The sequence below is a fragment of the Hordeum vulgare genome, chromosome 2H (genome assembly GCF_904849725.1).
Source record: "Hordeum vulgare subsp. vulgare chromosome 2H, MorexV3_pseudomolecules_assembly, whole genome shotgun sequence".
Lineage (NCBI taxonomy): Eukaryota > Viridiplantae > Streptophyta > Magnoliopsida > Poales > Poaceae > Hordeum > Hordeum vulgare.
The window spans coordinates 8504806-8575251 of record NC_058519.1 but is presented as its reverse complement, the minus strand read 5'-3'; the positions used below and the strand labels follow the sequence as shown (position 1 = coordinate 8575251).

General features: G+C 43.1%; 2 protein-coding genes across 2 annotated transcripts; both read right to left on the bottom strand.

Annotated features, from left to right (window-relative positions):
* Positions 1–26317: 26317 nt before the first annotated feature.
* On the bottom strand, positions 26318–35075 carry LOC123424355 (disease resistance protein RGA4-like). Its single transcript, XM_045107960.1, has 3 exons — positions 34118–35075; positions 27006–29173; positions 26318–26650 (listed from the first exon to the last, which is right to left on the bottom strand). The coding sequence occupies exons 1-2, from the start codon at positions 34909–34911 to the stop codon at positions 27043–27045; spliced, it is 2925 nt and encodes a 974-aa protein (XP_044963895.1). The 5' UTR covers positions 34912–35075; the 3' UTR covers positions 26318–26650; positions 27006–27042.
* Positions 35076–51944: 16869 nt separating this feature from the next.
* Positions 51945–60702, bottom strand: LOC123424353 (disease resistance protein RGA4-like). Its single transcript, XM_045107959.1, has 3 exons — positions 59745–60702; positions 52633–54800; positions 51945–52277 (listed from the first exon to the last, which is right to left on the bottom strand). Exons 1-2 carry the CDS (start codon positions 60536–60538, stop codon positions 52652–52654), a joined length of 2943 nt encoding a protein of 980 aa, XP_044963894.1. The 5' UTR covers positions 60539–60702; the 3' UTR covers positions 51945–52277; positions 52633–52651.
* Positions 60703–70446: the final 9744 nt, after the last annotated feature.

The following is a 70446-nucleotide window of genomic DNA, read 5'->3' as shown; positions in this document are numbered from 1 at the left end:
TGACTCTCAGTAGTAAAACGGATTCGTATAGTAGAGTAGCCATTTGGAATAGTTCCAAATGGCGCGTGGTAGCAACATCTATAGGATGACATAGATATTTGTAAAGCACACACGGATCTAAAAGGTTCAGACCTTTTGACTAAAACCTCTCTCACAAGCAAGACATGATCGAACCCCAGAACTGTATGGGTGTTAGCTTCATTGCAATCACATAGTAATGTGAACTAGATTATCGACTCTAGTGCAAGCGAGAGACTGTTGGATGTGAACTAAATTGGTTATTATTATATTTCCGTGTTCCTGATAATCGTTTATTATCCATGCTAGAATTGAATTGATTGGAAACTCAAATACATGTGTGGATACATAGACAACACACTGTCCCTAGTGAGCCTCTAGTTGACTAGCTTGTTGATCAAAGATGGTCAAGGTTTACTGACCATAGAGAGGTGTTGCCACTTAATAACGGGATCACATCGTTAGGAGAATGATGTGATGGACAAGACCCAAACTATGAACGTAGCATTTGATCGTGTGAGTTTATTCCTACTGTTTTCTGCATGTCAATGTATCTGTTCCTATGACCATGAGATCATGCAACTCTCGGATACCGGAGGAATACCTTGTGTGTATCAAACGTCGCAACGTAACTGGGTGACTATAAAGGTGCTCTATAGGTACATCTGAAGGTGTGTGTTGGGTTGGCGTGAATCGAGACTGGGATTTGTCACTCCATATGACAGAGAGGTATCTCAGGGCCCACTCGGTAATACAGCATCACAATAAGCCTTTCAAGCAATGTGACTAAGGAGTTAGTCACGGGATCTTGTATTACGGAATGAGTAAAGAGACTTGCCGTTAACGAGATTGAACCAGGTATAGAGATATCGTCGATAGAATCTCGGGCAAGTAACGTACCGAAGGAGAAAGGGAACAACATATGGGATTAACTGAATCCTTGACATAGAGGTTCAATCGATAAAGATCTTCGTAGAATATGTAGGAGCCAATATGGGCATCCAGGTCCCTCTAGTGTTTATTGACCAGAGAGTGTCTCGGGTCATGTATGCATAGTTCTCAAAACCGCGGGGTCTGCACACTTAAGGTTCAGTGACGTTTCAATATTATTGAGTTATGTGTGTTTGTTAACCGAAAGTTGTTCGGAGTCCCAGATGATATCTCGAACGTCACGAGGAGCTCCAGAATGGTCCGGAGGTAAAGATTGATATATAGAAAAGTTGCATTTGACTTCTGAAAAGTTTTCGGGCATTACCGGTAAAGTACTAGGAGTGACGAATGGGTTCCATGGTTTTAGCGTGAGGGGCTACCCACCCGGGAAAGAACCTAATATGCCTAACCAACCCTTAGTCGGCTGGTGCGGTCAGCCCAAGAGGGCCTATTTCGGCCAAGGAGCAAAAGAAGGGGAAAAAGGGAAAAAGGGAAGGAGGAGAAAAGATGGAATCCTACTAGAAGTAGGGTTGGTGGTGGACTCCTCCACCTCCTCTCCACTTCGGCCGGACCCTTAGGGATTGTTCGGTTAATCCCCACCACAAGGGGATTGGAGAGGATTGAAGGACTATGTAGCGAAGCTTCGAGGTAGGAGATGTTAAAAATACAAGTTGGGCTACCAAAATCATACAAGAAAGCATCAAACTCCACTTGCAGATTTTTTTGTTGAACAGCCGATTGCAGACTTATTACTGTGTAATACTTCATTTTTCTTAGTTTGTCCTCAATTAAATTTCTCTATAGAAAAATGTGGTAACATAAACAACATTCAATAAATAACACACCAGAGTATATTTTATGATGAATCAAATGACACTAATTTGGTGTTATAAATTTTAATATATTTTATAAATTTGATTAAACATAAAGAAATTTGACTTATAACAAAGCTAAAACTTCAAATAATCTGGAGAGAAGGAAGTGAGTAGTGCTTATGATATACCACAACGTCAAGTGGGACGTCTTGAAAGGGACCAGCAAATTGAAAGAACAATGTTGGACGCACGGGTTTTTTAGGGGGATTTGCGGGGGAGCTCCTAGACAGCGCTGCAGGCGCCCGTTAACAATGTGACGTTGTATCATGGGACGGCCCACTAGCACGCGAGCTACCTTTTTTTGTTTGGTTTTTCTTCTATGGACCTAGTAGCAAAAACCGTCCAATTTTTCTATTTTTTACAAAAATAAAAATAAGAAATAAAAAAAGATTTACAGATTTAAATAAAAAGGTTCATCCATTCGAAATAAATCATATATTTAAAAAGTGTTCATCAATTTTTTTTAAAGTTCATCAATTTTAATAAAAGTTCATTGAAATTGAAAAAAATGATCCAATTTACAAAAAGTTCATTAAATTTGTAATCATTTGGTTAAACTTTTAGAAAGTTCATATAAATTCAAAACAAATTCATTTATTTTTAAAATAGTTCATTGAACTGAAAGAAAAGTTCATAAATCTTTAAAAAGTTCATCAACTTTGAAAGAAAATCATCCATTTTCAGAAAGATGTTCATCAATTTTCAAAAAAGTTCATCAGTATTCAAAAAATTTCATAGAATTTTAGTATTTTACAAAAGGTTCATTGTTTTCAAAGAAAAGTTCATCCATTTTAAAAAAATGTTCGTCAAAACTTAAAAACAATCATCAGTATTCAAAAAAGCTCACAATTTTATTTTTTTAAAATCATGCACCCTGCTGCTAGATGGGCAGGCCCATGTAAGAAAGCTGCACGCACCAGTTAACAAAATGCACGTTAACTAGCGCCTGGGGCGCTAAATAGAAATGTCAATTTGCGGGGTGTTGGAGATGATTGGATGTGGTTTAATTAAGTAGGGCGGGCCAACTATGTAATTATGGGTGGGGGGGGGGGGTGGGGGTGTGGAGGGGAGGGTCGGCACTACATGAAGGCATGCTTCCCACCCCATAGAGTCCGTTGGAATATGTTCGTGTGCTAGTATTATTGAGATTGTAATTGCAACTATGTCTACGAAGGCTTCGATCTAACTGTATATTAACTTAAATAAGTAGCAACAATATATCTATACTAGTAACTAAACCTCACTAATACATATATCCCTCGCTGAAAAAAATCATTGAATTCGTGACCTAATGAAGTTTTCAAATACTCCCTTCATAAACTAATATAACACATTTTAGGTCACCGGTGGGAGTATATATTTTTGGTTACATATTACACTCGTCTCTTTAGTCAGACTAAATATCTGAAAATGTGTGTCCACCTTATAAACCCGGATTCATGAAGGGGGTAGTGTGATCTCGCCTTATCCTCCCAACTTGAAGGAGGTCCTTAGTTACAAACTTTTTTGTTCTTCTTGTGCATGAGCACACCAAATTTCCTAGTAGCAACCAATTTATTTAATCACATATAGATATATAGGCCATGTGATAGTTAATTAACATGATAATAGGAGGTGAGACGTCTCTATCGAATAGTGAATTGTTGTGTGACAGCTATGTGACATTTTCGTCCTTACCCTCTAATGCATATGCAGTTGAAGGTGACCTCTCCGGCTCCTAACAATGTAATGACAAACATGAATCCATCGGCGCAACTAGTGATGATCATGAACTATGGTGTCTTCGTCTTGGCCTTGGGCTAATAACCGTTTATACCGACATAATTTTTTTGATAAGATCATATTCATAGATACATAATGGAAGTTATAGTCTCCAACAAGACGAGGAGTGTATCAAAGGTCAGACAGAACATAAGAGTTATATCACCAAATTTGAAACCTGGACACATGGATACAAGGTGCTATGGATTCATACAGCGTGACCCTTATTGGAAAATAAGCCATGTTCACTGGTCTTCACTAACGAGCATGCGTACTTTCCGTACAAAAATTCACCGCCGGCATGCCCGAGATCGCTGCCATTCTATTGGGTAATAACAATACTAATGGACCCAGCAGGCCACGCGTCACCTTGTCGCCGACGATGTGCTGCGTGCTAGCGCATACCCTCTTCGGCCGGCGCTCGACATTGCTGAGCCACAGCAGCAGCGGCGACGACGGGGAGAGGTTGAGGTTGACGAGGCGGAGGCCTCCCAGCAGGTCCATGATCTCGCCGGCGTCGCGGAGGCACGTATGTCCACTCCTCCTGCGGCTCGAACTTGCCGCCCAACCCCGCCAGCGTCACGACGTCGTTGCTAAGCACTGCCACCTTCTGGCTGGCGTCGATGGCAGAAGCCGCGATGGAGCGGACGAGGCTGCCCACCTGAGCGCTGGAGACCACCAACACGGTGGGGATCTCGCGGAGCTTGAGGAGCATCGGTGGCCCATGCCCGCGACACAACTCGCTGATGGTGCTGACGGCGTGGCGGAGGCTGCCGATGATCGTCTGCGGAATCCATGGTGCACGAGGCATTCTTGGGTTGTTGCTCCTGCGGTCGGCGAGCTTGAGAAGCCAAAAGTATGATAGGGTTGATAGGGCTACGAACCATGAGGTTATCCAGTAACCCTCCATGGATCTGTTCGTTCGCAGCTCAGCTTACTGGTGGTAGGTAACGTAGCAAGCTAGCATATGTATATATATATGGCCGAGCCATAGACGCCCCCATCGACCCTGGTCCGTAGAGAAAGAAAGAAAAAGATAGCAGCCTCCCGTCACGCTCCGACCCAACCAAATCTTAGCAGCAGCCGTAAAGGAAAATTTCACCATCCAAAACGAGCAATTGGTAGGACTAACCAATATCAAAGCATAGAGAATACGCAATACACATCTCACCACCGCATTTTCGATGGCCTAAACTTTTTCCTCCTGGGCACTGTATTTATGCACTGTGGTCATCTGATTTTGGGCCCTCAAATTTGAGAGCCTTGATCACAAGTAGAGCTGGTGGTACAATAAACTGTGTTCTTTTGTTTTGTAAAATGCTTGTCATTCATACACTTTTTCTTCTAATTCAAAATCACATGCAGTCTCGTGCCTGCTCAGGAAAAGAAGAAACATACTGCAAGTATATTACAAAAGCCAATACATTTGGGCTTGGATATCACATAGCCACTACGTACTACTCTTGCCAAAAATTACAATAAAAAAACCACGACTGGGGCAGGTGTATAACAAATTAATAGCACTGGTTCCACGCGTTGGGGAGGTGGACGTCGCTCCACGGGACCGGCGTCCTCGTCTCCCAGTAGCGCCGGCATACCTCAGCGCTGAGGTACTGCCGGTCGCCCTGGCCAGCAGGCCTAGGGGCGATGGTGAAGGGAGCCGCGGCGGAGGAACTGCGCGGTGGCGATGCGGCCTCCTCCTTCACGGAGCCACGTCGGCGTCCCGACGAGGAGCCAGCCTCGCGGTCGTGGTTGCCCTTGCAACAGGAGTTCCACAGGCCCATGGCTGCTGCGAGGTAGGCGACCAGCGAGTTCGAGGAGGCTGCTAGGGTTCGCGGTTGTCGGGTTTCGAGGAGGCCGCGGGGTGGCGATGGAAACTATGGACGATGACCGGTCCACGGCTTTTCCATTTAAGAAGGACCGCGACCGTTCCCTGGGTGGATGACAGACGGACCCGGCCGCTCGTGCGTATTGATGTGGGCAGGTGGGAGGTAGGTGGCTGCCTGCCACGCATCCACGACGCGGACGAACGCGTGTCCGTTTGATGTCCGTCGCGACCCAAATCATGCACAAATTTACGCTCGAAATGGATCGTGCCGGACACAAAACGGACAGGATGGGTCCGGGCCGTCTCGCGTTGGGCCGACCTGTTTGTTCTTTTTACCCCAAACGGACGGGGCAGGATAGAATGGGGTCGTGCGGTAGAGTTGGCCTTAGCAGCCGGAAAGAAAAATTTGACCATCCAAAACGAGCAATTGGTCAGATTAACCAATATCAAAACATAGAGAATACGCAATACACATCTCATCACCACATTTTCGAGGGCCCAAACTTTTGGGCACCGTATTAATGCACTATGGTCATCTGATTTTGGGCCCTCGAATTAGAGAGGCTTGATCACAAGTAGAGCTGGTGGTACAATAAACTGTGCTGTTTTGTTTTGTAAAATGCTTGTCATTTACATTTATACACTTTTTCTTCTAATTCAAAATCACATCCAGTCTCGTGCTTGTTCAGGAAAAGAAGAAACATAATGCAAGTAAATTACAAAATCCAATACATTTGAGCTTGGATATCACATAGCCACTACGTACTCTTGCCAAAAATCACAATAAAAACACCACGACTGGGGCAGGTGTATATGACAATAAACGTGTTCTAACAACAAAGTTAGCTGGTGGGACTCATTTGTCGGGCTGATATGGAACGTGTGCGTGGACAAAATGCCCAGCTGGAAATTGGGCCCACCTAACAGTGATTCATTGCCTATCCTTTTTCCATATTTTTCTTCCACCACTCTCCTGTTTTACTGTCAATTATACTTCATTTCCCCTGGTAGGTAACAGCAGCGCTGCATGCTCGCAGTCCTCAAAGTATCCCGCGCGATTTAGAGGTTGGCTGGGTAACAGTGGAAACGCCTTAAAACGTGTTATTCATGGGAGCCAACCCGACCTAGACGACGTTCGGCTCCTGGCTGCCGTCTCTTGATCAGTTCGCTGTCGCTTTGGAATCTTGCACTGATGCTGGCCGGGTTTCTGCAGGTGTCGGTCGACCCATATATAACGTTCAGGTAGCACATGACGCACGAGAGTGTCTCTTGTGGTCCATGAGCGTGCGGGAGATTTTCACGAGTTATTACACATGCAATACTGCTCGCTAATTGACATCCATATATATATAAAAAAAATATATATATATGTATATATATATATGTATATATATATATATATATATATATATATATATATATACATATCGTGTGACACGTGAGTTATTAAGGAGAGAGAACCGGCGAATCCAATTGCCCTTTCTCTTATAGTACTCCACCTTCTAGACGATCGGGACTAATGCCTAAAACCTTTAGTCTTGATTTGCTTACGAACCGGGTCCAGAGGAGCTTCACGTGGTCGTTAGGAAGCGCCTAGACAAAAGGACCTTTAGTCCCGATTGGTAACACCGACCGGAACCAAAAGGTGGTCACACCTCAACAGCTGCCAGGCTCTGGGGGTTTTCATATTGTGTTTCCCCCTTTTATTTCTATGTTTACCATTTTATTTTATGCTTTTCATTCAACTCGACTCTAGCTACTACATATAGCAATGAAAGAACAATTACACAATAGCACCATGATCAATATATAGAAAGAACCATCAATATCACTTGAAAGTTGTTCAACCTAAGAAACAAATAACATCAATGTATCAGACATTCATCTTAACATACTAACTAATTAACTAACAGTTCTTCAACTGATAGTTCTAAACATGGTCACCCAACCATCATGTGACAGCCCTTGCGGCTGCTCTTCCTTATAGTGATTACGACAAGGGTATCAGGATGCAAGCTTTGACACCAATCCGGATGACTCTAAGTAGCAAACCAAATTCGTATAGTGGATCAACCATTTGGAATATTTCCAAGTGGGGCGTGGTAGCAGCAGCTACAGAATGACATGGAGATTTTTAAAGTACATACAGATCTGAATGTTGCAGTCCGACTGACTAAAACCTCTCTCACAAGAAAAACATGATCAAACCCCAGAACTCATTCCGTGTTAATCACATAGTGATGTGAACTAGATTATTGACTCTAGGTCAAGTGGTAGACTGTTGGAAATATGCCCTATATGCAATAATAAAGTGGTTATTATTGTATTTCCGTGTTCATGATAATAGTTTAATATCCATGCTAGAATTATATTGATTGCAAACTAGAATACAGTGTAGGTACATAGACAACACTGTGTCCCAGTGAGCCTCTAATGGACTAGCTCGTTGATCAAAGGTGGTCAAGGTTTCCTATCCATGGAAAGTCCACCTTTGTATGGAAGGGAAGGAGGGGGACTATATAGGATTCCACCTGCTCCCCCTTGGCTGCGCCCTTGGGCTTGGAGAGGCTGTTCCCCACGCCCCTCCACCTATATATAGAGGGGAGGGGCACCCCAAGAGCACACACGAAGCCCTTGGCGCCCCTCTCTCTTCCTAGATCGTTTTCTCCTCTGTTCGCGGTTTCGGTAGCGCTAGGCGTAGCCCTGCCGTGATAGCACCACCACCATCGCCACCATGCCGTAGTGTTGATGGAGAACTCATCTACTTCTCTGCCCTTGCTCGCTGGATCGAGCAGGCGGAGACGTCATCGGGTTGTACGTGTGCTGAAGGCGGAGGTGCCATCCGTTCGGCATTTGATCGGGAGTTGCGGGACGGATCGTGATAGGATCACAAAGACATTCGACTACATCCACCAGGTTTCTTTACGATTCCGCTAAGCGATCTACAAAGATATATAGATACAATCTCTCCTCTCATAGATGTGCATATCCTAGATTGATGTTGACGAGCGTAGGAATTTTTTTTGTTTCCCATGCAAAGTTCCCCAACAGTAAAACCTTTAGTGAAGTATATATACTGCACTAGTTTTTTACCCTTTTTAGCCTGTCCCCTAAACTTAACGGAGTAATTTTTAATTTGATCAAATTCAAAGCAATTTGAACTGAAAATAACATGCATTAAAACATAAACATAGATAGTTTTGCACAACCAAACGTAAAGCATAAATTTAAACTAAACTAAGCAACTAAACTACTTTCGGTCGAAGGTGAGGTCTAGCCAATCGTTCCTCGTCACGTACGGTGTGCCGTGATTTGGAGCAGTGCAGTCGTTGTGGTCGTCAGGGAAGACATTCCTTCACTCATCGCCATGAATCTCTTCGTCCTCTCCGCCCAACTCACCGCCCTTCACGCTGTCGTCGTTGCCACCTTCGACCTCGTCGTCAAAGGAGAGCACGATAACCTCGCCGTCCTCCATGTAGCCATTCTCACCACCTTCGACCTCGTCAGAGGAGGAGAGCACGATAAGCTCACCGCCCTCCACATCGGCAAAGATCATCCGCTTCACCACCACGAGCTCTGGGTGCTGCCGGCGGAGCTCTTGCATGTAGGCCTCGGCAGTGGCCTCGACCTCGAGGCGCTCCCTCGGCTCGCGACCCTCCTCCCACGCCATAACCGAGCTCACCACCCCTGGCTCCAGTGGGACGAGGTGGACGAGAGCCGTGTCGAAGGGTAAATTGAGTACGGTCGTTGCATAGTGCTAGCGGACCTGCCAGCGATCATATTCCATGGCCGCGAGCTTGACCGTGTGGAAGCTACTGAGCCACTGGTGGGTGTGGATCTCCCGATTCGTAATTTTGGTGACCCACTTCCCCCACCACCATTGCCGGACCCCGAGGTAGGGCCTTGTCCGCGATCGGGTCTGAGGGAGGACGGGGAAGTCCTTGAACCGGTGTAGGTGTGTGACGGCGGGCAATCGGGCGACCGACGATGACGGCTTGATGAAGAGCCGGTGGAGGACGACCCGCATGCGTGGCATTGCGGATCCGTGCTGAGGATTGGCGGCTGGGACCGGCGGCCACCACGACTGATCATCGAAGAGGCGGGGGAGGGCGAGGGGAGTACCGACGATGTTGTGAGGGAGAAGACGAGGCGGGGAAAAGAGTAGGTGAGTTTACTAGCCGCATAGGGATGGACCAAATATACTCCCAATTTTAAGGATGGAGTAAAAATTTCTACTCGACTAAGTCGTATAGGGGATCAGCTAGGTCAAACTTAGTGGAGTGAAATGCCAAATTTACTCCACTAAGTGTATTTACAACTACAACTTGCAAATCCGACCCCTCAAACATTTGCGGATGTGCCCGGGGCGCGTCCGCGGACAATGACCGGTCACGCCTTAAATAATGCATTCTACAATCGGATATCTCAAATTAGAAACCTCAAATCCATATTATTACATGCAACGTAAACCTTATACAAGCGGAGCGTGCCGGCTCCGTCGTGCCCATGTCTGGCGGAAGGTATTTTATTATAGTTTCCATGAGCATTGTTGTAGGAATTACCAAAATTATTAGAGGGGTTACTAGGAAAAGGCCTAGGATTAAAGTTACCTCTATAAGCATTGTTGTTACCAAAGTTATTCCTACCAACAAAATTAACATCGAAATTTTCATTGCAATTCTCAATCAAGGAAGATAAAGGCATATCATTTGGATCTAGAGGAGCACTTTTACTAGCAAACAACTTCATTAACTCATCCATCTTAGCACTCAAAGGGTTAATTTCTTCTATAGCATGCACTTTTTTACTAGTAGATGACCTTTCAGTGTGACATTGATAATAATTGGTCATGATATTATCTAGGAGTTTTGTAGCTTCTCCTAGTGTGATTTATATAAAAGTTCCACCAGAGGCGGAATCCAAGATATTTCTAGAAGCAAAATTCAAACCAACATAGAAAATTTATATAATCATCCAAAGACTTAGGCCATGAGCGGGACAATTTCTAATCATCAATTTCATTCTCTCCCAAGATTGTGCAACATGTTCATGACCTAGTTGCTTAAAATTCATGATATCATTACGGAGAGAGATAATCTTAGCAGGTGGAAAATTTACACTTGTTCCATGAATCAATACTATTTTTGGGTAAAGATGAAAACCAAGTTTTTGCTCGATCTCGTAAAGAGAACGAAAATAGCTTCAATCTAATCATATCATTATCCACATCTTTCTTCTTTTGCATATCGCATAACTCAATAAAGATATTAAGATGGGATGCGGCATCTTCACTAGGAAGGCCGGAAAATTGCTCTTTCATAATAAGATTCAACAAGACAGCATTAATATCATATGAATCCGCACTAGTGGCGGGAGCAATTGGACTACTAATAAAATCATTGTCATTAGTATTAGAGAAGTCACACAATTTAGTGTTTTCAGACATGGTGACTTAGCAAGCAGACAAGCACACAAGCAAACAGAAAGCAAGCGAAAGAAAGGGCGAAAGAAAAAGGCAAAAAAAGAAAGGCAAATATTTTTGTATTTTTTTTAGAAGTGGGGGAGAGGAAAACGAGAGGCACAAGAAAAATAATGTAAATGCAAGAAATGAGTTTGCGATAGGTACTTGGTACATATGCTTCACTTGAATACTCCCCACCAACAGCGCCAGAAATTCTTCCTGCTACTTCTTGAGCTTGCGTTGGTTTTCCCTTGAAGAGGAAAGGGTGATGCAGCAAAGTAGAGATAAGTATTTCCCTCAGTTTGAGAACCAAGGTATCAATCCAGTAGGAGTATCAAGATGAGGCACCAAGGCACCTGCGCAAAAACAAACAAACTTGCACCCAACGTGATAAAGGGGTTGTCAATCCCTTTACGATTACTTGCAAGGTGAGATCTGAAAGTGATAAAAGGTAAAAGGAAATAAAAGTGCAGCAAGGTATTTTTGATATTTTTGTATGTAGATCTGAATATGTAAAGTAGACCCCGGGGCCATAGTGTTCACTAGAGGCTTCTGTCATGATAGCAAATATTACGGTGGGTGAACGAATTACCGTCGAGCAATTGATAGAATCGCGCAAAGTCATGACGATATCTAAGGCAATGATCATACATATAGGCATCACGTCCGAGACAAGTAGACCGATACTGTCTGCATCTACTACTATTACTCCACACATAAACCGCTATCCAGCATGCATCTAGTGTATTAAGTTCATAACAAACAGAGTAACGCCTTAAGCAAGATGACATGATGTAGAGGGATAAATCCATGTAATATAACATAAACCCCGTCTTTTTACCCTTGATGGCAACAACATGATGCGTGCCTCGCTACCCCTTTTGTCACTAGGTGAGGACACCGCACGATATGAACCCAAAACCAAGCACTTCTCTCATTGCAAGAATTATAGATCAAGTTGGTCAAACGAAACCCATAACTCGAAGAGAATTACAAGAATACGAAATCATGCATATAAGAAATCAGAGGAGACTCAAATAATATTCATAAATAATCTGATCATAAATCCACAATTCATCGGATCTCGACAAACACACAGCAAAAGAAAGTTACATCGGATAGATCTCCATGAAGATCATGGAGAACTTTGTATTGAAGATCCAAGAGAGAGAAGAAGTCATCTAGCTACTAGCTATGGACCCGAAGGTCTGTGGTGAACTACTCACGCATCATCAGAGAGGCAATGGTGTTGATGAAGAAGCCCTCCGTGTCCGAATCCCCCTCCGACAGGGCACCAAAACGGTCCCCAGATGGGATCCCGCGGAGACAGAAGCTTGCGGCGGCGGAAAAGTATTTTCGTGGCTCTCTCTGTTGGTTTCGGGATTTTAGACAATTTATAGGCGAAAGTGGTAGGGAAAGGAGGCACGGGGGGCCCACAAGCCTTCTAGGCGCCCCCCTCGGGCGTGCCTAGGGGGCTCGTGACCTCCCACGAGGCCCCCTGCCTTGGTTCTCAAGTCTTCTGGGTATCTTCTGTTATGTAAAAAATCACCCCGCAGGTTTTATTCCGTTTGGACTCCGTTTAATATTCTTATCTGGAAAAGGTCAAAAACACGGAAAAACAGAAACTGGCACTGGGCACTGAGTTAATAGGTTAGTCCCAAAAATAATATAAAAAGGCATATAAATGCTTATAAGTCATCCCAAGTTGATAATATAATAGCATGGAACAATAAAAAATTATAGATACATTGGAGACGTATCATTGTCCTCCTTCTCATGGTCATGGTGTTCACGCTTGCGTTTCGGGGTCAAGTTCTGTTTAGAGGTTCCGTCACGGGCAATAGGCGTAGTTGTATCCTCCGTGGCAGCATTCTTGACAAGCAGTTCCTCCACCTCATAAGTAAATTTATAGAAACGACCCCCCCCCAACACCCATTCAGCCGAGGCTGGGATCTGATCAACATATCTGTAACCAATTTTAGCTCTAATCGACGCAGGTCGATTGAGGGTTGACATATCAACCTCCAGCGTAATCCCAACTAGCCCTCCCACGTAAGCAACAATTTTATCACATCTCTTGTTGATAGGGATCCTACCAATCTTAACCCAAGCCACCTCGAGAAGACCCTCAGAGTCTAAGTCATCTGTCCATGGTGAGAACTTCACACTAACCCCACATTTTTTAAGCTTCACATGTTCCACAAACAAGGCACGCTCTATCTCCCTGGGATTTGGCATTCTCGTCACAAATCTTTGAGGTGCAAAGAATTTTGCAGAGCATCTCCATCCCTGCCCTACATATACACTTAGCTTAGCCTCAATATCTTTGGTAAGTGCAGAACTCTTAGTGATGGTGACTATGATGTTGTGATTTCTATCTCTAGTTTGTCTCTCTACATTAAAATCAAGAATGTAAAAGATACCCTGCCCTTTGGCTTGAAACGCACACATCACATGCATGTACTCCCAAGGAATAAACTCTGCACAAATCATGGACATGTGTCCCTTCTTCTTGCATCTATCACATATAGCTTGCGGGCATCTAGCAGTAGTATGCCCCATAGCATTGCAGATCTGACAGGAAGAAGGTAAAGGAACAATGTTACCAGACTTAGCAGGAGGATCACGGTTTCTGACAGGAGTGGTGGTCCTTCCCACCGCATGATGGCCATTGCCGGCGTCAGACCACCCTCCAACCCACCTCTCCTGCTGGGGAGGGGCGGCCTGCTTGTCAGTATCAACTTTGTTGTCATGACGAGGTGAAGATCTTCCCTCACCTCCCTCCTTCCATGGATCTTGATGCCCACGATCTCCCTGCTCTCCTCCTGCCGCTGCATCCCACTAGTTGAAGCCAGAGGCCTCAGATCCATCGGCTCTCGTCGAAGACGAAGCCCCTGTCTCCGCCTTGCGCTTCCAGACATTGGAGTCGAACCCACGCCGGCTCCCCGATTGAATCGACCAGCACCACGGCCATGGCGCCCCGCACCGAAACCGCCCCCTCGCATCTTGAGATTCTTAGTAGATTTGGGATGGAGGAGAGGAGGAGGAGGAGCAGTCACTTGCGCGTAGGAACGAGGGTCACCATTGATTTTCCCCTCCCACCAATCAAAGCTCGGGATAACCCTAGATCGAGCGCCGCACGGAGCACTCCATAAGTGAGAGAGGCTTTCCGCAAGGTCGAAAGTGAGCGAAGGAGGGGTCGCTCCATGTTTTATACCCGAGCACCCCGAAACCCTAGCCGCGCCCTCCCCATGGCGGCCCGATCCTCTTGGACCCACGTGTCGAGCATCCGCACCATTCTCTCTAGACCCGCGCCCCAGTAGCCCTGGCCCATCTGTCGGAGGAGGGGGACGCCGCGGTGGGCCAGCGCCATGGCCGCCTCCCCCACCAACCGCATCGCGAGCCATCGAATCTCTAGCACCGCTAGGGCCATCCCCACCATCTCGCCCAACCCCGCGCGACCGGACAACTTTCCCGAACCCTAGCGAAATGGCACGGGAATGAAACGATCTCACCAATGTTTATCCGCTCTCCCTCCTGGAGAAATCTGGCGTCCACCGTCCCCCCGTCAGCATCGAGGTGGACGATTCTCAGCGCCTCTCTTCTATTGGAATTATGCCCTAGAGGCAATAATAAATGTATAGTTATTATTATAATTCCTGTGTCAAGATAATAGTTTATTATCCATGCTATAATTGTATTGAATGAAGACTCATTTACATGTCTGGATACATAGACAAAACACCGTCCCTAGCATGCCTCTAGTTGGCTAGCCAGTTGATCAATGGTAGTCAGTGTCTTCTGATTATGAACAAGGTGTTGTTGCTTGATAACTGGATCACGTCATTGGGAGAATCACGTGATGGACTAGACCCAAACTAATAGACGTAGCATGTTGATCGTGTCATTTTGTTGCTACTGTTTTCTGTGTGTCAAGTATTTATTCCTATGACCATGAGATCATATAACTTACTGACACCGGAGGAATGCTTTGTGCGTATCAAACGTCTCAACGTAACTGGGTGACTATAAAGATGCTCTACAGGTATCTCTGAAGGTGTAAGTTGAGTTAGTATGGATCAAGACTGGGATTTGTCACTCCGTGTGACGGAGAGGTATCTCGGGGCCCACTCGGTAATGCAACATCACACACAAGCCTTGCAAGCAATGTAACTTAGTGTAAGTTGCGGGATCTTGTATTACGGAACGAGTAAAGAGACTTGCCGGTAAACGAGATTGAAATAGGTATGCGGATACTGACGATCGAATCTCGGGCAAGTAATGTACCGATGGACAAAGGGAATGACATACGGGATTATACGAATCCTTGGCACTGAGGTTCAAACGATAAGATCTTCGTAGAATATGTAGGATCCAATATGGGCATCCAGGTCCCGCTGTTGGATATTGACCGAGGAGTCTCTCGGGTCATGTCTACATAGTTCTCGAACCCGCAGGGTCTGCACACTTAAGGTTCGACGTTGTTTTATGCGTATTTGAGTTATATGGTTGGTTACCGAATGTTGTTCGGAGTCCCGGATGAGATCACGGACGTCACGAGGGTTTCCGGAATGGTCCGGAAACGAAGATTGATATATAGGATGACCTCATTTGATTACCGGAAGGTTTTCGGAGTTACCGGGAATGACGAATGGGTTCCGGGAGTTCACCGGGGGGGGGGGGGCAACCCACCCCGGGGAAGCCCATAGGCATTGGGGGAGTCACACCAGCCCTTAGTGGGCTGGTGGGACAGCCCACAAGTGCCCAATGCGCCAAGAGAAGAAAAATCAAGAGGAAAGGAAAAAAAAGGAAGGGGGACTCCTCCCACCAAACCAAGTCCAACTCGGTTTGGGGGGGGGGAGTCCTCCCCCCCTTGGCTCGGCCGACTACTTGGGGGTCCTTGGACCCCAAGGCAAGGCCCCCCTCCCTCCTCCTATATATATGGAGCAATTAGGGCTGATTTGAGACGACTTTCTCACGGCTGCCCGACCACATACCTCCACGGTTTTTCCTCTAGATCGCGTTTCTGCGGAGCTCGGGCGAAGCCGTGGTGAGACAAGGTCATCACCAACCTCCGGAGCGCCGTCACGCTGCCGGAGAACTCTTCTACCTCTCCGTCTCTCTTGCTGGATCAAGAAGGCCGAGATCATCGTCGAGCTGTACGTGTGCTGAACGCGGAGGTGCCGTCCGTTCGGTACTAGATCGTGGGACTGATCGCGGGATTGTTCGCTGGGCGGATCGAGGGACGTGAGGACGTTCCACTACATCAACCGCGTTCTCTAACGCTTCTGCTGTACGATCTACAAGGGTACGTAGATCACTCATCCCCTCTCGTAGATGGACATCACCATGATAGGTCTTCGCGCGCGTAGGAAATTTTTTGTTTCCCATGCGACGTTCCCCAACAGTGGCATCATGAGCTAGGTTCATGCGTAGATGTCTTCTCGAGTAGAACACAAAAGTTTTTGTGGGCGGTGATGTGCGTTTTGCTGCCCTCCTTAGTCGTTTCTTGATTCCGCGGTATTGTTGGATTGAAGCGGCTTGGACCGACATTACTCGTACGCTTACGAGAGACTGGTTTCATCGTTACGAGTAACCCCCTTTGCTCAAAGATGACTGGCAAGTGATGGTTTCTCCAACTTTAGTTGAATCGGATTTGACCGAGGAGGTCCTTGGATGAGGTTAAATAGCAACTCATATATCTCCGTTGTGGTGTTTGCGTAAGTAAGATGCGATCCTACTAGATACCCTTGGTCACCACGTAAAACATGCAACAACAAAATTAGAGGACGTCTAACTTGTTTTTGCAGGGTATGATTGTGATGTGATATGGCCAATGATGTGATGTGATATATTGGATGTATGAGATGATCATGTTGTAATAGAAATATCGACTTGCACGTCGATGGTACGGCAACCGGCAGGAGCCATAGGGTTGTCTTTATACTAACGTTTGTGCTTGCAGATGCGTTTACTATTTTGCTAGGATGTAGCTTTAGTAGTAATAGCATAAGTAGCACGACAACCCCGATGACAACACGTTGATGGATGATCATGGTGTGGCGCCGGTGACAAGAAGATCGTGCCGGTGCTTTGGTGATGGAGATCAAGAAGCACGTGATGATGGCCATATCATGTCACTTATGAATTGCATGTGATGTTAATCCTTTTATGCACCTTATTTTGCTTAGAACGACGGTAGCATTATGAGGTAATCTCTCACTAAAATTTCAAGACGAAATTGTGTTCTCCCCGACTGTGCACCGTTGCTACAGTTCGTCGTTTCGAGACACCACGTGATGATCGGGTGTGATAGACTCAACATTCACATACAACGAGTGCAAAACAGTTGCGCACGCGGAACACTCGGGTTAAGCTTGACGAGCCTAGCATGTGCAGACATGGCCTCGGAACACATGAGACCGAAAGGTCGATCATGAATCATATAGTCGATATGATTAGCATAGGGATGCTTACCACTGAAACTATACTCAACTCACGTGATGATCGGACTTGGGATAGTGTAAGTGGATCATGAACCACTCAAATGACTAGAGAGATGTACTTTTTGAGTGGGAGTTTAGCATATAATTTGATTAAGTTAAACTCTAATTATCTTGAACATAGTCTAAGTCCACTTTGAATATATTTGTGTTGTAGATCATGGCTCACGCGAGTGTCATCCTGAATTTTAATACGTTCCTAGAGAAAGCTAAGTTGAAAGATGATGGAAGCAACTATGTAGACTGGGCTCGTAATCTTAAGCTAATCTTACAAGCTGGGAAGAAGGATTATGTCCTTAATGCTGGGCTAGGAGATGAACCACCCGCTACGGCTGATCAGGATGTTAAGAACGCTTGGTTAGCGCGTAAGGAGGATTACTCAATAGTTCAATGTGCAGTCTTGTATGGCTTAGAACCGGGACTTCAACGTCGCTTTGAGTGTCATGGAGCATTTGAGATGTTCCAGGAGTTGAAGTTTATCTTTCAGAAGAACGCTCGGATCGAGAGGTATGAGACCTCCGATAAATTCTATGCTTGCAAGATGGAGGAAAACTCGTCTGTCAGTGAAGATGTGCTCAAAATGTCTGGGTACTCAAACCGTCTGGCTGAGCTGGGGATTGAACTCCGGCAAGAGGCTATCACTGACAGAATCCTTCAATCACTGCCGCCAAGCTATAAAGGCTTTGTGTTGAACTACAACATGCAAGGGATGAACAAGTCTCCCGGCGAGTTGTTTGCGATGCTGAAAGTCGCAGAGTCTGAACTCCGTAAAGAGCATCAAGTGTTGATGGTGAGCAAGACCACTAGTTTCAAGAGAAACGGCAAAGGCAAGAAGGGCAATTCGAAGAAGAGCGGCAAGCCTGATGCCAATCCGCCGAAGAAACCCAAGGCTGGACCTAAGCCTGAAATAGAGTGCTTCTATTGCAAGGGTATGGGTCACTGGAAGCGCAATTGCCCCAAGTATCTGGCAGATAAGAAGGCGGGCAAAGAAAAATCAGGTATATTTGATATACATGTTATTGATGTGTACTTAACCGGCTCTCGTAGTAGTGCCTGGGTATTCGATACCGGTTCTGTTGCTCACATTTGCAACTCGAAACAGGAACTGCGGAATAGACGAAGGCTGGCGAAAGACGAAGTGACGATGCGCGTAGGAAATGGTTCCAAGGTTGATGCAATCGCCGTCGGCACAGTGTCACTTCAGCTACCATCGGGATTAGTGATGAACTTAAATCATTGTTATTTAGTGCCTGCGTTGAGCATGAACATTATATCTGGATCTTGTTTATTGCGAGACGGTTACTCTTTTAAGTCTGAGAATAATGGTTGTTCTATTTCTATGAGTAACATCTTTTATGGTCATGCACCGAATGTGAGAGGATTGTTCATATTGAATCTTGATAGCGATACGCATATACATAACATTGAGACCAAAAGAGTTAGAGTAAACAATGATAGCGCCATATTTTTGTGGCACTACCGCTTGGGTCATATTGGTGTAAAGCGCATGAAGAAACTCCATGCTGATGGACTTTTGGAGTCACTTGACTTTGATTCACTTGACACATGCGAACCATGCCTCATGGGCAAGATGACTAAAACTCCGTTCTCCGGAACAATGGAGCGTGCAAGTGACTTGTTGGAAATCATGCATACCGATGTGTGTGGTCCAATGAGCGTAGAGGCACGCGGCGGATATCGTTATTTCCTCACCTTCACTGACGATTTAAGTAGATATGGTTATGTCTACTTGATGAAGCACAAGTCTGAAACATTTGAAAAGTTCAAGCAATTTCAGAGTGAAGTGGAAAATCATCGTAACAAGAAGATCAAGTTCCTACGGTCTGATCGTGGGGGTGAATATCTGAGTTTCGAGTTTGGTGCTCACTTAAGACAATGTGGAATTGTTTCGCAGTTAACACCGCCTGGAACACCACAGCGTAATGGTGTGTCCGAACGTCGTAATCGTACTTTGATGGTGCGATCTATGATGTCTCTTACTGATTTGCCGTTATCATTTTGGGGTTATGCATTAGAAACAGCTGCATTCACTTTAAATAGGGCACCATCAAAATCCATTGAGACGACACCATACGAACTGTGGTATGGCAAAAGGCCAAAGTTGTCGTTTCTTAAAGTTTGGGGATGTGATGCTTATGTCAAAAAGCTTCAGCCTGAAAAGCTGGAACCCAAAGCGGAAAAATGCGTCTTCATAGGTTACCCAAAAGAGACAGTTGGGTACACCTTCTATCTCAAATCCGAGGGCAAAGTAATTGTTGCTAAGAACGGAACTTTTCTCGAGAAGGAGTTTCTCTCGAGAGAATTGAGTGGGAGGAAGATAGAACTTGACGAGGTTGTCGAACCTCAGCCCTCTGGATGGTGGCGCAGGGCAAGGGGAAACCTCTGTCATTGCGACGCCGGTTGAGGAGGAAGTTAATGATGATGATCATGAAACTCCAGTTCAAGTTTCTGTTGAACCACGCAGGTCGACGAGATCACGCGCTGCTCCAGAGTGGTACGGTAATCCCGTCTTATCAATCATGTTGTTAGACAACAATGAACCTGCAAATTATGAAGAAGCAATGGTGGGCCCAGATTCCAACAAATGGCTAGAAGCCATAAAATCCGAGATAGGATCCATGTATGAGAACAAAGTGTGGACTTTGGAGATACTACCTAAGGGCCGCAAGGCTATTCAGAACAAATGGATCTTTAAGAAGAAGACGGACGCTGACGGTAATGTGACCGTTTATAAAGCTCGACTTGTGGCAAAGGGTTTTTCACAAGTTCCAGGAATTGACTACGATGAGACTTTCTCTCCCGTGGCAATGCTTAAGTCCGTCAGAATCATGTTAGCAATAGCTGCATTTTTCGATTATGAAATCTGGCAGATGGATGTCAAAACGGCGTTCCTTAACGGTTTCCTTAAGGAAGAGTTGTATATGATGCAACCCGAAGGTTTTGTCGATCCTAAAAATGCTAACAAGGTGTGCAAGCTCCAGCGATCCATTTATGGACTGGTGCAAGCATCTCGGAGTTGGAACAAACGCTTTGATGAGGTGATCAAAGCATTTGGGTTTATACAAGTGGTTGGAGAATCTTGTATTTACAAGAAAGTGAGTGGGAGCTCTGTGGCGTTTCTAATATTATATGTGGATGACATATTACTGATTGGAAACAACGTAGAGCTTTTGGAGAGCATAAAAGGTTACTTGAATAAAAGTTTCTCTATGAAGGACCTAGGAGAAGCTGCTTACATTCTAGGCATTAAGATCTATAGGGATAGATCAAAACGCCTGATAGGACTTCCACAAAGCACATACCTTGATAAAGTTTTGAAGAGGTTCAAAATGGAACAGTCCAAGAAAGGGTTCTTGCCAGTGTTACAAGGTACGAGATTGAGTAAGACTCAGTGCCCAGCAACTGATGAAGATAGAGAGCATATGCGCTCCGTCCCCTATGCTTCACCCATAGGTTCTATCATGTATGCGATGATGTGCACTAGACCGGATGTTAGCCTGGCCATACGTATGGCAGGTAGGTTCCAGAGTAATCCAGGAGTGGATCACCGGACAGCGGTCAAGAATATCCTGAAGTACCTGAAAAGGACTAAGGAGATGTTTCTCGTGTATGGAGGTGACGAAGAGCTCGCCGTAAAAGGTTACGTCGATGCAAGCTCTGACACAGATCCGGACGACTCTAAGTCGCAAACCGGATACGTATTTATTCTTAATGGGGTGCAGTAAGCTGGTGCAGTTCCAAGCAAAGCGTCGTAGCAGATTCTACATGTGAAGCGGAGTACATGGTTGCCTCGGAGGCGGCTAAGGAGGGTGTCTGGATGAAGCAGTTCATGACGGATCTTGGAGTGGTGCCAAGTGCACTGGATCCAATAACCTTGTTCTGTGACAACACTGGTGCCATTGCCTTAGCAAAGGAGCCAAGGTTTCACAAGAAGACCAGACACATCAAACGACGCTTCAACCTCATCCGCGACTACGTCGAGGAGGAGGACGTAAATATATGCAAAGTGCACACGGATCTGAATGTAGCAGACCCGCTGACTAAACCTCTTCCACGGCCAAAACATGATCGACACCAGAACTGTATGGGTGTTAGATTTATTACAATGTAATTCACATGGTGATGTGAGGGCTAGATTATTGACTCTAGTGCAAGTGGGAGACTGTTGGAATTATGCCCTAGAGGCAATAATAAATGTATAGTTATTATTATAATTCCTGTGTCAAGATAATAGTTTATTATCCATGCTATAATTGTATTGAATGAAGACTCATTTACATGTGTGGATACATAGACAAAACACCGTCCCTAGCATGCCTCTAGTTGGCTAGCCAGTTGATCAATGATAGTCAGTGTCTTCTGATTATGAACAAGGTGTTGTTGCTTGATAACTGGATCACGTCATTGGGAGAATCACGTGATGGACTAGACCCAAACTAATAGACGTAGCATGTTGATCGTGTCATTTTGTTGCTACTGTTTTCTGCGTGTCAAGTATTTATTCCTATGACCATGAGATCATATAACTTACTGACACCGGAGGAATGCTTTGTGTGTATCAAACGTCGCAACGTAACTGGGTGACTATAAAGATGCTCTACAGGTATCTGTGAAGGTGTTAGTTGAGATATGGATCAAGACTGGGATTTGTCACTCCGTGTGACGGAGAGGTATCTCGGGGCCCACTCGGTAATGCAACATCACACACAAGCCTTGCAAGCAATGTAACTTAGTGTAAGTTGCGGGATCTTGTATTACGGAACGAGTAAAGAGACTTGCCGGTAAACGAGATTGAAATAGGTATGCGGATACTGACGATCGAATCTCGGGCAAGTAATGTACCGAAGGACAAAGGGAATGACATACGGGATTATACGAATCCTTGGCACTTAGGTTCAAACGATAAGATCTTCGTAGAATATGTAGGATCCAATATGGGCATCCAGGTCCCGCTGTTGGATATTGACCGAGGAGTCTCTCGGGTCATGTCTACATAGTTCTCGAACCCGCAGGGTCTGCACACTTAAGGTTCGACGTTGTTTTATGCGTATTTGAGTTATATGGTTGGTTACCGAATGTTGTTCGGAGTCCCGGATGAGATCACGGACGTCACGAGGGTTTCCGGAATGGTCCGAAAACGAAGATTGATATATAGGATGACCTCATTTGATTACCGGAAGGTTTTCGGAGTTACCGGGAATGACGAATGGGTTCTGGGAGTTCACCGGGGGGGGGGGGGCAACCCACCCCGGGGAAGCCCATAGTCATTGGGGGAGTCACACCAGCCCTTAGTGGGCTGGTGGGACAGCCCACAAGTGCCCAATGTGTCAAGAGAAGAAAAATCAAGAGGAAAGGAAAAAAAGGAAGGAGGTGGGAAGGAAGGGGGACTCCTCCCACCAAACCAAGTCCAACTCGGTTTGGGGGGGGAGTCCTCCCCCCCTTGGCTCGGCCGACTCCTTGGGGGTCCTTGGACTCCAAGGCAAGGCCCCCCTCCCTCCTCCTATATATATGGAGCAATTAGGGCTGATTTGAGACGACTTTCTCACGGCTGCCCGACCACATACCTCCACGGTTTTTCCTCTAGATCGCGTTTCTGCGGAGCTCGGGCGGAGCCGTGGTGAGACAAGGTCATCACCAACCTCCGGAGCACCGTCACACTGCCGGAGAACTCTTCTACCTCTCCGTCTCTCTTGCTGGATCAAGAAGGCCGAGATCATCGTCGAGCTGTACGTGTGCTGAACGCGGAGGTGCCGTCCGTTCGGTACTAGATCGTGGGACTGATCGCGGGATTGTTCGCTGGGCGGATCGAGGGACGTGAGGACGTTCCACTACATCAACCGCGTTCTCTAACGCTTCTGCTGTACGATCTACAAGGGTACGTAGATCACTCATCCCCTCTCGTAGATGGACATCACCATGATAGGTCTTCGTGCGCGTAGGAAATTTTTTGTTTCCCATGCGACGTTCCCCCAACACCTTCGAAGCCACAGAACCCCGTCGACGAGGCGGATCTGGCCGATGAAGACGAGGTCTGCCGCGTATGATACGCGTCACCGTACGTCACATGCCATCCAACAGACCCTGGTCCTGAGGCCGTGATGTGACCTAATAACCATGGTAACTAAGAACGTCGACGAGTCCCTAAAGACGTCGGCCTTGGCATCGCGTTGGATTAGATGGTTGGGAATAAATGGCCAGTACCAACTCTTAGACTACTCGCAACGGGAAGTAACATAGAGTAGTAACATGCTCCCCATAGGTTACTAGTCTAAGTGACTACATCCAAAGTGGATAGTAACATAGGGGTGATAACATTGAGCCTTTCATTTATTATCTTATAGACTCATCCTCTCTTGGTATGCGTTATGTTACTACTAGTATAAGTAACTATCTAAGTTACTCAATTTATCTCTCTTTTCATTAATTAGGCTGCCCGTACTGCGAGTATCATAGATAATATCATGCATGCCAACTAGACAATTTTGATGATGTGGCATAGAATTAAACGAAGTAAGAGAGAATTGTGTATCATATGAAATGATGTGCTGCTATGTGTCTTGTATGACAATAAATAAAGAGAAATTCTATCTAGAAGCACCGCACCGTGGACATCCGGTACAGCGGCTTGTGTGTTCTCTTGCATGAATGCATGCAATGATGTCATCAGATTCATTCTAAATGATCGAAATTCAAAAACTATTATCTCTTAAACCGTTAATTCGATCGATAATCCGTTTTCACCGTTGACTTTGTTTCGACGAAATCTTGAAAACTAGATCCCATGTCGACATGTTTCGACAACTTTTTTTTTTGCTCACAATTACCACATTTGCTGTACTTACTTGTCATATTAGTAAGTGCTTACTTGTCTGATAAAAAATAACTTAATTTTCAAATTTTTAAAAATTGCGTATAAATATGACATCTTGACATAATCAAAATGGCAAGCACAAACAACTTTTTGAGGCAATTACACGCAAAATATGACAACTCCACATATTTAAAACCGGTGACCAAATTTTTTTTTGGTCATCGTTTGTAAATATGATAACTCGACATAGTTAAACTAGCATCTTGACAACTAAGTTTTTGTAAAATTGGCAACTATGCAATTTTAAACTACTACTAGTAGTATTAGTACTAACCAGATGCATTTAGCTAGTGATTAAGGTCTGCCAACACATGTTTTGTGTGAGACACTTTTTCTACCGATTTTCTGTGTCACGCTTTGCATGCAATGCATATTTTTGTGATGCCATCTGCATATCCTTCTAAGCCACGTGCTGCAATATGGATACATGCGGCACATGATTCACATCAAGAAAAAAATGACAATTAAGTTATTTTTTTGGACAAGTAAGTGGCTAATAATACGACAAGTAAGTCTAAAAATGTGGCAATTATGGACGGAGAAAAAAAGTTCTCGAAACATGTCGACATGGGGTCTAGTTTTGAAGATCTCGTCACGACAAAGCCAACGGTGAAAACGGATTGTCAATTAAATTAACGGTTTTAGAGATAAAACTTTTTAAATTTTAAATCAATAGAGAGAATCTTGATGACGTCATTGCATACATGCATGGTAGGGAGATGGAATTAGCCGCAGCATGAAAAGACTTACATGCGGCGCCGCTCTGTAGTTAAGCCCATAAATAAATTATCCAATGATACTATGCATTACGGATGTGGTATCATACACTAGTATCATATGCATGATACCAGTATATGATACTACCCATTACAACCACCCTTAGATGTCACATTATATTTCTTACTTAGGTTGCATCTATGTTACTCTCATTATAGATAATCTTATAGAGTCACATTAACAATGTCGTGTCCTTGGAGTCCTCCATGCCCATGTCGAGGGGATGCTAATCATACACAAGAATAGAGTGACAGATTATTTCCCCGTGGGAACAGAGCATTTGTCCTTTTTCTAAGGAGGCGGGAACAGAGCATGCACTCTGCTTTGAGCACAGCCCTGACCATTCTGCTCCTGGTCAAGTTAGGGGCTGGCCCGGCCCGGCCCACTCCTCTTAGGTTCGACTAAAATGGGTCCGCCCGACTCATCTGGGTATGCGGCGGCGGCACAAGTGGGCGGCGCCGCGCCTGTGCTTCTCCCACCGCACTCCTGCTCCGCTCTCCTCCAGTCCACCAACAGCTCGTGCGCAACACCATCCGGAATCCGATGGAGCGAGAGGTGCGTTTCGTTTCCCGTCAGCTCGAGCCCGAATTGCTGCGTATGGATTATGGAATGGTGGTTGGATGTTACATCAGTTGGTCAGTATATTAACAAAGGATTGGTTCTTGTGCAAGCCTCAAGGGTCCTGTGCTACCTGGATTCCGTAGCAGTCACATTTTCAGTTCGTCCGAGTAGCAGGTGCACTTTCTTGATTTCTTGCTACTCATTTCAATAGGGGGCCTGCACAATTGGATTCCTGCAACTCACCAGCGAGGGACACACATTCGCTCCCCCCTGTGGCCAAGCCTTTATCTAGTCCGCGTGAGAACGATCTGTAATTACTGCACATATAGGTTTTTGGAATAAGCTGCAAAGGACAGTTGGCTGCATCACGACATGTCAGCTGGAACCTGGAACAGTTGGTATGATTTCTGTTACAAACTAAATGCTCAGGTAATACTCCAGGGTCTACATAGTGGCAGTCTTATAAACTAAATGTCCAGTTATCTCTGTGCCAACCAGTTGCATTTGCACCACAACGGCGTGCCGGGTTCTCATCATACATTCAATTGTTATGACGAACATTAAGCCATATATTTTTTTTTCAAAAGGAGGAAGAGCCCCCGGCCTCTGCATCATGCCGATGCATGCAGCCATACATAAAGCCATATATGCGTGTGTGGTAATGCCCTTTGCAACCCCAACATGCTTGCAGTATTGATCAAACACTGAAAGTGTATAGTGTTATGATGCCTCACTTATTCAATTATACTCAATAATATTAATCTATAAACATGTCTTCCTCTGGCAGGTATATTGTATTGTACGGCACATCAAAGCCTCAGCGGAAAAAAATGGTACTGTACAAGTACTTAAGCACACAGGACTTCATCGTAGAAATTAATATTCCAGTACTAGCGTAATTTGGATAAAGCAAATTGGACTTTCAACAACAACACAAGGAGACAAGTGTTGTAGAGGAAGCAGACACATGGAGAAACCATCAACATCAGGTCTTCGTCTTCTTCTTTTTATCTTCATATCATCAACTTAGAGTAGTAAAGCTATCTGAGAATGGAACGATCAGACAGGAACTTGCTTTAGCATGTGTTGCATAATAGAATTAGGTATATAACATTACAACTTTTCGGGCTATAAGTATAACCAGCAATTGCAACAAATAGCAAGACAAGAGCAAAGCTGCTCCATAAGAAATTCTTTTTTGCCATTCCAATGTTCTCTTTTATATAGCATGACGGCTAGTTACCATTCATGTAAGTCAAATAGCTTTACAAATGGCCGAGTAATGGAAATCAATGATTGCAAGCACTATATGCCGAATATTTATGAGAGTCAAAGAGAGGAAAACTGAAGACGGAAGCAAAATAAACTTTCAAGCTACACAAATGATCAGGATCCTGACCTTTGCCTGGAAGAAGGAATCAAGGCGTTCCCTGCATCTAAGCCTCTGGGGATCCCTGATCAGCTTTGCAGCATCTGTCACTGCAGCCGCAGGGCATTGGCAGCTCCAAGGATCCCTGATCATTTGCAACATATTTCCCAGCTGGACCAACCCTTTTTAGCAATAAAATCCTTGGCCTCTTAGGGTGCATCCTAGCTTCATTTTCCCAGAGTTCTATGGTTTCTTTGCTGACCATAGAATCCAAAGAGATTTCCTGAAGACGTCCAAAACTTTTCATTTGGAGGTGATCGGAAGGGCCTAGTAGATCTTTACATAGCAACTGAAGGGAAACTAAGTGACTCAGTAATGCTCCTTGCTTGATTGTGGGGAGTCTGGATTCCTGCACCGCCAGGCGTAGGCGTTGTAGGCTGCGGAAGTTCCCAAGATTTATGTGTAAATCACCTGCAAGGTGGACTTCAACCAGTTTAAGATAAACCAAGCGTTTTAGTGTATACAGTGTAGATAGATCATCCCTCGTCAGATTAGTAGAGGTAAGGCACAGCTCTTTCAGACCACGCAGAGACATCACAAACTGAGGGAACTGACTCAGGCTCCCTTGCAGTTTGAGGGAGCTAACACAAACAGGTTTTTTTGATGTTGCAGTTGTGTTGTCAACTTGGTGGCGATGAAGCAAATCTTTGGAACAATCATTCATATGAAGCGACAGAGAACGGTAACCTACTGGATTACCCATACCAGCCTGAACAAACCTGTGAATGGCTTCTGAGAGTATGGTGTAATTCGTATCTGTGCTAGTGATCTCACACCATAGCTTTATCTTTGTCAGTTTTTTCATATGAACCATCAGTTCCGGGAATCTAGAGTTGTTGTCTACAACAACTCCTGCCAGAGTCTGTAAATTACTTTTTCCTTGCATGAACTTCTTACAGTTCTTGGTACTAATCTTGTTTAGCTTAATCTTTCCAAACAGGTGCGCTAGGTGGGGCAGATTAATGACTTCCACCGGCAATGTCACTATCTGGGTTTTCCCCACGTCGAGTGTCTCTAAACAATGAAGTCTTTCCAGTTCAACAGAAAGATTGCTAACGGAGCTCCCGAGTGTCAGATATTTCAGATGCAACAGCTTGTATATGTACCGGAGATGTTCTTCATTCAAACCAACACATTCTTTAAGATCCAACACTCTGAGCAGCTCACAACTTGTCAAATCTGAAACGGCTTCTCCTGCACCCCCAAAGACTGTTAGAGACCGCGGACGGAGTTGCTTGCTGACCAATCCTGTATTGGTAAATGTATTGATATTAGCAAACTTTCCTTTAAGAGAGTCAACGAGATTGTGGAGGCGGTTGTGGCTACGTGAAGTTGGAACAGCAACATGATCCATGCCAGATGTTGTATCATTTGTATGATTCTCAATGACTAGGTGACGGAACCGCCTCCTGTTCTTATCACCAAAAGATGTGATGAAATTACAAGACATGGACTTGTGCAGCATGAACTGGTTCATGATACCATGAGGTTTGCACGTCTTTGCTTTTCCATCGTTGCTTTCATCGATGGACTGGATGATATTCCGGTCAATCAGTTCCTTGAAATTCTTATCTGCAGCCTCAAGGTCACCATCTATGTATCCTTCCGCTAACCATCGTCTGGTTAGAGTTTTCCTGCTGACGGGGCGGTCATTTGGGAATAAACTTGTGTATAGTAAACATGTCTTGAGACCACCAGACAGACTGCTGTAATTATTCACCAGAACCTGTCGAAGTTTTGTGAAATCTCCATGCGTGTTCTTGTCCATATGAGAACCTAGGCAGCTGCTGGTATCTTTGCAGAACTTTCCTGTGAGCTCACTTTCTCCTAGCAAATGGTTGGCCACACTGACGAGAGCAAGAGGATGCCCATCGCATTTGTCTACGATTGCAGCCGAACCATCCTCCAAATCAGGTGAAGATCCTCCCAATAAAGAAACCTTCTTCTTTAGCAAAACCTTAGAGTCCTCTTTACTAAGGGTTCTCATATTGTAAATATAGCCGCCAACAGAGCTGCATTTATTTGCTACGGAATGAATTGTTGTCGTCACTAGTATTCTGCTTAATGTTTCCACATAAATGATAGGTTCTATTGCCTTCCAATGCTGATGCTCCATGTCATCAATTACAATTAAGCACCTGTTAGGCAAATGGTTAATATAAAATTGTACTGAACTAATACTGGGTGGTCTTACACCCATCTCATAAATACTGTATTACATACAAAAGGACATCTATGTGGCCCACATGCGTACAATACAAGTGCTCTGATGTGACACTTTTTTAAAAAGAAAAATGACACCTGACATCTTCGTTCTAATAATTATCAAGAAAAACAATAGACAGTAGAATAAGAAGACAACTAGATGCGGAACAACCGATAAAACATAAAATTACATTAAAAATGATACTTCCTCTATTTTTATATATAAGGCCATAAACTCAGATTACAGGTATCAACGCAAAATCTAATGTGTGCTTTGCAACTCAGCTTTTCTTTTCATTTAATGGGATCATTAATACGCCACATGCATGCAAAAATAATGGAGGAAGTAAGTAGCTATCATTATGGATGCATGCATGCAAGTATTAAACAGGTTTCTAGTACGAGAAAATGTCATTAGTTTTGCCTCAACTTATGTTGGTGGCTTTGTATAGATGCAAAATGTATATTTCATAATGGTCTTGTATAAGTAAATGACGGGAGTACTAACCTTCTTCCCCCTTCAATTGTACGTCTCTGATGGACAATGCAAATCGCATCGAATCAACGGTAGTACTATCATGCATGACTTGTTACATGGGTGGGGGAGTGACATTCAATACCTCAGTTACCAAGATGTTAACTACTTTAGAGCATCTTCAATAGCTGCCCTATTATAGGGCACGAGACTTTTTAACGCACTTTGGGGGCAAAAAAACAGTCTCCAACAATTGCCCTATCATACTCCCTCCGTCTTGGTGTATAAGTCATCTTAGGTTATGCACCATGACCAAGACGGAGAGGAAAACGAGAGAAATCAATGCTAATTTGCTAATTAATACCATTGCATGCAATGAATTGACCAATGCATGTTGTGCTAGTTAGTCTCAAGTCATTAAAAACATACATGCCCCACGTTTCTTATTGGTTGATTCCTTTATTCATGTCAAAAAACAAGAAACGAGGTAAAAGTTAATGCATCGTGCCTAAGTGTTTTGGAATTATTTGATTTTCGTAAGATGACTTATTCACCGAGACGGAGGGAGTAAAAAATGTAGGATTTCTTGCGCAGCCTTAAAGGCGGCATCAAGTGCTTCAAATATAAAACATTTGGGCGGCTGCCGTAAAACAAAGTGACCCCTGCACAACACCTAAACCACAGCCATTTCGCTCCCCTTCCACGACTGGTCTGTTGCGTCTTCGCCCGCCCGCCGACCACCGCACCGTCATGGGCAGCTCCTCCGACACCACAGCCGACCTCGCCATGCTCTCCACCGCTCCCGCTCTCCTAAAAATAGCCCATGTAGCGTGAAGCGGTCGTCGCGTGACCCATAAGCTCCAGTGGCATCCAAGAAGGCGAATACAGCTGCTTCGTTGGTTGTTGCTGTGGTGGTTGTGACTGCTCTGGTCCCTCTTGCTCCTCTTTATGCGCCGTCGGCCATGGAGGATGAGTCGTCGACACCTGCGGCGATCAACATCGGCGCCCACAACATGTTCGATGTTATGTTCGAAACGTAGATGAAAAAATCCTTTGTTTTTTTTTCTAATTGTGCTTGCAGTGTTGAATGCATTGATAAGTGATGTGTTTGTATGTTGAATTGTGTGCATGTAGTGTTGTTGATGAAACATTTTTGCAATATAAAAATGTTGCAAATGGATGTTTTGTCTCTAAAGAATATCAACCTCAAGAGTTTGATGAAACCAATATGATGATGAGGATAATCCTGACTTGGAGGATGAGGGATTTCTTGATTCTACTCCTAGGGGAAGAACCCGAAACTACATAAATAGTGAAGATACTTCTATGTACGGCTTGGAAGAAACTTTATCTTAATGCGTCTGTCGGAACCGAGTAACCAATCAATACATATTGGATGCCGATCAAGTTGTTGTTTGATGAACAAAACACAAGTGGACATGACCGACCGGACACTTCTTCCACCATTGATGGTCCACAATATTCGCGGATTTTATCAAGTGGTTGGCTTGCTTGAAAAATGTCGACCGCATTAACACAAGTGGTTGCAACAATGACGACCAAGTGATGCTTTGCTTTTTTCTCAATGATGTTTGCTCTGAATTCTAGTATGTACACGTGACGACCTTTTGTTTGATATTGGTATGTTTCTCAACCTTGTTCAAGGGATGATGGTCTAGAGTAAAAGGAATAAAAGGGAGAAGAAATATAAAGGGAAGACATTCACTTTGCATCATTGTTGGGCCCAACATCAAAATGAGGAGAAAGGAAAAACTAGGAGTTATTTGAAATTGCAAACAAGCAGAGGACCTTGGTTGGGTTTGATGATGACGATTATGCAGGTACATGGGAGGAAGGGAAAAAGATCCCAATCCCAACTCGGTGGCTAAATAAAAAATGCCCAATGGAGGGAAGTGTCAAGGGGACAAAGGCCGGAGACAGTGATCCAAAGAATCATTGGAAGCCAAGTTAATGCAAGGAAGGAGTATGCTGAAGAAAAACGCTTCCGAATATGAAAAAAAAGGAGAGGTCAGCCGCCGAGGAGAAGGCGGTGGCTCAGGAGAAGGCGGCGCCGAAGAGGGAACCAGTCAAGGCGAGGCTCGCGATGGTCGAGGAGGAGAAGGCTGAGGCTTGAGGAGAGGAAGGTGACGGTGACAGAGCTCAAGGCGGCTGAGGACAAAGAAGAAAATGTTTTGTTCATGGACACACGTGGTATCGGCGTGAACGAAAAGACATTTGTTGAGCTTTGTAAAGATCAAATGTTGGCGAGGACGTCCATGAGTGTGAGCTTGGTGTGTGGTGGCATGTGGGAGGCATGGGTGGTATGAGTGATGCAGTGGGTGGCGTCATTGGAGAATACATGGGGGGTTTTGATGAGCATAATGGGATCTAGCTTGGGTTCCATTAGAGGCGGCTTTGGTTCCGTGGGAGGCGGCTTTGGTCGTACGATGAGTTCCATGGGATGTGGCTTTGGTGGCACGATGGGTTCCATGAGAGGTATGGATGGTAACATGAATGCCATGGGAGGTATGGGGTGTGACATGGATGGCATAAACATAAAGCATGACAATGAAGAAAAAAAGTTAGCGATGAGCATGAAGCCAATGTTGGAAGCCATGATGAGGAGAAAGAAAGGACGGGTGACAATGAAGTTTGAGAGACCATGTATCTTTACTATGTTTATGTGCACTTTTGTTTGTGTTGGTAATGCACTATATTTGTACTTTTCATTTGAATTCAATATGAGGATTTGAAGTTGAATTTCATATGTTGCTGATTTATGTTTGTGGTGACCTTGCATAGTTGCGGTGCAAAATGTCATATGTAAAATTCAGCCAAATTCTTATTTTGTTCAAATAAAAATGTAAAAAAATTGTGGTGGATACATAGTCCAAATTGTGGGGCCATAAAACATGAAAATAATTCATGTTTCGTTCAAATGGTGGGGCTACAGTATGGGAACCCTATTTTTAGGGCACCTGTTGGATATGCCACTCTGTCATGCCCGAAAAATCACTTTTTGGTGTCCCAAATTTTCTTCCAACCACACTTTGGTGCTCTAAAATAGGTAAGTTATTGGAGATGATCTTATGGTTTACTCCCTCCGTTCCAAAATTATTGTTTTAGATTTGTCTAGATATAAATGTATCTAGTCACGTTTTAGTATTTAGATACATCTTTTTCTAGACAAACCTAAAACAAGAATTTTGGAACGGAGGGAGTATTTGTTTAACAGAATGTTGTTTTTCTATATTCACCTAGCAATATTCCAAATTACAGAAAGCCCTAGGAGCATCTCCAACAACCGTCCTAAAATATGGCACGGAAAACAGTTTTAGGGCACCTGATTTTTCTTCTTATCCACGAGTGGCCCGAATGCATCCAACCACATCTTTTCTTCTCCATGATTGCATACATATTGTAATATCAAATGAATCTCAAACGAAGACAAAACATATAAAACAAGAATAATATTTTATTTCAATTAGGTGCAGCGCAATTGGCCCAAATTTGTCATGGTCTCAGACCTAACTAGATGTGACCTCTTGACCACCACCATCCACATAAACAATACACATTTAACAGTCTTGGTGCTAGATCAACAACCATGTTTTCTCTACTTTGAACCAGCCTGGCTCATGGCCAGCAGTAGCTCTGTACTTTGAACCAGCCTGGTTAATGGCCAGCAGTACCTCTGTACTTGTTTTCTAATTTAGTGGTTCCTTGTCAGGCATGAGTTTGTTAATCACCATATGATAATGTTAGGAATACACTACACTACTCCAAGTTGGACTAACCTATGTCTAATCCACCATAAATAACCTATATCTAATCCGGTTAAACCGGATCAGTGTCTGTTCCTCTGCAGCATCTGCACATTAACCCAAAAAAATGGACATGACACAACGAGTGGATTGGATGAAGTACATATTTAATACTCCCTCCGTAAATTAATTCAATGAGTGGATTGGAGGGAGTAGAATAGATTGGGTTGGACAATAACAGGACGGTGGGGGAGCACCAAGTTCGGTCTGATGGTTTTGCATCTTCCTTTTTTACATAGATATAATATATCAATCAATACAAAATTATGTTGCACAGCTTCACGCGTTAATATTTTACCTGGTATTGAAATAGATAATAGATCGGCAGGTCTCCAAAAGTGGTAAATTATGCCAAAAACTTAATTGTGTCGAGTAGGTAAGGTACTCACTGCTGCCGCCTTTCAATTGCCAAAAAAAAAAAGTACAGAACGGAAGAGAAAGAAACCAGTATGGTTCATATCATTTGGAAAATATATAGGAAACTGGATCAAGAAAGTAATATGCGGGCAAACAGAGATGTCAAATTGATGCATGCTAATCATTTAAGACGATGGATTCAGATAGGTCAGGGGACACACCTTGTGCTTCTAGCTTGCAAATGATGTATGATGTGTTGCTGGAGCTGGGGGACTTGTTGTGTAGGTAGCACTGCTGGTGCTTCGCTTGGAAGAAGCTGCTGTAGTATCGCTGTCAAGAGCCCCTTGGCGTCGTCTTTGTGCTTGGACGCCACAACCCAGGCACGGCGAAGGAATTTCCGGCGGACTTGAGGGCAGTGATACACTGCCTTTGTGAGTGCCGTCTTTCCGGAGCCGCCAAATCCGACGATGGATATCACCATCAGTTTCTCCCCCTCCACCTCTAGCAAATCCACAACCTCCTGCTTGGGTTTCTCGATGCCCACATGATGATGATGATGTTCCTCAAATGTGTCCGCATCGTGGGAAGCTATTGGATGCCCCTGACGATCTTGGGAATCTTGCTGCTGGCCGCCCTTGACACCGTAATTGGTTTTCTGCTGATGTGCCCCCTCCAGCCGCTTCTTCAGTTTCTGAATCTCATCAACAAAGTACACGGGATCACCGATTGACCCCGCTTCTTCTCCACATGCAGCGCAAGGAAGGAACCGGTCCAGGCAATCCTCGATGTCAAATGCCAATTCCCGCATTACAGTCATGGATATGCGCTCTACAGCACGGGTGTGCCCCTTCTGCGAGAGCTGATCCTCCATAGCACCAGCAATCAGGTGAAGCTCCGCTTTCATAGAATCGATATCATCATGCAGGGCACTCAACTGGTCGTATCTCTTCTCTAGCACGGCGAATAGCCTCGCAACTATGTTAGTCATCAGAGCGCTCACCACCGCGGCCTCCATCCCTCCGCCGCCTGGTCGCCGACCCACTCCGCTCCGGCCCTCTAATTCTTTTTGGCAACTAACACTAATTTTTCAGACAACACTGCTTTGTGATGGAGGCCTAAAGGGGATGGCTAGATGGGTACAGACATAGCCGGCCAGCCTGAAGATGGCACCGGCTGACTTCTTGGCTACCGCAGAAAATACGATAATAACCCTCGCGCAACTAGATGCTTGGTCTTAGTCGGCCTGAACAATGAAATGATATATTTAAATTCTAAAATTCTAAAATACGATAATAACCCTCGTGCTCGCCCGTGGCCCCATTCCTGTCGTCGGCACGACCCCTCCCTACCCTGGTGCCGTCGCCGCCATTGCTCGCAGTGGTAGGCATCACTAATAGAAAACAAGGCTTTGGTCCACTTGAAGAATTTCCATTAGTCCCGGTTCACCCACGAACCGGGACCTATGGTGTCACTGGTCCTGGTTCGTGAGGCCAGGGCGTCACGTGGGTATCATGGGCCATTGGTCCCGGTTCGTGTGGAACCGGGACCAATAGGCAGGGACCATTCGTATGATCGTATCCCCCTTTAGTCTCGGTTGATGGATCAAACTGGGACCAGGTGGACCGTTCGTATCCCACTAAAGGGTGGTGGCAACCGTTCGTATCACCCTTTAGTCCCGGTTGGTGGATCAACCCGGGACTAAAGGCCCAAATGGTTTGCCTCCCGCTTCGCAAAAGCACAACCGAAGCAGAGTCTGTCACCATTTTCTCTGTTCTTCTCCTCTCTCACTCTGTTCTTCTCCTCTCTCACTCTCTTCTTCCCCTCTCTTCTTCCTTCTCTTCTTCCACACTACTAGGGAAAACCCTAGTAGTAGCGCTGGGTTTAGCCTTATTAGTAGCGCTGCGGCCAACGCTACGGCTAACGCGCTACAGCTAACTCTTAGCAGTTGCGTTGGATTGAAAGCGCTACTGATATCTACGTTAGGAGTAGCGCAGGAATAAGTACAACGCTACTGCCAAGCCAGCGCTACTGTTAATATTCCAACGCTACTACTAATATTCCTGCTTTTAATATTTAATTCGCATCGTATTTTTGCCCCCCTACGTATTTGTGCATGCTCTATACAGTGGTTTTATCATATCGTAATAAACATGCATAATTTGCATCACATCATACATATAAAGTACTCCCTCCGTCCTAAAATTCTTGTGTGATATTTGTTTAGATACGAATGTATCTAGTCAAATTTAGTATTTAGATACATCCATTTCTAGACAAAGCTAAGACAAGAATTTTGGAACGGAGGGAGTATTATGTCATATAACTCATCACCATCTTACGTACTCATCTAACAACCCATCATTATCTTAATCATATAACAAGTTATCATATGATACATATAAAGTAAAACAGAGAAACATCTTAATAGTCATCATATGCATGCATCCTAATCGATCATGTCAAGTTAATATAAACCAGAATAACTTGTCTATCATAAGACCTAGTCCTCGCTCTTAGGTATAATGTCGTAAAACAGAATAACACTTATGTCTCCGTGATGAATCACAGAGATCCAACGGTCTTCAACTTGTGGTTTGCGCTCCTTCTTTATTTCTCTCCATGCTTCAATTCGGAGCCTTTTTTATTTTCATTTGAGGTTACTTGAGTATGGAGCATCGAACATTGACCTTCTGGGTGCATCAACAGAGGCACTACATCATGTGGCAGTTGTTGTTGAAGAACATAATAATAACCTAGTGAGTAATGTAATCGACACCATTTATGCAATTAATAGTAGAGCGTACTTAATTAAGAAACTCTTACCAAGATATTTTGGCGAATATCATCTCGCCTCAACCTATGCACTAGTGGCATGTAAAATCTATAATTTTGGCCAATTCCAAAATTATACGTGAAGGTATCCCTAGAAACCAGAACACCAGCAACAAGAAAGTGGAGAAGAACATCCTTCTCCTCCCAAGTTAGATGTGATCCATACATGTAGTGTGTCGTGTCAATTAATTTTCGTAATTCACTCGAAGAAACGAAATAAGCTATAAATTATAATTTAACAAATTTAGTATATGGATGAACACCAACTATTTCTGAATATAAATGCAAATTACTTGACAAATATGGTTGAGAAACTCACGTGAAGGTAAAACAGGAAGCATATCATCGACAACCACCCAAATGTCGATGTTGCCTGGCATATTATCTTCAGGACAAAGATCAAAGGTTATTTGCATACCCATCTGAAATCCATATGCCTTGCAAAGATCTTCCCACTTTGGGCACCCAATTTCTATTTGAAAAACTGAATTAAATACTTTGATAACAAATGTGTGACCATGTATAGACCTCAGGTTAACGCTCCTCGTCTCAATTCTCTCGCGGTCTTCGAAACCAAGCCTCTCCAACACGTATCTTCTTGCATGGCAAGGGAGGAACATATCTCCATTCTCATCAATCTTCATGTTGAAGAACCTATTGTCTCGCAGGTGAGGCGTGTCGCACATACCCCGACAGTCGCTGCAATATTCACACTCCCAATATTCATCGTCAGGCATTTCCTAAATAGTGGACATATGGTGCGCCTGAAATTTAGCAGAACGGAAATGAATCAACATTCCGGCAAAACATAGGCCACTCGGACATTCCGGCAACACTCTAATAATAATGTGCACTACATTTCAAATATAACATTTGCTAGATGGGAGGTAAGAAAAAACATGAGCTTAATTTTTGGTTTCTCACCAACTTCAACTCTTATTAAGCTTCTAGGGTCTAGAAAAATAAGATTTATGTTTTAAACCTAAATTATGCAAGAGGTGTTTCTTACTAAGTCTAAGTACTTGAAATCATCAACCTTTAGGTGAACAACACCAACAATTTTAGATGATCAAGGATCATCTAACAAGGGTTATTTTCCCCAAGTTTAGATGACCAATGATCAACATGGCATAGCATGAACTAAATCCATTATGTGGTCACAAACAACGAAGAAGTTATCTTATCATTTTCATTCTATATAAACTAATAAACATACTACTCCCTGTGTCCCTTGTGGAATAAACATGAGACTATCCAGAAAGCATGCATTGAAATTTCTAATTATAACTACCAACCTTTAAGAGTAGGTTAACAGTGTTAAGGTGGAAACAGTACTATATATTTCCATGAACTTTTACTGAAATATACATAGATGCATATAAATCTAACAATGTATCTTTTATAATAACCTTTTGAAGGGTTGTGATGCCTCCATCTACGTGGGCATGAGGCCGTGAACAATATCATGGCCGATGTGGGGGCTTACCGGAGCGGTAGGGGGGCGGTGGCGACGGTGAGGGAGGCGGCGGCGAGGGGGGCGGTGGCGGCAACGAGGGGATGTGGGCGATGGCGACGACGAGGAAGGCGGCGGCGACGGCGACGACGACGGCGAGGGAGGCGGCGGTGGCTTGAGATCGAGGAGAGGGGGTGGGGGAGTGGGGGAGTTAGGAAATTTCGAGGCCGCGGTGGGGGTGTTAACTGAACATAGCAGTAGCAATGGTTCCTAAACCTGCGCTACTACTATTGTACTTAGCAGTAGCGCTTTCACCAAGCCTGCGTTGCTACTACAGCTACTGCGGTTACGTTGTTGGGCCCCTTTTATCAGTAGCGCTGGATACTACGCAGCGCTACTGATATTGAACTTAGCAGTAGCGCAGGCTTAGGAATGACACTGCTACTATAGCTACTGCGGGGTACCCTGTTTATCAGTAGCGCATATTATGAGGCATGCGCTACTGCTATGGACATTAGTAGTAGCGGTGAGTGATGTCCAGCGCTACTGCTTAATAGCAGCAGCACTTTCTACTTTCCAGCGCTACTAATAGGCTCCTACCTATAAGGTTTTTCCTAGTAGTGCCACCATGCCAACTCGCTTCAGAGATGTGCTCCCACATGGCAACAACAATATCGATGTCGTGTACACGAACGAGAGAAGGGAGGTGCCACATTTGCTTAGACAGTTGAAGGAATGGTGGCTTGACGCCGCGGTGGATCATCAGAAGTTCTCGGGGCTTGATCTGGAGTACACGGCCGATCAACGAGGTGTTGTCGTCGTCCAGCTATGTTTCAAACACCATGTCTTGATCTTCCAATGGGTGCGGTATGTTTTGAGGTTTCTTTGATCCAAGGTTATGAAAATTGCATATATATATATATATATATATATATATATATATATATAGTGATTTCTTTAGGTTCCATTGGATAGCAATATGTAGTTTATATATATGTTCCATTGGATAGTTAATTGAGGGTTTCTTGATCAGTTCATAGGATATGAAAATAGCACATGATCGATAGCAATATGTTCCATTTTGGAATCCTATAAAGATCAATTTCTCTTTAGTTGTAGTGAAACAATTTTATGCGGTCTTCTTTGATCCAAGGTTATGAAAATTGCATATAGCTAGTGATCTCTCTAGGTTCCATTGGCTAGCAATATGATATGTCATAGTTATGAAAATTGCATATAGCTAGTGATCTCTCTAGGTTCCATCGGATAGCAATATGATATGTCATAGTTATGAAAATTGTATATAGCTAGTGATCTCTCTAGGTTCCATTGGATAGCAATATGATATTTCATAGTTATGAAAATTGCATATAGCTAGTGATCTCTCTAGGTTCCGTTGGATAGCAATATGATATGTCATAGTTATGAAAATTGCATATAGCTAGTGATCTCTCTAGGTTCCATTGGATAGCAATATGCAATATGTCTAGTTTGTTGCATATTTGCAAAACCATGGGTATATGTATATACATATATATATATATATACATATATGTGTATATATATATATGTAATAGTTAATTTACGGTTTTGTTGATCAATTCATAGGATATGAAAATTGCATCAGATAGCAACATGTTCCATTTGAATCCTAAAGATATTTTTTTCTTTAGTTGTAGTGAAACTTTTTTCCTTGTTGCAGTATGTAACATTTATTTCATTTTAATTTGTCGTTGTTGCAGTAGTGACAAGCATTGTCCAGAACTCATGGACTTCCTTCGCAGCGGCATCATTTTTGCTACCGTTGACATAACGAACGACAAGCTGAAGATGAGGCACAACTTCGGTATTGAGATACGAGTTGATTGCCTCATTGATCTCCAACATGAATTCATGATTCGACATGAGAGGACTTCGATGGCTCATATGGCAATCGCCTTGATCGACGAGGAGTATGCTGATATAAAGACCAAATTCCAAAAATCTCAGCACAGACTTTGGGAGAAGGCCCCACTTGATCGTATCAACATTGAGTATGCATCAAAAGATGCATACGTTTCATACGAGTTGTACCGCAAGATCCGAGTCGTCAACTATGGTTGGTGTCACCTCAGAGCAGGTAGACATTCTGATTCAGACGATTCAGACGAGTAGTGTTCACAACAGCGAACACTTGTATATATATATCTATGCTAGCTATTATTATGTATTGTTTGGACTAGTATCATTCTGTACTGCTTGGACCAATTTATATTTGTCTAGTTTCTGTTCGTGCCATTATAGTTTTCAAATTTGAATGTTTAGCCCTTTCTAACTTCATTTGCTACTTTTGAATGGTTTATCCCTTTATAACTTCATGGTATCATGCATTTCGACCACATATATATACAAAAAGTCTTCAGTTCAAATAAGTTCAAAAAATGACATCTCTTTTGTAACAGATCTGTTTTTGATTAAAACAGTCATTTAAAATAACCTAAAACTAGCAATTTTTATATAATGGTAAAAACACAGTAATATTAAATAGCAAGAAAAAGAATCACTCGAATATCTATTTTTTAGTAAATTTATTCACAAAGTTAAATAAATAAAGTGAAAGACGAAACCCTCATACTTTGAAAGAGATTGCCCGATTTGTACACCAAGTGCATCCAGTTTTTGCCGCAACCCTCTCAACTTTTTAGCACATGCTATGTGGATGAAATGATGATACCATGCCAACTTTCAACCTGTTCAGAGTTCATTTGTAGTGCTTTTCAATTTTGGGGCTATTTAGCTCAAAATAATCAGTAAATGCATGAAAAATACCAAATGAACTCAGAAAGTGTTGAAAATTGATGATGTGGCCTTGAATGGTGCATTTTGAAAAAAAGTCTTTAGTTCGAATAAGTTAAAAAAAATGAAATCCCTTCTGTAACAGATGAGTTTTCTTAAAAAACCGTGATACTTCGAAAGAGATTGTCCGATTTGTACACCAAGTGCATCCATTTTTTGCCGCAACCATCTCAACTTTTTATCACATGCTATGTGGGTGAAATGATGATACCATGCCAACTTTCAACCTATTCAGAGTTCATTTGTAGTGCTTTTAAATTTCTGGGCCATTTAGCTCAAAAAAACAGTAAATGCATGAAAAATATCAAATGAACTCGGAAAGTGTTGAAAATTAATGACGTGGCCTTGAATGGTGCATTTTGAACACACAAAAAGTCTTGATATCAAATAAGTTAAAAAATGAAATCCCTTTTGTAACAGATGAGTTTTCGTAAGAAACCGTGATACTTCGAAAGAGATTGTCCAATTTGTACACGAAGTGCATCCATTTTTTGCCGCAACCCTCTCAACTTTTTAGAGCATGCTATGTGGGTGAAATGATGATACGATGCCAACTTTCAACCTATTCATAGTTCATTTGTAGTGCCTTCCAATTTCTGAGCCATTTAGCTCAAAAAATCAGTAAATGCATGAAAAATACCAAATGAACTCGGAAAGTGTTGAAAATTGATGATGTGGCCTTGAATGGTTTATTTTGAACACACAAAAAGTCTTGAGTTCTATTAATTTCAAAAAAATGAAATCCCTTTTGTAACACATGAGTTTTCATAAGAAACCCTGATACTTCGAAAGAGATTGTACGATTTGTACACGAAGTGCACCCAGTTTTTGCCGCAACCCTCCCAACTTTTTAACGCATGGTATGTCGGTGAAATAATGATATCATGCCAACTTTCAACCTAGTCAGAGTTCATTTGTAGTGCTTTTCAATTTCTGGACCATTTAGCTCAAAAACATTAGTAAATGCATGAAAAATACCAAATGAACTCGGAAAGTGTTGAAAATTGATGATGTGGCCTTGAATGGTGCATTTTGAACACACAAAAAGTCTTGAGTTCAAATAAGTTCAAAAAAATGAAATCTCTTTTGTAATGGATGAGTTTTCGTAAGAATCCGTGATACTTCGAAAGAGATTGTCCGATTTGTACACGAAGTGCATCCATTTTTTGCCGCAACCCTCTCAACGTTTTAGAGCATGCTATGTGGGTGAAATGATGATACGATGCCAACTTTCAACCGATTCAGAGTTCATTTGTAGTGCCTTCCAATTTCTGAGCCATTTAGCTAAAACAAATCAGTAAATGCATGAAAAATACCAAATGAACTCGGAAAGTGTTGAAAATTGATGATGTGGCCTTGAATGGTTTATTTTGAACACACAAAAAGTCTTGAGTTCTAATAAGTTCAAAAACTGAAATCCCTTTTGTAACACATGAGTTTTCATAAGAAACCGTGACACTTCGAAAGAGATTGTCCGATTTGTACACGAAGTGCATCCAGTTTTTGCCGCAACCCTCCCAACTTTTTAGCGCATGCTATGTCGGTGAAATAATGATATCATGCCAACTTTCAACCTAGTGAGAGTTCATTTGTAGTGCTTTTCAATTTCTGGGCCATTTAGCTCAAAAAAATTAGTAAATGCATGAAAAATACCAAATGAACTCGGAAAGTGTTGAAAATTGATGATGTGGCCTTGAATGGTGCATTTTGAACACACAAAAAGTCTTGAGTTCAAATAAGTTAAAAAAAATGAAATCCCTTTTGTAACAGATGAGTTTTCGTAAGAATCCGTGATACTTCGAAAGAGATTGTCCGATTTGTACACGAAGTGCATCCTGTTTTTGCCTCAACCGTCTAAACATTTTAGCACATGCTATGTGGGTGAAATGATGATACCATACCAACTTTCAACCGATTAAGAGTTCATTTGTAGTGTTTTTCAATTTCTGGGCCATTTAGCTCAAAAAATCAGTAAATGCATGAAAAATACCAAATGAACTCGGGAAGTGTTGAAAATTGATGACGTGGCCTTGAATGGTGCATTTTGAACACACAAAAACTCTTGAGTTCAAATAAGTTCAAAAAAATAAAATCCCCTTTGTAACAGATCTGTTTTTGGTTAAAACGGTCATTTAAAATAACCTAAAACCTACCAAATTGAATATAATGATAAAAATACAGTAATATTAAATAGCAGGGAAAATAATCACTCAAAAATCTATTTTTTAGTAAAGTTAGTCACAAAATAAAATAAATAAAGTAAAAAAACGAAACACAAAAAATTAGTTTTTTTTAAATGCCACCTATTAGGCCATCACGGCGTGAATACGATTAGAAACCCAACCGGAGAGTTGGGCCAGGATTCAGTCCCTCAGAAGGCCATTAGGCCCACACACAGTGACAAATTAGGCCCGGAAGCCTGCAGTTGAGAGGAGTTCGAGAGGGTGTGCACACCAGCGCTTATAAACCACTCACGGGCTCTCTCGGCTAGCGATGTGGGACTAAACATCCAACCGGACCGCGGCTGTGGTAGGCACAGGCCTTTAGTGCCTGTTTGTGCCACTAGCCGACACGAAAGACACCCTTTCGTGTCGGTTATTGGCACCAACCGGGACTAAACATCCAACCGCACCGCGGCTGTGGCAGACACATGCCTTTAGTCCTGGTTTGTGCCACCAGCCAACACGAAAGACGCCCTTTCGTGTCTGTTATAGGCACCAACCGGGACTAAAGGTCTCTTCTTCCCGCCCTTTGGGCTGCTGCAAATTGGCCTTTAGTCCCGGTTTGTGCCTCGAACCGGGACCACTAGTTTTCGCATATAGGTAGGAGTTGTCGAAATTTCCCCCAAAACTCTCCCATTGCTCGCCGCCGCCCCCCAAGCCATTCCTCGTCGTCGCCGCCCCGATCTAGTCCTCCTCCTCATTGCCGCCGTCCCCGAGCCCGTCGCCGCTGTCCCCGAGCACGTCACCGTCGCCGCAGCCCCCGATCCAGTCCTCCTCACCGTGGCCGCTGCCCCTGATACAGTCCTCCTCGCCGTCGGCTCCTGTGAGCTCCTCCTCTGCGTGCTCTGCTTGTCGCCGCCGCCGCCCATGCAGATTGCTGTTCATACAATTTTTGTTCATAGAAATTTTTGTTCATATAACGTACGTGTAAATATAACGCCTTAGCAGTATATATTAATTCCAGTAGACAAATTTTTTGTTCATACAATTTTTGTTCAAAGAAATTTGTTCATATAACGTATGTGTAGATATAACGCCTTAGCTGTATATATTAATTCGAGTAGATAAAATTTGTGTTCATACAATTTTTCTTCATAGAAATCTTGTAGATAAAAGGTAGATCAGTGAGATAGATAAGGGCATGCGGTATAAAAACTGTCATTCATATGTGATGAATCGTGCTTTTGAATCTCTTAAATATTATTTTGAAAAATGAATGCATATTTGTTTCTCTATTCCTACCCGTTGCTACCTAATTAAATAGCAGGGCTTTAAATAGTTGTAGAAACTGTTCTCGACGTCGACGATGCCCATCCCGCATCCTCGTCGTCGACTCGGTGGCGACCACCTGCTCGATAGGCGCCAACATGTGCGGGACTGGGCTCCACCGGGCTGACATTGGGAGGTGCTACCTTCTAGGGCACGCATCTCGGCAAGGAATCAGGCTCCCATCGTAGACCCGGAGCTTCTTTGGTGGCGGTCGCTGATACGTCTCCAACATATCTATAATTTTTGTTGGTTCCATGCTATTATCTTGTCAAACTTTGGATGTTTTGTATGCCTTTTATATCTTTTTTAGGACTAACTTATTAACTCAGTGTCAAGTGTCAGTTCCTGTTTTTTCCGTGTTTTTGACCCTTTTCAGAGGAGAATATTAAATGGAGTCCAAAGGAATAAAACTTCCGAAACGATTTTTCCGGAACAGAAGATACGCAGGGGGCATGAGAACCAAGGCAGAGGCCACCAGGGGAGGCCACAAGCCCCCTAGGCGCGGCCAGGGGGGCCCGCGCCTAGCAGGCTTGTGGCCCCCCTATGGCTCGTCTGCCCTACTTCTTCCGCCTATAAATCTCCGAAAAATCCAAAACCACGAGAGAGATCCACGAAAATACTTTTCCGCCGCAGCAAGCTTCTTTCTCCGCAAGATGCCATCTGGGGCACGTTCTCGTGCCCTGCCGGAGGGGGGATTCGGATACAAAGGGCTTCTTCATCAACACCATTGCCTCTCCGATGATGCGTGAGTAGTTCACCATAGACCTTCGGGTCCATAGCTAGTAGCCTGATGGCTTCTTCTCTTTCTTGGATCTTCAATACAAAGTTCTCCATGATCTTCATGGAGATCTATCCTATGTAATCTTCTTTTGAGGTGTGTTTGTCGAGATCCGATGAATTCTGGATTTATGATCAGATTATCTATGAATCATATTTGAGTTTCTTCTGATCTCTTATATGCATGATTTCATATCCTTGCAATTCTCTTCGAGTTGTGGGTTTTGTTTGGCCAACTTGATCTATGATTCTTGCAATGGGAGAAGTGCTTGGTTTTGGGTTCATACCGTGCGGTGACCTCACCAGAGACAGAAGGGGTAGCGAGGCAAATATTGCGTTGTTGCCATCAAGGGTAAAAAGGTGGGGGTTTATATCTATTGCATGAATTTATCCCTCTAGATCATGTCATCTTGCTTAAGGCTCTACTCTGTTTGTCATGAACTCAATACACTAGATGCATGCTGGATAGCAGTCGATGTGTGGAGTAATAGTAGTAGATGCAGAAAGTATCGGTCTACTTGTCTCGGACGTGATGCCTATATGTATGATCATTGCCTTAGATGTCGTCATGACTTTGCGCTGTTCTATCAATTGCTCGACAGTAATTCGTTCACTCACCGTAATATTTGCTATCTTGAGAGAAGCCTCTAGTGAACACTATGGCCCCCGGGTCTACTTCACATCATATTTTCAGCCTCACACTTTTACTTTGTTTCACTTTCCGCCTTCAGATCTCACCTTGCAATCAATCGTGAAGGATTGACAACCGTTTTGTAGTGTTGGGTGCAAGTTTGCTATTTTTGGATGACATATTATATTACTGATTGGAAAGTGAGTGGGAGCTCTGTGGCGTTTCTAATATTATATGTGGATGACATATTACTGATTGGAAACAACGTAGAGCTTTTGGAGAGCATAAAAGGTTACTTGAATAAAAGTTTCTCTATGAAGGACCTAGGAGAAGCTGCTTACATTCTAGGCATTAAGATCTATAGGGATAGATCAAAACGCCTGATAGGACTTCCACAAAGCACATACCTTGATAAAGTTTTGAAGAGGTTCAAAATGGAACAGTCCAAGAAAGGGTTCTTGCCAGTGTTACAAGGTACGAGATTGAGTAAGACTCAGTGCCCAGCAACTGATGAAGATAGAGAGCATATGCGCTCCGTCCCCTATGCTTCACCCATAGGTTCTATCATGTATGCGATGCTGTGCACTAGACCGGATGTTAGCCTGGCCATACGTATGGCAGGTAGGTTCCAGAGTAATCCAGGAGTGGATCACCGGACAGCGGTCAAGAATATCCTGAAGTACCTGAAAAGGACTAAGGAGATGTTTCTCGTGTATGGAGGTGACGAAGAGCTCACCGTAAAAGGTTACGTCGATGCAAGCTCTGACACAGATCCGGACGACTCTAAGTCGCAAACCGGATACGTATTTATTCTTAATGGGGGTGCAGTAAGCTGGTGCAGTTCCAAGCAAAGCGTCGTAGCAGATTCTACATGTGAAGCGGAGTACATGGCTGCCTCGGAGGCGGCTAAGGAGGGTGTCTGGATGAAGCAGTTCATGACGGATCTTGGAGTGGTGCCAAGTGCACTGGATCCAATAACCTTGTTCTGTGACAACACTGGTGCCATTGCCTTAGCAAAGGAGCCAAGGTTTCACAAGAAGACCAGACACATCAAACGACGCTTCAACCTCATCCGCGACTACGTCGAGGAGGAGGACGTAAATATATGCAAAGTGCACACGGATCTGAATGTAGCAGACCCGCTGACTAAACCTCTTCCACGGCCAAAACATGATCGACACCAGAACTGTATGGGTGTTAGATTTATTACAATGTAATTCACATGGTGATGTGAGGGCTAGATTATTGACTCTAGTGCAAGTGGGAGACTGTTGGAATTATGCCCTAGAGGCAATAATAAATGTATAGTTATTATTATAATTCCTGTGTCAAGATAATAGTTTATTATCCATGCTATAATTGTATTGAATGAAGACTCATTTACATGTGTGGATACATAGACAAAACACCGTCCCTAGCATGCCTCTAGTTGGCTAGCCAGTTGATCAATGATAGTCAGTGTCTTCTGATTATGAACAAGGTGTTGTTGCTTGATAACTGGATCACGTCATTGGGAGAATCACGTGATGGACTAGACCCAAACTAATAGACGTAGCATGTTGATCGTGTCATTTTGTTGCTACTGTTTTCTGCGTGTCAAGTATTTATTCCTATGACCATGAGATCATATAACTTACTGACACCGGAGGAATGCTTTGTGTGTATCAAACGTCGCAACGTAACTGGGTGACTATAAAGATGCTCTACAGGTATCTGTGAAGGTGTTAGTTGAGATATGGATCAAGACTGGGATTTGTCACTCCGTGTGACGGAGAGGTATCTCGGGGCCCACTCGGTAATGCAACATCACACACAAGCCTTGCAAGCAATGTAACTTAGTGTAAGTTGCGGGATCTTGTATTACGGAACGAGTAAAGAGACTTGCCGGTAAACGAGATTGAAATAGGTATGCGGATACTGACGATCGAATCTCGGGCAAGTAATGTACCGAAGGACAAAGGGAATGACATACGGGATTATACGAATCCTTGGCACTTAGGTTCAAACGATAAGATCTTCGTAGAATATGTAGGATCCAATATGGGCATCCAGGTCCCGCTGTTGGATATTGACCGAGGAGTCTCTCGGGTCATGTCTACATAGTTCTCGAACCCGCAGGGTCTGCACACTTAAGGTTCGACGTTGTTTTATGCGTATTTGAGTTATATGGTTGGTTACCGAATGTTGTTCGGAGTCCCGGATGAGATCACGGACGTCACGAGGGTTTCCGGAATGGTCCGAAAACGAAGATTGATATATAGGATGACCTCATTTGATTACCGGAAGGTTTTCGGAGTTACCGGGAATGACGAATGGGTTCTGGGAGTTCACCGGGGGGGGGGGGGGGGCAACCCACCTCGGGGAAGCCCATAGTCATTGGGGGAGTCACACCAGCCCTTAGTGGGCTGGTCGGACAGCCCACAAGTGCCCAATGTGTCAAGAGAAGAAAAATCAAGAGGAAAGGAAAAAAAGGAAGGAGGTGGGAAGGAAGGGGGACTCCTCCCACCAAACCAAGTCCAACTCGGTTTGGGGGGGGAGTCCTCCCCCCCTTGGCTCGGCCGACTCCTTGGGGGTCCTTGGACCCCAAGGCAAGGCCCCCCTCCCTCCTCCTTTATATATGGAGCAATTAGGGATGATTTGAGACGACTTTCTCACGGCTGCCCGACCACATACCTCCACGGTTTTTCCTCTAGATCGCGTTTCTGCGGAGCTCGGGCGGAGCCGTGGTGAGACAAGGTCATCACCAACCTCCGGAGCACCGTCACGCTGCCGGAGAACTCTTCTACCTCTCCGTCTCTCTTGCTGGATCAAGAAGGCCGAGATCATCGTCGAGCTGTACGTGTGCTGAACGCGAAGGTGCCGTCCGTTCGGTACTAGATCGTGGGACTAATCGCGGGATTGTTCGCTGGGCGGATCGAGGGACGTGAGGACGTTCCACTACATCAACCGCGTTCTCTAACGCTTCTGCTGTACGATCTACAAGGGTACGTAGATCACTCATCCCCTCTCGTAGATGGACATCACCATGATAGGTCTTCGTGCGCGTAGGAAATTTTTTGTTTCCCATGCGACGTTCCCCCAACACCTTCGAAGCCACAGAACCCCGTCGACGAGGCGGATCTGGCCGATGAAGACGAGGTCTGCCGCGTATGATACGCGTCACCGTACGTGACATGCCATCCAACAGACCCTGGTCCTGAGGCCGTGATGTGACCTAATAACCATGGTAACTAAGAACGTCGACGAGTCCCTAAAGACGTCGGCCTTGGCATCGCGTTGGATTAGATGGTTGGGAATAAATGGCCAGTACCAACTCTTAGACTACTCGCAACGGGAAGTAACATAGAGTAGTAACATGCTCCCCATAGGTTACTAGTCTAAGTGACTACATCCAAAGTGGATAGTAACATAGGGGTGATAACATTGAGCCTTTCATTTATTATCTTATAGACTCATCCTCTCTTGGTATGCGTTATGTTACTACTAGTATAAGTAACTATCTAAGTTACTCAATTTATCTCTCTTTTCATTAATTAGGCTGCCCGTACTGCGAGTATCATAGATAATATCATGCATGCCAACTAGACAATTTTGATGATGTGGCATAGAATTAAACGAAGTAAGAGAGAATTGTGTATCATATGAAATGATGTGCTGCTATGTGTCTTGTATGACAATAAATAAAGAGAAATTCTATCTAGAAGCACCGCACCGTGGACATCCGGTACAGCGGCTTGTGTGTTCTCTTGCATGAATGCATGCAATGATGTCATCAGATTCATTCTAAATGATCGAAATTCAAAAACTATTATCTCTTAAACCGTTAATTCGATCGATAATCCGTTTTCACCGTTGACTTTGTTTCGACGAAATCTTGAAAACTAGATCCCATGTCGACATGTTTCGACAACTTTTTTTTTTGCTCACAATTACCACATTTGCTGTACTTACTTGTCATATTAGTAAGTGCTTACTTGTCTGATAAAAAATAACTTAATTTTCAAATTTTTAAAAATTGCGTATAAATATGACATCTTGACATAATCAAAATGGCAAGCACAAACAACTTTTTGAGGCAATTACACGCAAAATATGACAACTCCACATATTTAAAACCGGTGACCAAATTTTTTTTTGGTCATCGTTTGTAAATATGATAACTCGACATAGTTAAACTAGCATCTTGACAACTAAGTTTTTGTAAAATTGGCAACTATGCAATTTTAAACTACTACTAGTAGTATTAGTACTAACCAGATGCATTTAGCTAGTGATTAAGGTCTGCCAACACATGTTTTGTGTGAGACACTTTTTCTACCGATTTTCTGTGTCACGCTTTGCATGCAATGCATATTTTTGTGATGCCATCTGCATATCCTTCTAAGCCACGTGCTGCAATATGGATACATGCGGCACATGATTCACATCAAGAAAAAAATGACAATTAAGTTATTTTTTTGGACAAGTAAGTGGCTAATAATACGACAAGTAAGTCTAAAAATGTGGCAATTATGGACGGAGAAAAAAAGTTCTCGAAACATGTCGACATGGGGTCTAGTTTTGAAGATCTCGTCACGACAAAGCCAACGGTGAAAACGGATTGTCAATTAAATTAACGGTTTTAGAGATAAAACTTTTTAAATTTTAAATCAATAGAGAGAATCTTGATGACGTCATTGCATACATGCATGGTAGGGAGATGGAATTAGCCGCAGCATGAAAAGACTTACATGCGGCGCCGCTCTGTAGTTAAGCCCATAAATAAATTATCCAATGATACTATGCATTACGGATGTGGTATCATACACTAGTATCATATGCATGATACCAGTATATGATACTACCCATTACAACCACCCTTAGATGTCACATTATATTTCTTACTTAGGTTGCATCTATGTTACTCTCATTATAGATAATCTTATAGAGTCACATTAACAATGTCGTGTCCTTGGAGTCCTCCATGCCCATGTCGAGGGGATGCTAATCATACACAAGAATAGAGTGACAGATTATTTCCCCGTGGGAACAGAGCATTTGTCCTTTTTCTAAGGAGGCGGGAACAGAGCATGCACTCTGCTTTGAGCACAGCCCTGACCATTCTGCTCCTGGTCAAGTTAGGGGCTGGCCCGGCCCGGCCCACTCCTCTTAGGTTCGACTAAAATGGGTCCGCCCGACTCATCTGGGTATGCGGCGGCGGCACAAGTGGGCGGCGCCGCGCCTGTGCTTCTCCCACCGCACTCCTGCTCCGCTCTCCTCCAGTCCACCAACAGCTCGTGCGCAACACCATCCGGAATCCGATGGAGCGAGAGGTGCGTTTCGTTTCCCGTCAGCTCGAGCCCGAATTGCTGCGTATGGATTATGGAATGGTGGTTGGATGTTACATCAGTTGGTCAGTATATTAACAAAGGATTGGTTCTTGTGCAAGCCTCAAGGGTCCTGTGCTACCTGGATTCCGTAGCAGTCACATTTTCAGTTCGTCCGAGTAGCAGGTGCACTTTCTTGATTTCTTGCTACTCATTTCAATAGGGGGCCTGCACAATTGGATTCCTGCAACTCACCAGCGAGGGACACACATTCGCTCCCCCCTGTGGCCAAGCCTTTATCTAGTCCGCGTGAGAACGATCTGTAATTACTGCACATATAGGTTTTTGGAATAAGCTGCAAAGGACAGTTGGCTGCATCACGACATGTCAGCTGGAACCTGGAACAGTTGGTATGATTTCTGTTACAAACTAAATGCTCAGGTAATACTCCAGGGTCTACATAGTGGCAGTCTTATAAACTAAATGTCCAGTTATCTCTGTGCCAACCAGTTGCATTTGCACCACAACGGCGTGCCGGGTTCTCATCATACATTCAATTGTTATGACGAACATTAAGCCATATATTTTTTTTTCAAAAGGAGGAAGAGCCCCCGGCCTCTGCATCATGCCGATGCATGCAGCCATACATAAAGCCATATATGCGTGTGTGGTAATGCCCTTTGCAACCCCAACATGCTTGCAGTATTGATCAAACACTGAAAGTGTATAGTGTTATGATGCCTCACTTATTCAATTATACTCAATAATATTAATCTATAAACATGTCTTCCTCTGGCAGGTATATTGTATTGTACGGCACATCAAAGCCTCAGCGGAAAAAAATGGTACTGTACAAGTACTTAAGCACACAGGACTTCATCGTAGAAATTAATATTCCAGTACTAGCGTAATTTGGATAAAGCAAATTGGACTTTCAACAACAACACAAGGAGACAAGTGTTGTAGAGGAAGCAGACACATGGAGAAACCATCAACATCAGGTCTTCGTCTTCTTCTTTTTATCTTCATATCATCAACTTAGAGTAGTAAAGCTATCTGAGAATGGAACGATCAGACAGGAACTTGCTTTAGCATGTGTTGCATAATAGAATTAGGTATATAACATTACAACTTTTCGGGCTATAAGTATAACCAGCAATTGCAACAAATAGCAAGACAAGAGCAAAGCTGCTCCATAAGAAATTCTTTTTTGCCATTCCAATGTTCTCTTTTATATAGCATGACGGCTAGTTACCATTCATGTAAGTCAAATAGCTTTACAAATGGCCGAGTAATGGAAATCAATGATTGCAAGCACTATATGCCGAATATTTATGAGAGTCAAAGAGAGGAAAACTGAAGACGGAAGCAAAATAAACTTTCAAGCTACACAAATGATCAGGATCCTGACCTTTGCCTGGAAGAAGGAATCAAGGCGTTCCCTGCATCTGAGCCTCTGGGGATCCCTGATCAGCTTTGCAGCATCTGTCACTGCAGCCGCAGGGCATTGGCAGCTCCAAGGATCCCTGATCATTTGCAACATATTTCCCAGCTGGACCAACCCTTTTTAGCAATAAAATCCTTGGCCTCTTAGGGTGCATCCTAGCTTCATTTTCCCAGAGTTCTATGGTTTCTTTGCTGACCATAGAATCCAAAGAGATTTCCTGAAGACGTCCAAAACTTTTCATTTGGAGGTGATCGGAAGGGCCTAGTAGATCTTTACATAGCAACTGAAGGGAAACTAAGTGACTCAGTAATGCTCCTTGCTTGATTGTGGGGAGTCTGGATTCCTGCACCGCCAGGCGTAGGCGTTGTAGGCTGCGGAAGTTCCCAAGATTTATGTGTAAATCACCTGCAAGGTGGACTTCAACCAGTTTAAGATAAACCAAGCGTTTTAGTGTATACAGTGTAGATAGATCATCCCTCGTCAGATTAGTAGAGGTAAGGCACAGCTCTTTCAGACCACGCAGAGACATCACAAACTGAGGGAACTGACTCAGGCTCCCTTGCAGTTTGAGGGAGCTAACACAAACAGGTTTTTTTGATGTTGCAGTTGTGTTGTCAACTTGGTGGCGATGAAGCAAATCTTTGGAACAATCATTCATATGAAGCGACAGAGAACGGTAACCTACTGGATTACCCATACCAGCCTGAACAAACCTGTGAATGGCTTCTGAGAGTATGGTGTAATTCGTATCTATGCTAGTGATCTCACACCATAGCTTTATCTTTGTCAGTTTTTTCATATGAACCATCAGTTCCGGGAATCTAGAGTTGTTGTCTACAACAACTCCTGCCAGAGTCTGTAAATTACTTTTTCCTTGCATGAACTTCTTACAGTTCTTGGTACTAATCTTGTTTAGCTTAATCTTTCCAAACAGGTGCGCTAGGTGGGGCAGATTAATGACTTCCACCGGCAATGTCACTATCTGGGTTTTCCCCACGTCGAGTGTCTCTAAACAATGAAGTCTTTCCAGTTCAACAGAAAGATTGCTAACGGAGCTCCCGAGTGTCAGATATTTCAGATGCAACAGCTTGTATATGTACCGGAGATGTTCTTCATTCAAACCAACACATTCTTTAAGATCCAACACTCTGAGCAGCTCACAACTTGTCAAATCTGAAACGGCTTCTCCTGCACCCCCAAAGACTGTTAGAGACCGCGGACGGAGTTGCTTGCTGACCAATCCTGTATTGGTAAATGTATTGATATTAGCAAACTTTCCTTTAAGAGAGTCAACGAGATTGTGGAGGCGGTTGTGGCTACGTGAAGTTGGAACAGCAACATGATCCATGCCAGATGTTGTATCATTTGTATGATTCTCAATGACTAGGTGACGGAACCGCCTCCTGTTCTTATCACCAAAAGATGTGATGAAATTACAAGACATGGACTTGTGCAGCATGAACTGGTTCATGATACCATGAGGTTTGCACGTCTTTGCTTTTCCATCGTTGCTTTCATCGATGGACTGGATGATATTCCGGTCAATCAGTTCCTTGAAATTCTTATCTGCAGCCTCAAGGTCACCATCTATGTATCCTTCCGCTAACCATCGTCTGGTTAGAGTTTTCCTGCTGACGGGGCGGTCATTTGGGAATAAACTTGTGTATAGTAAACATGTCTTGAGACCACCAGACAGACTGCTGTAATTATTCACCAGAACCTGTCGAAGTTTTGTGAAATCTCCATGCGTGTTCTTGTCCATATGAGAACCTAGGCAGCTGCTGGTATCTTTGCAGAACTTTCCTGTGAGCTCACTTTCTCCTAGCAAATGGTTGGCCACACTGACGAGAGCAAGAGGATGCCCATCGCATTTGTCTACGATTGCAGCCGAACCATCCTCCAAATCAGGTGAAGATCCTCCCAATAAAGAAACCTTCTTCTTTAGCAAAACCTTAGAGTCCTCTTTACTAAGGGTTCTCATATTGTAAATATAGCCGCCAACAGAGCTGCATTTATTTGCTACGGAATGAATTGTTGTCGTCACTAGTATTCTGCTTAATGTTTCCACATAAATGATAGGTTCTATTGCCTTCCAATGCTGATGCTCCATGTCATCAATTACAATTAAGCACCTGTTAGGCAAATGGTTAATATAAAATTGTACTGAACTAATACTGGGTGGTCTTACACCCATCTCATAAATACTGTATTACATACAAAAGGACATCTATGTGGCCCACATGCGTACAATACAAGTGCTCTGATGTGACACTTTTTTAAAAACAAAAATGACACCTGACATCTTCGTTCTAATAATTATCAAGAAAAACAATAGACAGTAGAATAAGAAGACAACTAGATGCGGAACAACCGATAAAACATAAAATTACATTAAAAATGATACTTCCTCTATTTTTATATATAAGGCCATAAACTCAGATTACAGGTATCAACGCAAAATCTAATGTGTGCTTTGCAACTCAGCTTTTCTTTTCATTTAATGGGATCATTAATACGCCACATGCATGCAAAAATAATGGAGGAAGTAAGTAGCTATCATTATGGATGCATGCATGCAAGTATTAAACAGGTTTCTAGTACGAGAAAATGTCATTAGTTTTGCCTCAACTTATGTTGGTGGCTTTGTATAGATGCAAAATGTATATTTCATAATGGTCTTGTATAAGTAAATGACGGGAGTACTAACCTTCTTCCCCCTTCAATTGTACGTCTCTGATGGACAATGCAAATCGCATCGAATCAACGGTAGTACTATCATGCATGACTTGTTACATGGGTGGGGGAGTGACATTCAATACCTCAGTTACCAAGATGTTAACTACTTTAGAGCATCTTCAATAGCTGCCCTATTATAGGGCACGAGACTTTTTAACGCACTTTGGGGGCAAAAAAACAGTCTCCAACAATTGCCCTATCATACTCCCTCCGTCTTGGTGTATAAGTCATCTTAGGTTATGCACCATGACCAAGACGGAGAGGAAAACGAGAGAAATCAATGCTAATTTGCTAATTAATACCATTGCATGCAATGAATTGACCAATGCATGTTGTGCTAGTTAGTCTCAAGTCATTAAAAACATACATGCCCCACGTTTCTTATTGGTTGATTCCTTTATTCATGTCAAAAAACAAGAAACGAGGTAAAAGTTAATGCATCGTGCCTAAGTGTTTTGGAATTATTTGATTTTCGTAAGATGACTTATTCACCGAGACGGAGGGAGTAAAAAATGTAGGATTTCTTGCGCAGCCTTAAAGGCGGCATCAAGTGCTTCAAATATAAAACATTTGGGCGGCTGCCGTAAAACAAAGTGACCCCTGCACAACACCTAAACCACAGCCATTTCGCTCCCCTTCCACGACTGGTCTGTTGCGTCTTCGCCCGCCCGCCGACCACCGCACCGTCATGGGCAGCTCCTCCGACACCACAGCCGACCTCGCCATGCTCTCCACCGCTCCCGCTCTCCTAAAAATAGCCCATGTAGCGTGAAGCGGTCGTCGCGTGACCCATAAGCTCCAGTGGCATCCAAGAAGGCGAATACAGCTGCTTCGTTGGTTGTTGCTGTGGTGGTTGTGACTGCTCTGGTCCCTCTTGCTCCTCTTTATGCGCCGTCGGCCATGGAGGATGAGTCGTCGACACCTGCGGCGATCAACATCGGCGCCCACAACATGTTCGATGTTATGTTCGAAACGTAGATGAAAAAATCCTTTGTTTTTTTTTCTAATTGTGCTTGCAGTGTTGAATGCATTGATAAGTGATGTGTTTGTATGTTGAATTGTGTGCATGTAGTGTTGTTGATGAAACATTTTTGCAATATAAAAATGTTGCAAATGGATGTTTTGTCTCTAAAGAATATCAACCTCAAGAGTTTGATGAAACCAATATGATGATGAGGATAATCCTGACTTGGAGGATGAGGGATTTCTTGATTCTACTCCTAGGGGAAGAACCCGAAACTACATAAATAGTGAAGATACTTCTATGTACGGCTTGGAAGAAACTTTATCTTAATGCGTCTGTCGGAACCGAGTAACCAATCAATACATATTGGATGCCGATCAAGTTGTTGTTTGATGAACAAAACACAAGTGGACATGACCGACCGGACACTTCTTCCACCATTGATGGTCCACAATATTCGCGGATTTTATCAAGTGGTTGGCTTGCTTGAAAAATGTCGACCGCATTAACACAAGTGGTTGCAACAATGACGACCAAGTGATGCTTTGCTTTTTTCTCAATGATGTTTGCTCTGAATTCTAGTATGTACACGTGACGACCTTTTGTTTGATATTGGTATGTTTCTCAACCTTGTTCAAGGGATGATGGTCTAGAGTAAAAGGAATAAAAGGGAGAAGAAATATAAAGGGAAGACATTCACTTTGCATCATTGTTGGGCCCAACATCAAAATGAGGAGAAAGGAAAAACTAGGAGTTATTTGAAATTGCAAACAAGCAGAGGACCTTGGTTGGGTTTGATGATGACGATTATGCAGGTACATGGGAGGAAGGGAAAAAGATCCCAATCCCAACTCGGTGGCTAAATAAAAAATGCCCAATGGAGGGAAGTGTCAAGGGGACAAAGGCCGGAGACAGTGATCCAAAGAATCATTGGAAGCCAAGTTAATGCAAGGAAGGAGTATGCTGAAGAAAAACGCTTCCGAATATGAAAAAAAAGGAGAGGTCAGCCGCCGAGGAGAAGGCGGTGGCTCAGGAGAAGGCGGCGCCGAAGAGGGAACCAGTCAAGGCGAGGCTCGCGATGGTCGAGGAGGAGAAGGCTGAGGCTTGAGGAGAGGAAGGTGACGGTGACAGAGCTCAAGGCGGCTGAGGACAAAGAAGAAAAGGTTTTGTTCATGGACACACGTGGTATCGGCGTGAACGAAAAGACATTTGTTGAGCTTTGTAAAGATCAAATGTTGGCGAGGACGTCCATGAGTGTGAGCTTGGTGTGTGGTGGCATGTGGGAGGCATGGGTGGTATGAGTGATGCAGTGGGTGGCGTCATTGGAGAATACATGGGGGGTTTTGATGAGCATAATGGGATCTAGCTTGGGTTCCATTAGAGGCGGCTTTGGTTCCGTGGGAGGCGGCTTTGGTCGTACGATGAGTTCCATGGGATGTGGCTTTGGTGGCACGATGGGTTCCATGAGAGGTATGGATGGTAACATGAATGCCATGGGAGGTATGGGGTGTGACATGGATGGCATAAACATAAAGCATGACAATGAAGAAAAAAAGTTAGCGATGAGCATGAAGCCAATGTTGGAAGCCATGATGAGGAGAAAGAAAGGACGGGTGACAATGAAGTTTGAGAGACCATGTATCTTTACTATGTTTATGTGCACTTTTGTTTGTGTTGGTAATGCACTATATTTGTACTTTTCATTTGAATTCAATATGAGGATTTGAAGTTGAATTTCATATGTTGCTGATTTATGTTTGTGGTGACCTTGCATAGTTGCGGTGCAAAATGTCATATGTAAAATTCAGCCAAATTCTTATTTTGTTCAAATAAAAATGTAAAAAAATTGTGGTGGATACATAGTCCAAATTGTGGGGCCATAAAACATGAAAATAATTCATGTTTCGTTCAAATGGTGGGGCTACAGTATGGGAACCCTATTTTTAGGGCACCTGTTGGATATGCCACTCTGTCATGCCCGAAAAATCACTTTTTGGTGTCCCAAATTTTCTTCCAACCACACTTTGGTGCTCTAAAATAGGTAAGTTATTGGAGATGATCTTATGGTTTACTCCCTCCGTTCCAAAATTATTGTTTTAGATTTGTCTAGATATAAATGTATCTAGTCACGTTTTAGTATTTAGATACATCTTTTTCTAGACAAACCTAAAACAAGAATTTTGGAACGGAGGGAGTATTTGTTTAACAGAATGTTGTTTTTCTATATTCACCTAGCAATATTCCAAATTACAGAAAGCCCTAGGAGCATCTCCAACAACCGTCCTAAAATATGGCACGGAAAACAGTTTTAGGGCACCTGATTTTTCTTCTTATCCACGAGTGGCCCGAATGCATCCAACCACATCTTTTCTTCTCCATGATTGCATACATATTGTAATATCAAATGAATCTCAAACGAAGACAAAACATATAAAACAAGAATAATATTTTATTTCAATTAGGTGCAGCGCAATTGGCCCAAATTTGTCATGGTCTCAGACCTAACTAGATGTGACCTCTTGACCACCACCATCCACATAAACAATACACATTTAACAGTCTTGGTGCTAGATCAACAACCATGTTTTCTCTACTTTGAACCAGCCTGGCTCATGGCCAGCAGTAGCTCTGTACTTTGAACCAGCCTGGTTAATGGCCAGCAGTACCTCTGTACTTGTTTTCTAATTTAGTGGTTCCTTGTCAGGCATGAGTTTGTTAATCACCATATGATAATGTTAGGAATACACTACACTACTCCAAGTTGGACTAACCTATGTCTAATCCACCATAAATAACCTATATCTAATCCGGTTAAACCGGATCAGTGTCTGTTCCTCTGCAGCATCTGCACATTAACCCAAAAAAATGGACATGACACAACGAGTGGATTGGATGAAGTACATATTTAATACTCCCTCCGTAAATTAATTCAATGAGTGGATTGGAGGGAGTAGAATAGATTGGGTTGGACAATAACAGGACGGTGGGGGAGCACCAAGTTCGGTCTGATGGTTTTGCATCTTCCTTTTTTACATAGATATAATATATCAATCAATACAAAATTATGTTGCACAGCTTCACGCGTTAATATTTTACCTGGTATTGAAATAGATAATAGATCGGCAGGTCTCCAAAAGTGGTAAATTATGCCAAAAACTTAATTGTGTCGAGTAGGTAAGGTACTCACTGCTGCCGCCTTTCAATTGCCAAAAAAAAAAAGTACAGAACGGAAGAGAAAGAAACCAGTATGGTTCATATCATTTGGAAAATATATAGGAAACTGGATCAAGAAAGTAATATGCGGGCAAACAGAGATGTCAAATTGATGCATGCTAATCATTTAAGACGATGGATTCAGATAGGTCAGGGGACACACCTTGTGCTTCTAGCTTGCAAATGATGTATGATGTGTTGCTGGAGCTGGGGGACTTGTTGTGTAGGTAGCACTGCTGGTGCTTCGCTTGGAAGAAGCTGCTGTAGTATCGCTGTCAAGAGCCCCTTGGCGTCGTCTTTGTGCTTGGACGCCACAATCCAGGCACGGCGAAGGAATTTCCGGCGGACTTGAGGGCAGTGATACACTGCCTTTGTGAGTGCCGTCTTTCCGGAGCCGCCAAATCCGACGATGGATATCACCATCAGTTTCTCCCCCTCCACCTCTAGCAAATCCACAACCTCCTGCTTGGGTTTCTCGATGCCCACATGATGATGATGATGTTCCTCAAATGTGTCCGCATCGTGGGAAGCTATTGGATGCCCCTGACGATCTTGGGAATCTTGCTGCTGGCCGCCCTTGACACCGTAATTGGTTTTCTGCTGATGTGCCCCCTCCAGCCGCTTCTTCAGTTTCTGAATCTCATCAACAAAGTACACGGGATCACCGATTGACCCCGCTTCTTCTCCACATGCAGCGCAAGGAAGGAACCGGTCCAGGCAATCCTCGATGTCAAATGCCAATTCCCGCATTACAGTCATGGATATGCGCTCTACAGCACGGGTGTGCCCCTTCTGCGAGAGCTGATCCTCCATAGCACCAGCAATCAGGTGAAGCTCCGCTTTCATAGAATCGATATCATCATGCAGGGCACTCAACTGGTCGTATCTCTTCTCTAGCACGGCGAATAGCCTCGCAACTATGTTAGTCATCAGAGCGCTCACCACCGCGGCCTCCATCCCTCCGCCGCCTGGTCGCCGACCCACTCCGCTCCGGCCCTCTAATTCTTTTTGGCAACTAACACTAATTTTTCAGACAACACTGCTTTGTGATGGAGGCCTAAAGGGGATGGCTAGATGGGTACAGACATAGCCGGCCAGCCTGAAGATGGCACCGGCTGACTTCTTGGCTACCGCAGAAAATACGATAATAACCCTCGCGCAACTAGATGCTTGGTCTTAGTCGGCCTGAACAATGAAATGATATATTTAAATTCTAAAATTCTAAAATACGATAATAACCCTCGTGCTCGCCCGTGGCCCCATTCCTGTCGTCGGCACGACCCCTCCCTACCCTGGTGCCGTCGCCGCCATTGCTCGCAGTGGTAGGCATCACTAATAGAAAACAAGGCTTTGGTCCACTTGAAGAATTTCCATTAGTCCCGGTTCACCCACGAACCGGGACCTATGGTGTCACTGGTCCTGGTTCGTGAGGCCAGGGCGTCACGTGGGTATCATGGGCCATTGGTCCCGGTTCGTGTGGAACCGGGACCAATAGGCAGGGACCATTCGTATGATCGTATCCCCCTTTAGTCTCGGTTGATGGATCAAACTGGGACCAGGTGGACCGTTCGTATCCCACTAAAGGGTGGTGGCAACCGTTCGTATCACCCTTTAGTCCCGGTTGGTGGATCAACCCGGGACTAAAGGCCCAAATGGTTTGCCTCCCGCTTCGCAAAAGCACAACCGAAGCAGAGTCTGTCACCATTTTCTCTGTTCTTCTCCTCTCTCACTCTGTTCTTCTCCTCTCTCACTCTCTTCTTCCCCTCTCTTCTTCCTTCTCTTCTTCCACACTACTAGGGAAAACCCTAGTAGTAGCGCTGGGTTTAGCCTTATTAGTAGCGCTGCGGCCAACGCTACGGCTAACGCGCTACAGCTAACTCTTAGCAGTTGCGTTGGATTGAAAGCGCTACTGATATCTACGTTAGGAGTAGCGCAGGAATAAGTACAACGCTACTGCCAAGCCAGCGCTACTGTTAATATTCCAACGCTACTACTAATATTCCTGCTTTTAATATTTAATTCGCATCGTATTTTTGCCCCCCTACGTATTTGTGCATGCTCTATACAGTGGTTTTATCATATCGTAATAAACATGCATAATTTGCATCACATCATACATATAAAGTACTCCCTCCGTCCTAAAATTCTTGTGTGATATTTGTTTAGATACGAATGTATCTAGTCAAATTTAGTATTTAGATACATCCATTTTTAGACAAAGCTAAGACAAGAATTTTGGAACGGAGGGAGTATTATGTCATATAACTCATCACCATCTTACGTACTCATCTAACAACCCATCATTATCTTAATCATATAACAAGTTATCATATGATACATATAAAGTAAAACAGAGAAACATCTTAATAGTCATCATATGCATGCATCCTAATCGATCATGTCAAGTTAATATAAACCAGAATAACTTGTCTATCATAAGACCTAGTCCTCGCTCTTAGGTATAATGTCGTAAAACAGAATAACACTTATGTCTCCGTGATGAATCACAGAGATCCAACGGTCTTCAACTTGTGGTTTGCGCTCCTTCTTTATTTCTCTCCATGCTTCAATTCGGAGCCTTTTTTATTTTCATTTGAGGTTACTTGAGTATGGAGCATCGAACATTGACCTTCTGGGTGCATCAACAGAGGCACTACATCATGTGGCAGTTGTTGTTGAAGAACATAATAATAACCTAGTTAGTAATGTAATCGACACCATTTATGCAATTAATAGTAGAGCGTACTTAATTAAGAAACTCTTACCAAGATATTTTGGCGAATATCATCTCGCCTCAACCTATGCACTAGTGGCATGTAAAATCTATAATTTTGGCCAATTCCAAAATTATACGTGAAGGTATCCCTAGAAACCAGAACACCAGCAACAAGAAAGTGGAGAAGAACATCCTTCTCCTCCCAAGTTAGATGTGATCCATACATGTAGTGTGTCGTGTCAATTAATTTTCGTAATTCACTCGAAGAAACGAAATAAGCTATAAATTATAATTTAACAAATTTAGTATATGGATGAACACCAACTATTTCTGAATATAAATGCAAATTACTTGACAAATATGGTTGAGAAACTCACGTGAAGGTAAAACAGGAAGCATATCATCGACAACCACCCAAATGTCGATGTTGCCTGGCATATTATCTTCAGGACAAAGATCAAAGGTTATTTGCATACCCATCTGAAATCCATATGCCTTGCAAAGATCTTCCCACTTTGGGCACCCAATTTCTATTTGAAAAACTGAATTAAATACTTTGATAACAAATGTGTGACCATGTATAGACCTCAGGTTAACGCTCCTCGTCTCAATTCTCTCGCGGTCTTCGAAACCAAGCCTCTCCAACACGTATCTTCTTGCATGGCAAGGGAGGAACATATCTCCATTCTCATCAATCTTCATGTTGAAGAACCTATTGTCTCGCAGGTGAGGCGTGTCGCACATACCCCGACAGTCGCTGCAATATTCACACTCCCAATATTCATCGTCAGGCATTTCCTAAATAGTGGACATATGGTGCGCCTGAAATTTAGCAGAACGGAAATGAATCAACATTCCGGCAAAACATAGGCCACTCGGACATTCCGGCAACACTCTAATAATAATGTGCACTACATTTCAAATATAACATTTGCTAGATGGGAGGTAAGAAAAAACATGAGCTTAATTTTTGGTTTCTCACCAACTTCAACTCTTATTAAGCTTCTAGGGTCTAGAAAAATAAGATTTATGTTTTAAACCTAAATTATGCAAGAGGTGTTTCTTACTAAGTCTAAGTACTTGAAATCATCAACCTTTAGGTGAACAACACCAACAATTTTAGATGATCAAGGATCATCTAACAAGGGTTATTTTCCCCAAGTTTAGATGACCAATGATCAACATGGCATAGCATGAACTAAATCCATTATGTGGTCACAAACAACGAAGAAGTTATCTTATCATTTTCATTCTATATAAACTAATAAACATACTACTCCCTGTGTCCCTTGTGGAATAAACATGAGACTATCCAGAAAGCATGCATTGAAATTTCTAATTATAACTACCAACCTTTAAGAGTAGGTTAACAGTGTTAAGGTGGAAACAGTACTATATATTTCCATGAACTTTTACTGAAATATACATAGATGCATATAAATCTAACAATGTATCTTTTATAATAACCTTTTGAAGGGTTGTGATGCCTCCATCTACGTGGGCATGAGGCCGTGAACAATATCATGGCCGATGTGGGGGCTTACCGGAGCGGTAGGGGGGCGGTGGCGACGGTGAGGGAGGCGGCGGCGAGGGGGGCGGTGGCGGCAACGAGGGGATGTGGGCGATGGCGACGACGAGGAAGGCGGCGGCGACGGCGACGACGACGGCGAGGGAGGCGGCGGTGGCTTGAGATCGAGGAGAGGGGGTGGGGGAGTGGGGGAGTTAGGAAATTTCGAGGCCGCGGTGGGGGTGTTAACTGAACATAGCAGTAGCAATGGTTCCTAAACCTGCGCTACTGCTATTGTACTTAGCAGTAGCGCTTTCACCAAGCCTGCGTTGCTACTACAGCTACTGCGGTTACGTTGTTGGGCCCCTTTTATCAGTAGCGCTGGATACTACGCAGCGCTACTGATATTGAACTTAGCAGTAGCGCAGGCTTAGGAATGACACTGCTACTATAGCTACTGCGGGGTACCCTGTTTATCAGTAGCGCATATTATGAGGCATGCGCTACTGCTATGGACATTAGTAGTAGCGGTGAGTGATGTCCAGCGCTACTGCCTAATAGCAGCAGCACTTTCTACTTTCCAGCGCTACTAATAGGCTCCTACCTATAAGGTTTTTCCTAGTAGTGCCACCATGCCAACTCGCTTCAGAGATGTGCTCCCACATGGCAACAACAATATCGATGTCGTGTACACGAACGAGAGAAGGGAGGTGCCACATTTGCTTAGACAGTTGAAGGAATGGTGGCTTGACGCCGCGGTGGATCATCAGAAGTTCTCGGGGCTTGATCTGGAGTACACGGCCGATCAACGAGGTATTGTCGTCGTCCAGCTATGTTTCAAACACCATGTCTTGATCTTCCAATGGGTGCGGTATGTTTTGAGGTTTCTTTGATCCAAGGTTATGAAAATTGCATATATATATATATATATATATATATATATATATATATATATATATATATATATAGTGATTTCTTTAGGTTCCATTGGATAGCAATATGTAGTTTATATATATGTTCCATTGGATAGTTAATTGAGGGTTTCTTGATCAGTTCATAGGATATGAAAATAGCACATGATCGATAGCAATATGTTCCATTTTGGAATCCTATAAAGATCAATTTCTCTTTAGTTGTAGTGAAACAATTTTATGCGGTCTTCTTTGATCCAAGGTTATGAAAATTGCATATAGCTAGTGATCTCTCTAGGTTCCATTGGCTAGCAATATGATATGTCATAGTTATGAAAATTGCATATAGCTAGTGATCTCTCTAGGTTCCATCGGATAGCAATATGATATGTCATAGTTATGAAAATTGTATATAGCTAGTGATCTCTCTAGGTTCCATTGGATAGCAATATGATATTTCATAGTTATGAAAATTGCATATAGCTAGTGATCTCTCTAGGTTCCGTTGGATAGCAATATGATATGTCATAGTTATGAAAATTGCATATAGCTAGTGATCTCTCTAGGTTCCATTGGATAGCAATATGCAATATGTCTAGTTTGTTGCATATTTGCAAAACCATGGGTATATGTATATACATATATATATATATATACATATATGTGTATATATATATATGTAATAGTTAATTTACGGTTTTGTTGATCAATTCATAGGATATGAAAATTGCATCAGATAGCAACATGTTCCATTTGAATCCTAAAGATATTTTTTTCTTTAGTTGTAGTGAAACTTTTTTCCTTGTTGCAGTATGTAACATTTATTTCATTTTAATTTGTCGTTGTTGCAGTAGTGACAAGCATTGTCCAGAACTCATGGACTTCCTTCGCAGCGGCATCATTTTTGCTACCGTTGACATAACGAACGACAAGCTGAAGATGAGGCACAACTTCGGTATTGAGATACGAGTTGATTGCCTCATTGATCTCCAACATGAATTCATGATTCGACATGAGAGGACTTCGATGGCTCATATGGCAATCGCCTTGATCGACGAGGAGTATGCTGATATAAAGACCAAATTCCAAAAATCTCAGCACAGACTTTGGGAGAAGGCCCCACTTGATCGTATCAACATTGAGTATGCATCAAAAGATGCATACGTTTCATACGAGTTGTACCGCAAGATCCGAGTCGTCAACTATGGTTGGTGTCACCTCAGAGCAGGTAGACATTCTGATTCAGACGATTCAGACGAGTAGTGTTCACAACAGCGAACACTTGTATATATATATCTATGCTAGCTATTATTATGTATTGTTTGGACTAGTATCATTCTGTACTGCTTGGACCAATTTATATTTGTCTAGTTTCTGTTCGTGCCATTATAGTTTTCAAATTTGAATGTTTAGCCCTTTCTAACTTCATTTGCTACTTTTGAATGGTTTATCCCTTTATAACTTCATGGTATCATGCATTTCGACCACATATATATACAAAAAGTCTTCAGTTCAAATAAGTTCAAAAAATGACATCTCTTTTGTAACAGATCTGTTTTTGATTAAAACAGTCATTTAAAATAACCTAAAACTAGCAATTTTTATATAATGGTAAAAACACAGTAATATTAAATAGCAAGAAAAAGAATCACTCGAATATCTATTTTTTAGTAAATTTATTCACAAAGTTAAATAAATAAAGTGAAAGACGAAACCCTCATACTTTGAAAGAGATTGCCCGATTTGTACACCAAGTGCATCCAGTTTTTGCCGCAACCCTCTCAACTTTTTAGCACATGCTATGTGGATGAAATGATGATACCATGCCAACTTTCAACCTGTTCAGAGTTCATTTGTAGTGCTTTTCAATTTTGGGGCTATTTAGCTCAAAATAATCAGTAAATGCATGAAAAATACCAAATGAACTCAGAAAGTGTTGAAAATTGATGATGTGGCCTTGAATGGTGCATTTTGAAAAAAAGTCTTTAGTTCGAATAAGTTAAAAAAAATGAAATCCCTTCTGTAACAGATGAGTTTTCTTAAAAAACCGTGATACTTCGAAAGAGATTGTCCGATTTGTACACCAAGTGCATCCATTTTTTGCCGCAACCATCTCAACTTTTTATCACATGCTATGTGGGTGAAATGATGATACCATGCCAACTTTCAACCTATTCAGAGTTCATTTGTAGTGCTTTTAAATTTCTGGGCCATTTAGCTCAAAAAAACAGTAAATGCATGAAAAATATCAAATGAACTCGGAAAGTGTTGAAAATTAATGACGTGGCCTTGAATGGTGCATTTTGAACACACAAAAAGTCTTGATATCAAATAAGTTAAAAAATGAAATCCCTTTTGTAACAGATGAGTTTTCGTAAGAAACCGTGATACTTCGAAAGAGATTGTCCAATTTGTACACGAAGTGCATCCATTTTTTGCCGCAACCCTCTCAACTTTTTAGAGCATGCTATGTGGGTGAAATGATGATACGATGCCAACTTTCAACTTATTCATAGTTCATTTGTAGTGCCTTCCAATTTGTGAGCCATTTAGCTCAAAAAATCAGTAAATGCATGAAAAATACCAAATGAACTCGGAAAGTGTTGAAAATTGATGATGTGTCCTTGAATGGTTTATTTTGAACACACAAAAAGTCTTGAGTTCTATTAATTTCAAAAAAATGAAATCCCTTTTGTAACACATGAGTTTTCATAAGAAACCCTGATACTTCGAAAGAGATTGTACGATTTGTACACGAAGTGCACCCAGTTTTTGCCGCAACCCTCCCAACTTTTTAACGCATGGTATGTCGGTGAAATAATGATATCATGCCAACTTTCAACCTAGTCAGAGTTCATTTGTAGTGCTTTTCAATTTCTGGGCCATTTAGCTCAAAAACATTAGTAAATGCATGAAAAATACCAAATGAACTCGGAAAGTGTTGAAAATTGATGATGTGGCCTTGAATGGTGCATTTTGAACACACAAAAAGTCTTGAGTTCAAATAAGTTAAAAAAAATGAAATCTCTTTTGTAATGGATGAGTTTTCGTAAGAATCCGTGATACTTCGAAAGAGATTGTCCGATTTGTACACGAAGTGCATCCATTTTTTGCCGCAACCCTCTCAACGTTTTAGAGCATGCTATGTGGGTGAAATGATGATACGATGCCAACTTTCAACCTATTCATAGTTCATTTGTAGTGCCTTCCAATTTCTGAGCCATTTAGCTAAAACAAATCAGTAAATGCATGAAAAATACCAAATGAACTCGGAAAGTGTTGAAAATTGATGATGTGGCCTTGAATGGTTTATTTTGAACACACAAAAAGTCTTGAGTTCTAATAAGTTCAAAAACTGAAATCCCTTTTGTAACACATGAGTTTTCATAAGAAACCGTGACACTTCGAAAGAGATTGTCCGATTTGTACACGAAGTGCATCCAGTTTTTGCCGCAACCCTCCCAACTTTTTAGCGCATGCTATGTCGGTGAAATAATGATATCATGCCAACTTTCAACCTAGTCAGAGTTCATTTGTAGTGCTTTTCAATTTCTGGGCCATTTAGCTCAAAAAAATTAGTAAATGCATGAAAAATACCAAATGAACTCGGAAAGTGTTGAAAATTGATGATGTGGCCTTGAATGGTGCATTTTGAACACACAAAAAGTCTTGAGTTCAAATAAGTTAAAAAAAATGAAATCCCTTTTGTAACAGATGAGTTTTCGTAAGAATCCGTGATACTTCGAAAGAGATTGTCCGATTTGTACACGAAGTGCATCCTGTTTTTGCCTCAACCGTCTAAACATTTTAGCACATGCTATGTGGGTGAAATGATGATACCATGCCAACTTTCAACCGATTAAGAGTTCATTTGTAGTGTTTTCCAATTTCTGGGCCATTTAGCTCAAAAAATCAGTAAATGCATGAAAAATACCAAATGAAATCGGGAAGTGTTGAAAATTGATGACGTGGCCTTGAATGGTGCATTTTGAACACACAAAAACTCTTGAGTTCAAATAAGTTCAAAAAAATGAAATCCCCTTTGTAACAGATCTGTTTTTGGTTAAAACGGTCATTTAAAATAACCTAAAACCTACCAAATTGAATATAATGATAAAAATACAGTAATATTAAATAGCAGGGAAAATAATCACTCAAAAATCTATTTTTTAGTAAAGTTAGTCACAAAATAAAATAAATAAAGTAAAAAAACGAAACACAAAAAATTAGTTTTTTTTAAATGCCACCTATTAGGCCATCACGGCGTGAATACGATTAGAAACCCAACCGGAGAGTTGGGCCAGGATTCAGTCCCTCAGAAGGCCATTAGGCCCACACACAGTGACAAATTAGGCCCGGAAGCCTGCAGTTGAGAGGAGTTCGAGAGGGTGTGCACACCAGCGCTTATAAACCACTCACGGGCTCTCTCGGCTAGCGATGTGGGACTAAACATCCAACCGGACCGCGGCTGTGGTAGGCACAGGCCTTTAGTGCCTGTTTGTGCCACTAGCCGACACGAAAGACACCCTTTCGTGTCGGTTATTGGCACCAACCGGGACTAAACATCCAACCGCACCGCGGCTGTGGCAGACACATGCCTTTAGTCCTGGTTTGTGCCACCAGCCAACACGAAAGACGCCCTTTCGTGTCTGTTATAGGCACCAACCGGGACTAAAGGTCTCTTCTTCCCGCCCTTTGGGCTGCTGCAAATTGGCCTTTAGTCCCGGTTTGTGCCTCGAACCGGGACCACTAGTTTTCGCATATAGGTAGGAGTTGTCGAAATTTCCCCCAAAACTCTCGCATTGCTCGCCGCCGCCCCCCGAGCCATTCCTCGTCGTCGCCGCCCCGATCTAGTCCTCCTCCTCATCGCCGTCGTCCCCGAGCCCGTCGCCGCTGTCCCCGAGCACGTCACCGTCGCCGCAGCCCCCGATCCAGTCCTCCTCACCGTGGCCGCTGCCCCTGATACAGTCCTCCTCGCCGTCGGCTCCTGTGAGCTCCTCCTCTGCGTGCTCTGCTTGTCGCCGCCGCCGCCCATGCAGATTGCTGTTCATACAATTTTTGTTCATAGAAATTTTTGTTCATATAACGTACGTGTAAATATAACGCCTTAGCAGTATATATTAATTCCAGTAGACAAATTTTTTGTTCATACAATTTTTGTTCAAAGAAATTTGTTCATATAACGTATGTGTAGATATAACGCCTTAGCTGTATATATTAATTCGAGTAGATAAAATTTGTGTTCATACAATTTTTCTTCGTAGAAATCTTGTAGATAAAAGGTAGATCAGTGAGATAGATAAGGGCATGCGGTATAAAAACTGTCATTCATATGTGATGAATCGTGCTTTTGAATCTCTTAAATATTATTTTGAAAAATGAATGCATATTTGTTTCTCTATTCCTACCCGTTGCTACCTAATTAAATAGCAGGGCTTTAAATAGTTGTAGAAACTGTTCTCGACGTCGACGATGCCCATCCCGCATCCTCGTCGTCGACTCGGTGGCGACCACCTGCTCGATAGGCGCCAACATGTGCGGGACTGGGCTCCACCGGGCTGACATTGGGAGGTGCTACCTTCTAGGGCACGCATCTCGGCAAGGAATCAGGCTCCCATCGTAGACCCGGAGCTTCTTTGGTGGCGGTCGCTGATACGTCTCCAACATATCTATAATTTTTGTTGGTTCCATGCTATTATCTTGTCAAACTTTGGATGTTTTGTATGCCTTT

Excerpts from the sequence above, each read along its gene's own strand:
- LOC123424353 (XM_045107959.1), bottom strand. The coding sequence starts at position 60,538 with ATGGAGGCCGCGGTGGTGAGCGCTCTGATGACTAACATAGTTGCGAGG. Across the intron at positions 54,801-59,744 it reads TTGCAAGCTAGAAGCACAAG|GTGCTTAATTGTAATTGATG; the intron begins GTGTGTCCCCTG and ends TTTGCCTAACAG.
- LOC123424355 (XM_045107960.1), bottom strand. The coding sequence starts at position 34,911 with ATGGAGGCCGCGGTGGTGAGCGCTCTGATGACTAACATAGTTGCGAGG. Across the intron at positions 29,174-34,117 it reads TTGCAAGCTAGAAGCACAAG|GTGCTTAATTGTAATTGATG; the intron begins GTGTGTCCCCTG and ends TTTGCCTAACAG.